At 24.2% G+C, this 72,089-nt stretch overlaps 2 protein-coding genes across 2 annotated transcripts; both read right to left on the bottom strand.

Annotated features, from left to right (window-relative positions):
• Positions 1–263: 263 nt before the first annotated feature.
• On the bottom strand, positions 264–4,402 carry LOC129615881 (uncharacterized). The gene is made up of 4 exons (XM_055531290.1): positions 4,144–4,402; positions 1,084–1,169; positions 826–988; positions 264–613 (listed from the first exon to the last, which is right to left on the bottom strand). Exons 1-4 carry the CDS (start codon positions 4,214–4,216, stop codon positions 387–389), a joined length of 549 nt encoding a protein of 182 aa, XP_055387265.1. The 5' UTR covers positions 4,217–4,402; the 3' UTR covers positions 264–386.
• Positions 4,403–39,718: 35,316 nt separating this feature from the next.
• LOC129615882 (uncharacterized) lies at positions 39,719–59,796 on the bottom strand. The gene is made up of 2 exons (XM_055531291.1): positions 59,383–59,796; positions 39,719–40,151 (listed from the first exon to the last, which is right to left on the bottom strand). The coding sequence occupies exons 1-2, from the start codon at positions 59,453–59,455 to the stop codon at positions 39,724–39,726; spliced, it is 501 nt and encodes a 166-aa protein (XP_055387266.1). The 5' UTR covers positions 59,456–59,796; the 3' UTR covers positions 39,719–39,723.
• Positions 59,797–72,089: the final 12,293 nt, after the last annotated feature.

Below are 72,089 nucleotides of genomic sequence, written 5' to 3'. Positions count from 1 at the left end.
CATTAATTAAAGTTAGAATTTCTTTTTTTTGTATTATTTTTGTATATAGGCAATTGGAAATTTTATAATTGAATTCTGTTACAATTTTTCTTTGTCTTTTGTCATTTTATTATTTAAATTAATAGTTTTTTAATTTAAATAAAAAAAGAAATTAAATTTTATTTTGTAAATTTTAATTAAATGACGAATTTGTGTAATTATCATTATTAAACCTAGAAAATTTTAATTATAATTTTTGTCTTTTTTAATTTTTTTACTTAATTTTGAGCAATATAATAATTGTTATATTAAAATGTAAAATGTTCTTTTTTAATTAATAATTTATTTAAATTAATTATAAATTTTATGCTAAATGAAAACAAAAAATTTAATTTTTAATTATCATATTAAAAATATATACTAGTAATTATTATAGAAATAATAATTAAAATAAAATGTAATTTAAATTGTTTGGCACCATTGCAATTATCTTTATCATTACATGTACTACAATCAACAATTTCCAATGGTTCATGACTAAATTGACTTTTTTCCCATGCTTTCCCAGTAACCATTTGACAAAAATCATCACTTTTTATTTGACACGAACGATGAATCATTTGACGTCCGCCTCCTGTTCATAAAATATTAAAAAAAATTTATAATAAGAAAAGAGAAAGAAGAGTATGTATTTACTTTTGAATTCATTCATAAAATAATTTATAATAAGCATATAATATTTAAATATACACATATAAACCTATTAAACAATCATAAAATTAGTATACATACATATATGTGTATATAAAAATTAAAGTTATAACATAATAAAATTAATTAACAAACCATCTGACGATATAATTTTAACACATGCAAAATTTAAAACATCTTGGGTCAAATTTTCATCATTTATTCCTTCTTGTATTAGATATCTAGTATCGAGTCTTACATGACTTAATTCACCTAATAATGTATTTGGTGGATCATTTATTGATTCCCATGTACATGTCTATGTAATACAAATGAAAATTATTTTAATTATTTTACAATATTATTAAAATAAAGATAAGGACAATGAACAAATTATGATTGGGATTATCTTACCTGTGGTTTCATTTTAGATTCTTTATTAATTTTGGCACATGTTGAATTTAATTCTGAATCACAAACGTAACATTTCAGTGTATAACCTTTAATATTATAAAAAAAAATAATTGAAAATAAAAATAAAGAGAAATTATTATTCAACATTTTAAATATGAAAGCAGAAATTTGATAAAATGCAGGGCTGAGAATTTTAATCACCCAACTCATATTTTTATTTTATTCTAAAAATTTAATTTATAGAGAACATTGATTTAAAGAAAAAAAATTAAAAGAGTGGAGGAGAAGATGAGAAGGTACGGAGCAAATTTAAATTGGGAAAAAAAATATTTAATTAATTACCAAATTTAAGTAACAAATTCACCACTGAGTTGAGTTTTTTTTCAGCTGAGTTGAATTTTTAACAATATATGCAAATATTATCATAGAATAAACGGTTCAATTGGAGTAATAAACATAATTGGTACTAAATTTGTTTCAATTATTAAAGAAGCCCAAATAAGAATATCAGGTACCAAAAAAGGAGTTTAAAAGAGGTTTAAAAATTCATTGATGATTCAAAATTATAATAAGGAGAGAGTCAATAAGTCAACAAGGTAAAATTATAGCAAAATCTGCTTCTGATAATCGAGTCAGTCTCTGCCAAGTCCCGACTTTTCAAATATAATGTATAACCTCTGTTTGATTTAAATAGTGTTTACTGTAGTTTTGTGTTACATATAGTCTTAAATAGAAACTTTTATTAGAAATTGCAATACAACAAATATATAGTACATTGAGCGTTTAATCTTGACCGTAAAATCTTGAGCTTATTAAAATCGTAGATTATTTTTATGAATAATGTCTGGGTATAAAAGGGTTAATAATTTTTAAAATAAATTTAAATTTTGATTGACTGGACAAATTTAGCTATTTTTCTAAGCTTCATGTAGCGCCCTTGTTTTGCTGTGTCCATCACAAATGTTTACTTTGCATATATAGTAGATCCGGTGTACTATAACTAGTGAACACATAACAACTTTATTTTGTATGTATAAATGTATATATATGAAATTACTGTTTATGTTGAAATTCTTGTTTGATTCTTAAAACATTTATTATAGTTTTTTTTTTTCTCGCAATATTAATTGCGTATAATGATCCATAAATTTAAATTTATTCATTTCTTTTATATACTCAATTAAATATTAGTTAAGATCTTGACCTAATTTGTATATAATACTTATACTGATACATTATTATTATATTTATACACACATTATTATTGTATGTATGTATTTAGAGATTTAGAGAAAAAATAACCAATTGTTTTTGGCAAACAAAATTACTAGGTCAAATAGTTTGTAAATATTTTCAATTCAATAATATTTTGTAACAATAACGATTTTTAACTTCGATTGTATTGTAGCATACTAACATACACACATATACATACATACATAAACAATATTTTATGACATTTCAACACGAAAGATAAACGAAAACGAACGAAATTTTATAATAAATTTAAAAAAAAACAAAAAAAAAATTTTTTTTTTTTAAATTGAGTACAAGAGAGAAAGAGCAAATCGTTACACAAGTGATTCTCAAATTTTTTTTTCAGATTTCTTCACAATTCATTCAATTTTTTCAAAAATATGATGGCATCTTTCTAAAAATAATATCTAAAATTAAATTGAAATTTGGACTAATGAATGCGTCGTAAAAGTTTTATTCAAAAATTTGACAAGAATCAACGCGTTGCACGTGATGAAAATATGACAATTAAAATGAGGTGTGTGTCAAAATAAATTTATTTTGCTTTTCAATTTCAAAAGCTTTCTGAAATTTTGAACAAATTGTAAATTAATTAATCAAAAATATAAAAAATGCGCATCGATTATTTACACGGCGTCTTCTATTTAAAACAATCACATGGCGTCCAGTTTTTGAGACAATATTGAGTACGCTAATAAAACATATACGAGTATTTAAATTAAATCGATGACGTTTGAAATTGAATTTTCCATTTCATATTGCATTTAAATTTTAATATTTTTTAAAATTAAAATAAATAAATTATAAAAAATCGAAATAATTTTGTGTAAATTTTTTTATGACGTCTACATAACACTATCAAATTTTGAATGACATTAATAAATGATATTAATTTATGTTAAGGTATTACACACATACACTCAAAAAATTGAATTAAAGTCACTATGTAAGTAAAATATTATTTTTCTATTTTATTCGAATTCCTTTTTATTGTCATATTACAAGTTTACTTAGTTGTCACACTCATTTTATTAGTTTACAAAATAAATTTTTCATTTTTATTATTTTATTCACTCTAAATTTAAATTGACATTGAAATTAATCGCAATTTATATTAATTTACTTAATTATGAAATAAAAAAAATTAATTGTGAATTTATTAATTTAAAATTGTGTTTAATAATTAAATAAAAAAAAATAACAATTTTACACATTTTAATTTTTACTATAGTTTTTTCTCTTTTACGGTCTCTTTTGTTTCCTTCGTACTTATTACACGAAAATTTATTATACTATCACATACACACATACACACAAATAAGTCATTAATTCATAAACAATTAAAAATATATATGTACAAAATTTGTTAAGTATTATTTAAAATTTCTATGTATAAATATGAGAGCTATTACAAATAGTATTCTTGTATTAATCTATATTAATTTAACAATTGATCCTTAAATTAAGGATCTTTTAAATATTTGATTACATAAACAGAAACCAGAAGATGAAATTTGAATACAATGGTGAATTTGATTGCGTAACAAAATTTTTCTTATATTGAAATCTTAAATGACTTGCTAAAATGAAATTTTTTTCATACTTATGAAAAATACAAAAAAAAAAAAAACATTGACCTGTCGCCATTTTTAAAAAAAAAAATTATTTTATTGTTATTTTTTTTTCTTTTGGATTATAAAATATTTTTGGTTTTATTTCTTGTTTTATTCATTCTATTTTAATTCTAAGAATAAAATTAAGTAATTTAGAAAAAAAATTGCATATTTCTAGGCAAAAACTAACCCATTCTTATTAAAAGCGTTAATATAATTAGACGAGAAATTAACGATTCATTAATAAAACGTCTCCAATCCATTTTGTTTTTCTCTTTTCTCTCTTTGTAAATTTAGTATTGTTTTTTTTTTGCAATATTTTAAATTTTCTTTTTATTTAATTATTTCAAAAAATTAATAGTAAATTTTATTTAAATATAAAAACACAAAATTTGAAAATTTAAATGCGTACACTTCGAAAAATATATATAAAAAAAAAATTGAATGTATTCACAACGACAGTTCCCTTATAACTATTTCATTCAACTTTCAATATAGTCAGCAACAAAAAAAAAAATGAAAAAAAAATAAAAATTAAATAAGTATAGAAGAAATCAAAAGGACATTCAAATACATTGAAATGTTTTTGTATGTATGTATATAACAATATAGAAATTAGTGTAGATTTTTGAAGCAAATGATTTCAAGGATTCTATTTGGAGTAAAACTTCATTGTATACACATACATACGCACACATTTACTTTAATATTGAAATAATATTAACCTCTAAATTAAAAATCAAAGGAAAAAAAAATAATTATAACAACTTCATAATCGTTGTATACCAGTTATAAATTTGTATAAAAGATATTTTTCAAAAATTTATAACAAATACATAAAAATATTTATATACACATATACATAATGTACACGAATTTATAAAAGAAATTATAAGATGATGAATTTTATTGCTAGACAATTTCTTGTTGTCTGGAGCCAGAACACAAAAACATCAGCATAGCATAGCAACATAAAAATATTAGAAACATTTTCTTATTAGTGTTTTTTCTTCTCTTCTCTTTTATTCTCTATTTATATATTTTATATATTATACTCTTTCCCATATATATATATATATATTGTTATATAAACAAATACATATACATATGTAATTAATTTATAAGATGAAACTTTCGAAAAGGATCATTTTCTGTTATATTTATTTTCGATTTTAGAAATTTTTAAAGTGTTTTAAATTGTTATATATGTATGTGTGTAGTATATGAATAATTTTCTTTTTAATTTTTGAGTATTCTAAAATTATATGACATTGAGATTTTGTTTTTCTTTATAAGAAAAGAGATTATGTAAAGATCTAAATATTTTCGAGTTAAGAACGTACAAGTGTTTATTATATGTGTGTATTATATAAGTATTTTATTTATGAATGTGTTTTTTGAATATATTTTTATTATATTATAATACGATAAGAAGAATAAAGTTGAAATGCTCATATCGTAAAAAAAATTGAATACTTTTTCCTATATATGATAAGAAGAATAAACTTAAAATTCTAATATCGTAAAAAAATATTCGTAATATCGTAAAAAAATTATTTGATTCAAATAAATCTTTAATTATTAGTAGTTATTTTTATTTTAATTTAGTTATTTAATGTTATATTTTGTTGCCCGGCAGTGCCATAAACTTGCATATTGATTAATAGATTATTTGAACATTATACAAGGTGTTTCGCATAACTTGGCAGGGTGGCATAATTTCTAAGATGATTCTTTGATCAATTTCCATCAAAAAATTGTAAGATTAAAGGGGAGGGGGTGCAGATATACTCGTTTTCGAGTTACAGCCTGTTGAAAAAAAAGAAGATACCGGACTTTTCCTGCATATAAATAAGTGCTCATAACTTCGGAACCATACGACTTAGAGTTATCATTTGGGAGCTTGTTTTACAGGCAATTGATTGTTCTTTATTTTCGATCTTACAATTAATTTTATTTGAACCATAGTTTTATATACACCCTGTATAAAACATTATATGAATGATATTCAATATTCAAAGAAATATTCACACAGATTATATTTTGAAAATAATATAATATTTTTTGTAAATAAAAGAAATTCGATGGAGGCACAGTATTTGACTATGCTATAGAAAGAGCACTACTATACTTTCATAGAAATTGATTTACCATTTCGTTTTCAGTTCTGTATTTGAACAGGCTCCATATAAGATTTCAATTTGATATGTATACTTGCCCCCACACAGTGAGAAGGTAAAATAAACACTTTGTTTCCGGGAAACCACTATTATGCTTAAAATCATGAAATAACGATAAATTTATTTATATGGCTCGATTGGGAAAACAAAATCTTTCGATTATTTGTTTGATCTTAAAAATATCATAAAAGTTACAAGTCATTGGATCTTTCTCAAAATTTTATGAAATTTCATTTTTAAAAGTAATTTGCAACCCTTATAGAGTGTCCATTCCCAAAAGTGTTTTTTTAAAAAATTTATTTTCTATTCCAATATTTCAATTCAACACAAGAAAAATTCGTTGTTTATCAACAAATTAATTTTATTTCTAATATTTTTTCTTACAGTATAACAACATTGTTTTTTAGCTTATAAAACTTATGAATCAAAGTCTATATATCTATAATTTATAGAAAAATTATGGGCATTCACACATTACGTTCAAAATATTATTGCATATATATATGTATAATGTCTGTATATTTGTCATTCATATTTTGTATTAGTCACCTTCTTAACTTTCGATTTCCACCTTAGTTCAGTGATATTAAATATATATATATTATGACTGTGAAGTATGTATGCTTACATATTGAAGTGTTCGAGTAAACAATGTAAAACATTCTTCATTTCATTCTACATATATATACTACAATCAATATTGTTATACTACAATACTACCTATTAGAATCATTTTGTGCTCATATTTTTTATGAGGTTTTATACTTTAATGAGTTATAAGACCTGTTTATATAAATAAGACATTCCCTCGCCTCATTGAATATCCTTTTTTGTTTTTTGGTTTTCTATAATGCATTCATCGTTCTAGTTTATGAAAGAAAATTTGGAAAAATAAAATAAGAAAAGAATAAACAAAAAGTCATCAAGGCGATGTGTTTTCTTTCACACAATATAAAAAAAAAAAATTTAGTCTTTGTTTTGTGTGCCTTAAAAGAAGGAAGGAATAAAAATGTAAAATAGCCTCTTGACCTAAATATTAAAATTTATTTTATACTTATATCGTCATCATTTAAAGTATATTTTTACATATTAAATGTTTGTACATATAGAGAGAGAGAGAGTCTATAAATTGTGTTAATTATAAAAATAAAATTTAATATTAAAAAAGTATTGTGGTGTTTGTGTGTATTTCAGTTTTGAAATTAAAAAAATTTAATATTCATGCTCAATATACACTCGATAGCATTGCTAATAATATTAAAAACAGAAAAGTTTTTGTACTGTTTATGATGGTTGACTTACAAATTAATATGGAAAAGTGTAAATGAGACTGTGAACGTAATAAAAACGAATATTTCCGTTGAACGTGAAAAAAAATGCTTTAATAGGAAATAATAATAAAGATTGGTTAGGGTTTTTTGTACAAATAAAATAGAAAAAGTAATGTAGAAATTCAAGGCTTTTAAATTTATGTTTAATAACACATAAGGAACTGGACATTTATGTGAAAATCCTGAGACAATCCCATATTTCTATTTAAAATTTCAAACATAATCAAAAATAAAATAATCATGTTTCCGTTATAAATGAAATGAAATAGAAATTGAAAAACATTCTCGTAATTTTAAATGTTTGAATTTTTTAATTTAAACAAATAAATATTTGGATCAAATGTTTTTTAATTAAGAAATTATTTGTAAGCTCTCATTTATTTTATATTTTGAAGAGTAAAGATATGGTAAAAGGTTGCTGTATTGTGCGGTATTCCTGATGAATTCAATAAAGACTTTAGGGAACTGCTAGAAAATAGGCGGTGCTTTAATAGGCTTATAATGCAGCGAGCGCAGGAATAAACGTTTTGGGTCAATGTAGCCCTTTCGATATATATAATATGTCTATTCCGAAAGGGGTTGATGGATGGCTCCAGTGGTCTAGATGGATGACTTGATTGTCGCCTGCAGGATCATAGTATGGGACTACAACGTAAAAACAATTGACAATTCGATTTCTTATCTTCTGCAGCAAAATTTATAAGTTGCAGCTGGATGATGTAAAATCGTGTGCCTAAATGTAAATCTCAGTAAGACCAGCTTGAGTGCCTTCATATGACGTAAAAATAGAAAACAATTGACAAGAGAAAGTCTTGCCCTCATGACAAGACTGGCATTAGTTCTAGGATAGCACTATTGCTATATACGGCCATGGCGTGTTGCGAGGTGCCGCAAGGTGTAACATGTAAGTGTAATTACTGAACTTGTAAAGCGTCCGATACTGAGTTGTTTTGGAAGTTATAGGGGCGATACCGGCGACTGCCATGGCTTCTTTGATGGCATTCTTTGCCCTGCTGCCGCTACACCTATACATAGCGACTGAAACCTGGCTCAAATCTTTCCAACTTCTAACTGGCAATAATGTCGTATGGAAAAGCTCTGTGTTCTTGTACTAGATGAATTGGCATCCACAAACAATATACGTATATAGTGGTAACGAAGAAAGCGATGATTTTACGCAGAAATGGTCCGAGATTCCATTTGTTCAGTCATCTCCTTCTTTTTCTCTTCGTATCACTTTCCTTTTACAATTAACTCCGAAATGAAACTAGTAACGAATATTGCACAGAGTTTCATCTTCCTCCAAAATTGATTCCAAAGTTTTTGAGGATGAATTGTATAGGTAATAATGTAATTCCTTTTCTAAACCAAATTAAAAATCAAATTTATCACAAAACCTTAATATTCATACGGTTTGTTACCTCTAGTATAACCTCAAAATACCTGATGTCACTGTTTTCGCAAGACCAAATTAAATCAAAATGAACTTTAAATGTTTTTATGTATGTATGTATATATAAAGTAAATAAATTAAACAGATGACATCATCAAAATAACACGAGAAAATTCTAAGAACATATTTGCTAGCATTTTCAAATATTAAACAAAAATTTCTATGATAAAAATGATTTTTAAAAAAAATATTTGAATAGACAACGGAGGAAGGAGAGAAACGATTTTTATTACAGTAACAAAAAAAGGGAAACTTATTGAATCCGATTTCAATAGATGAATAATATTTTTGTCCTTGAAATAGAAATGTCCTTATAGCGTATACACAGAAGAGATCTCAATTATTAAGAATAAATTGAATAAATTTTTTTTTTTTTATTTAACATTTAGAGTGCAAAATCAATTTCTGGGATTAAATTTAAGAATAAAATTTATAATAATTTTATATTTAAAGCCATTAATTTATTATTGATAATAAAATTTAATATTGGGTGTGAATTCACAATTAAAAATCAGTGCTAGACGAATCAATGAACAGTTTTAATGCGAATGGTAAATAATTATTAAATTTAAAAGGCCTTAAAATAGACTAAAAATAGCCTAGAACGTCTATACCCTAGAAAAAGGAATATTTATTTTTGAAAACGCAAAATACTAAAGAAGTTAATTAGAAAGTCTTTTTCGCTCAAAATATTTGATTCTGAAATACCAAATTTTCCGAATTGAATATTATGCCACAAAAACTACGAATCTTAGCGATAAAAGTCGTATATACAAACCCTATTTGAAATCAGACCTGTTGTAATGCAAAATAATAGAAATTACTCTATATTCTCATTAGATTAGCTGATTTTTTAATAAGTAAAGCGGCAACAATTGACATTTTGTGGTAATGTGGAGTTGCAATCAACTTACTTTTGTTACGGCTAAAATTTTTGTACCAAAATTATTAAATTTTGACATAATGTCTGACGCATCATCACACAACTTCAGTCTTATATGGAAACAGTTATCCAACGGATTATTTACGGTATAATTGTAGATTTTGTTGTATATGTAAACAGTTATACTAACAGTATAGAAACCAAATTTTTTAGACAATTTTATAAATATTGTTCACAAAATGCTAGTATTCTGTATTGTATAAAAGAAATACGCATATTACATCCCATATCGTATTTTAAGAAAAATATCGTATTGTAATCATAGTTATTATGCCGCTGGCATTTCGAATTGAATAAAATGTGATTGAATAAAAAAATTTAGTAGTGACTCATAATTTTGTTACTATGTATACGATATTTTTGAAAAATTTTTTGAGAAGTAATAAATACGATAAGATTTAGTACTTAGTACCATTTAGTACAAGTATTATAAAATTATTTTTTAGAAAACACACAACTTTTTTTTTTTTCTAGTGTCTAATTCTTAAGAATAAATATAGGTATAACTTATAATTTATTGGAGTTATACATATGTACATATATACTATAAAATCAATGATTCATCTCATCTATGTATGTATTCGTATGTATGTGTTTAATTTCGAAATTTTTTTTTATTATAAAAGGAAATTGCAAAGTAGAAAGAACATGAAAAACCCAAATGAATTGTTAAATTAAAAAATCTTTTATCTTTTAAGTGGACTGTAAACATTGTAAACATTTCTTATGAAAAAAAATTTTGAACTTTGACACAATTTTCTTGAGATCATATTCACGTACATATGTACGTATATTGTGTTTGTTATAAAAGTTTATCAAACATTAATATTTTGATATCTTTAACTTAAGTATTACAGATTATAAAACTTAATCATTAATAATTAGATTTTCTGAGAATCTTTTTAAAATTCTCAATGCCAATTAAACTTCACTAACTTTATTATTAGCACTTTACTACATACATTTATTTTAATGGTATTTCCAGTTCTACTTTATTTGAAATGCTCATAAAATTAGTTAATGTCAATTGTATTAAACCTTGGAAATTAGGTACTTGAATTAAGGAAATGCCTAAAATCACGCGATTTTATACAATATTAAATTTTATCATTTTTTTAATAATTGCCCAATAAGCTTTATAACAACTTAAACTAGTTTAAATTGAAAGTTGGCTTTTCGAAATATTTTTTTTTGACCAAATTGATCGAGCATGCAATCTTATATGAGATTCTATGCAAACCGTTTTGTTGTTTAGGCGTCTAACCAATGAACATGATCTTACGATAAATCTAACGTGGAACAATTCTTTGGATTACCTAATGAAATTTTTCTTCTTCTATTTTGCTTCAAATTTCTTCTACATCTTTTGCGTCGTTTAGGTATTTCGTTTTCCAATATTCCCACGATGAGCTCTGATTTTATGAATCATACTGGTGTTACCGAATTTCGCAGTTCTACTGCACTATTACTGCACTGAATTCTTTTCTTATAAAAAGGTACCAAAAGCGATACCGACGCCTTCGCATCACTGCTTGCACTGACGCGGAAGTCTTTTAATAAACTCTACTTTACGTCTACGTTAACACATAAATATATCTGTGACGCAACAAAAACTAAATGATGTAACATTTAATCTATTCAAGCTTGATCAACATGTCAAAATCAGGTATCAATATTTTTGACCGCCTACCCTTGTTATTTTTACTCAAATATTGTTTTTATATTAGAATTGTTTGTATTCCATCCTCCGCTGTTCTTTCATGTTTAACGATACCCTGAATTCTCTAATACTAACATATTCTTCTCTTTTCTTTAACGAGAAAATCAGAATAATGTATAGCCGCAGTTCAATCTATCCGCTGTTAACTGAAAATGTCTTTTAAAAAGTGTGAGGTGGACGATATTTGTTTAGTTAGTTCTTATTCATTGCAGTCACATAACCGTTTTCTATAAGTAATACGAGTAAGAGCGAATGGTATAAACAATTAACATGAACAGTCTGCTTGCGGAACAAATCTTAACTAAGCTTAAGATTTGTTTTTGCAAAATTTAAATACTAGCTTCTCATAAATTTTAATTACATTGCTAAAATGAGTATTTTTGCCCTATTACTCATTTATTTTTAATGTGTTTTCTAATGAATTTATTTTCCATTTTAAATTTATTCAAATAATTTCTGAATCTAAAACTTTCACCAATTTGTTATTCTCCTCATAAAACTGTTATATTTGACATTTATTATTACCCTGAATTTATTCAAGTTAATTCTAGAATTTTTATAATGCTTCCTATTTTTCTAGATCAAATACAAGTTGGAAATCATTTGATATCATTTGAGACTTGGATTTTATATAAAAATCTTAAATAATTGCAATAAAAAGAAAATTTCCATAAATTTTAAATGAATTTTGTTTTTTTTTTTCTTTTGGTTCCTATGTTCTATATTTTTGAGCATGACAAATATCACCTAAAAATGTCCGAAACTATTTTATATTTAAACTAATAAAACATAAATACTTATAAATAATTTTACATTTTATATACATATATGTATATACATACATACATACTAGTATAATAGTTTTTATAGTTTTATACTATTATATTGTATAATAAAAATGGTGTTGTGTTAAAATTAAAAGGTCTTAATCATTATAATAGAATATAATAAATATGGCAATCCTTAAAAAACATATTTTTGAATATTTGAAGAAAAACTAAAATAGAAACAAAAAAAATAAAGAATTGTCATAACACTATCACAATACATATACTATGTAGGTATATAAAGAATAACTTAAAGGACATTAGAAAGTTTAAAAATTATACAGAAAATTTTATTTTAGCGGAAGGCAACAAAAATACCAAAATAACAAAATCTAAAATTAGGATTTTTTTATTTTTTCTTTTGTTTTTAATTTCCTTTATATATATTTATAAGTTTTACTCTATTCTTTTCTGTCTGTTCGTTCATCTGCCACTGCTGTTTGTTTAAAATACTTCCACATTCTTTCAGATAAAAAGCTCAAATTTCGTACACACAAATTGACCTTTACTTATTTAGAAATAAATTTTCACTTATCTCTCCTTGCCTCTAAAATTAATGACTATTTCTTGTTACGAAATCACAATTACTTTTTAAATTTTGTAAATGCCGAAAAGTAGTGGCTTGCTTCTTCTACCGCGACATGACATACTTGTCATGACAAAATAGCCACTAAAATCCTTTGTTTTTTTTCTATAATTGTCATATTTTTTATTTTGTCGAGACACGATTTTCTCTAAGTTATCCCAGAAAATTTTTTTTCTCAAATTATCAACTCATGAAATTTATAAAATTTAAATTTTTGACTGCTTATATGTATTTCCGGAACTGAAAACTTTTCCAAAATTCTATTAATCCGAAGAGCCATTGGTAAATGTCATATTATCAAAATATTTAATTATTTTTCTTACCGCACGGCATTAGCCCCCGAATTCCATAATTGTATAATGCCTAGATGGTTTTAAAAGCTGTATTTTCGGTTGCTGAAGGAAATAGCGCTATTTTACAACCCATTGGTTTGATTGATTGTAATTTTCTTTCTAATTTCTTATAATTTATTTTATTATCTATTTATATTATTCCTCATATTACTTAATATTCTATATGAGAAACATTATATAATACATAGAACAAAGAAATAAATTAAATTATAATATTCATCAGAATTTCAAATAAGTGATGTGGTGCTATTAAATCTATACCATGCCATAATATAGGAGAATTAAGAAGTTTCACCTTAAAAAAATAATATTAAACTTTTTTTTTTAGTTCTAATACAATACTAAAATACTCTTATAGTCCATTATATCCATAAAATTGAAAAATTATTACACTATCATATTATATTTAGGGAGAAGGGGATAATAAAGTGCGTGACACAAAAGAATTTAATATAGATTTCCAAGTGATACACACACATATATGAAAAGCTTATATATGTATAACACATTTTGCTTTTTTTGTTTTTTTTTTTTTGTTTTGGTTTTTTGCTATTAATGAATTGGGTGTGTTTCATTAAAGTTCAAATTTTTCGGTTATAGAATTTGGTTTGTTTTTTGATTTTAATATTAAATTACTTTCAAAAATAAACATAAATTATGTTTGTATGTTGTTCTAATAAAATATATATTTATTAAAATAAATATAATAAATTGATTTTGTGTTATATAATTCTGTAATTTCTATAAATTAAATTAAACAATTTAAAAGTTGAAAAAGAAGTTCTAGAATATTTGAAGTTTATTAATGGATTTTCTTGACCCACAAATATTATGTAATTTTGCTTGAATTAAAAATAAATAAGTTCAAGTTTTTACTTAAGTGCCTGGAAACTACTTTAAAATGCCTTTGGTTAATATTAGAATAATTGCTTACATAATGAATAAAATCACATGAGACTAATTTAAAATAAATTATTAATTTTCCTATTGCGAGCGAAAATATATTTATATAACAGTTTAAAAATGTATGTGTATAATATTATATTGCATACATTTAGGGGAAAAAATTTTAACGAATACAGTACAACTTTTACAAAACAAACCACCAAAAATACAAATATTATGCTCGTACTATATAGAACTCCGATATTATACTTGATTTTTAGTTGATAAGAGAGAACTCAGGAAGAATAGTATATCTAAACTGTTAAATTTTCAAATAATAAAATGTAGGGACCTTATCAAAAAACGCGAAATTTTACTCGAATTTTCACGTATTTTGGACGTACCCCTACCTTGTCAAAAAAACCTGAAATTTCACTCTAATTTTCACGGGTTTTGAACGTACTCCTACCTTGTCAAGAAACCTATAATTTTACTCGAATTTTCATAGATTTTGAACGTAAACCTACTTTGTCAAAAAATGTGAAATTTTACTCTAATTTTCACGGGTTTTGAACGTAACTCTACCTTGTCAAAAAACCTGTAATTTAACTCGAATTTTCAAGAATTTTGAACGTACTACTATCTTGTCAAGAAACCTATATTTTTACTCGAATTTTCATAGATTTTGAACGTAAACCTACTTTGTCAAAAAATGTGAAATTTTACTCTAATTTTCAAGGGTTTTGAACGTACCCCTAACCTTGTCAAGAAACCTGTAATTTAACTCGAATTTTCAAGAATTTTGAACGTACTACTATCTTGTCAAGAAACCTATAATTTTACTCGAATTTTCATAGATTTTGAACGTAAACCTACTTTGTCAAAAAATGTGAAATTTTACTCTAATTTTCAAGAGTTTTGAACGTACTCCTACCTTGTCAAGAAACCTGTAATTTAACTCGAATTTTCAAGAATTTTGAACGTACTACTATCTTGTCAAGAAACCTATATTTTTACTCGAATTTTCATAGATTTTGAACGTAAACCTACTTTGTCAAAAAATGTGAAATTTTACTCTAATTTTCAAGGGTTTTGAACGTACCCCTAACCTTGTCAAGAAACCTGTAATTTAACTCGAATTTTCAAGAATTTTGAACGTACTACTATCTTGTCAAGAAACCTATAATTTTACTCGAATTTTCATAGATTTTGAACGTAAACCTACTTTGTCAAAAAATGTGAAATTTTACTCTAATTTTCAAGAGTTTTGAACGTACTCCTACCTTGTCAAGAAACCTGTAATTTAACTCGAATTTTCAAGAATTTTGAACGTACTACTATCTTGTCAAGAAACCTATATTTTTACTCGAATTTTCATAGATTTTGAACGTAAACCTACTTTGTCAAAAAATGTGAAATTTTACTCTAATTTTCAAGGGTTTTGAACGTACCCCTAACCTTGTCAAGAAACCTGTAATTTAACTCGAATTTTCAAGAATTTTGAACGTACTACTATCTTGTCAAGAAACCTATAATTTTACTCGAATTTTCATAGATTTTGAACGTAAACCTACTTTGTCAAAAAATGTGAAATTTTACTCTAATTTTCAAGAGTTTTGAACGTACTCCTACCTTGTCAAGAAACCTGTAATTTAACTCGAATTTTCAAGAATTTTGAACGTACTACTATCTTGTCAAGAAACCTATATTTTTACTCGAATTTTCATAGATTTTGAACGTAAACCTACTTTGTCAAAAAATGTGAAATTTTACTCTAATTTTCAAGGGTTTTGAACGTACCCCTAACCTTGTCAAGAAACCTGTAATTTAACTCGAATTTTCAAGAATTTTGAACGTACTACTATCTTGTCAAGAAACCTATAATTTTACTCGAATTTTCATAGATTTTGAACGTAAACCTACTTTGTCAAAAAATGTGAAATTTTACTCTAATTTTCAAGGGTTTTGAACGTACCCCTAACCTTGTCAAGAAACCTGTAATTTAACTCGAATTTTCAAGAATTTTGAACGTACTACTATCTTGTCAAGAAACCTATAATTTTACTCGAATTTTCATAGATTTTGAACGTAAACCTACTTTGTCAAAAAATGTGAAATTTTACTCTAATTTTCAAGAGTTTTGAAGGTACCCTTATCTTGTCAAAAAAGGTGAAATTTGACTAGAATTTTTACTGGTTTTGAAAGTATCCCTACCTTGTCAAAAAACCTGAAATTTTACTCGAATCTCTATGGGTTTTGAACGTATCTCCGCTTTGCCAAAAAACAAGAAATTTTTCTCGAATTTTCTCAGGTTTTGAAAAAATCCCTACCTTATCAAAAAACACGAAATTTCATCCGAATTTTCACGGTTTTTGAACGTACCTCTACTTTGCCTTAAATCGCCAAATTTTACTCGAATTTTTATGGGTTTTAATCGTATCCCTAACCTTGATAAAAAACGCGAATTTTCACCCAAATATTCTCGGTTTTTGGATACGTTTAAGGGATACGTTCCTTTACATTTTGACTTTCAAATAGATTCGTTTATTTTCGCCGTCATATCTGATATTTAATATTAAATTTGTTATTACTAAGATTTTTGAACATCAAGGTATAGTTTCTACAAAATTCTATTCTTGAATTTTTATAAGAGAATATAAACTAAATCAATATAGACACAAAGACTCTAGTTACTTTTTGAAATTTCATAAAAAGAAAGGATTTCTGAATTTTATTTTCTCCATACTTAATTTTTGATGGAAAAACAAAATTGTTTTAATTCTTTTTCTTTTTCTATTTTTTATCTTGTATCCTAAAAAATTCTTGTAAGATTATGAGGTTCATTGAACCTAATATTAATAATTTATCTTATGAATATAACATCATATCCTCGTGTTAGAATTTTGTTAGGCTCTAATCTTAAAGTCTAATATATTTAATAAGTAAAACAAAAAAGAAATTATTTTTTTATAGTCTATTTTGTGTTTCATTACTTAGAATTTCAGAATATAAAAAAATTGTAACATTAATTTTCTTGATTGAAAACTTTATATAACAATACATTTGTGCGGGTACGTGATCATTGAGGTCTAAAAGCCTACAAAAGTCTAAGAATTTAAATATCTAATGTGGTTTTGGTAATTTTCTGTAATAAATTTTTTTAAAGTATGGCGCCAACAATTATAACAATGAATGTATATGAGTTTGTATAAAAAAAAAAGAGTTTTATTATATTTATAGAATCGAAATAAATATAAAAGTGTAGAAACATTGTCAGAATAATTCTAAAATTAAATTGAATTTTCATAATATATAGAATAATTTATTTCGTATCTCAATTTTTAATCTCTATATATAAAATGTAGAGGATTTTGTTTGCTTAATCATGAATATTTTTATTCAAGACAAAAGAATCAAAATTAAATTTTTATTTCTTAAGATTAAAGTGTTTCGTGGCCTGTAATAAAAATTAAAGAAATTGACGGCTAAACTTAATTTTAACGCAATTATTCTTAAATAATTTTACCTTAACCTTAATCCTTAATATTATAATTTAAGGTATAGTTCAAGGATAATGAAATTTTATCTTTGCAAAATTCTATAATTAAAACTATTATTGAAAATTCTTATATTTCCAGCTCATAGATGTGCGTAAAATCAGTTATTTGCTTACATATTTTTCATTGTATTTGTGAACACACACTTAGAAATATTTTAATATTACAAAATGGTTTCACATAAATTGTATAACTATTTAATTTCTATTTCCAAAAAATTTAACCTATATTTGAAATCAAAAAATTCTTTGCAATAAGAAATAAGTTATTAACCATGGTCTTTTACAGTATTATAAATACAAAATGTTGGAATGTACAAAAACCCCCGCTTTATATCTCAATAAATTTACTGTTATCCTTTTTACCTTTATAGGTATACATATTTATAATTTTGTTTTTATCGTGATCAAATTGAAATTAACAAGAAATAAATTTTTCTATTTTGATTTTTATATTTGAATTTAAAGATTTTTCTTTAAGCTTTATAAAATAGAATTTAATGACATCGCGTGATCATTTTTAAACCCCATATATACATAGTAGGAATGTATTTTATATAAATAATAGTGTTGTCGCGAAAATCTTATAATTTTTTATAAAAAAAAACTATTTAGCTTAATGTTAATATTTAGAATACCTTTAAAATATATTCGCGTAATTTAGAATACCACAGTTTTTAATTACATTCTTGTTAATTAGAACGTGTTTTGGCCTTTGGCTTCCTCTTATTGAGTGCTTAAACTCACCATCATATTTTTATATTCACCATTTATGTTAGTCAGGTCACGAATATGATGAATTTGTAAAGATCTTAATTATGTGAATGATCCTACTCAATCGTTTATAGGCAAATTTTATTAATTAGTTGGAGCATAAATTTGGAAAATATTTTTCAAAAATTTTGAACTTATTTTCTTTTTACTAAAATTAATGCAAATTTTGAAAAAAACATAAAATTTTCAATCTTTGTCTAATTTTAATTTTGAATTCATTACTTACCAAGAAATCATCTTTAAATAATCTTGCTTTTTATAATTCATAACTGAACGTTCTCTACACATTGTTTAGTCTACTTAAATAAGAATTCAAAATTTTTGATTAAAGTTAACAATGACATCATAGATTGCACGTTTAGTTCTCACGTCAGTATTCAATGAAATCTCATATATCTTGTTGTTGCAAAAAAAAGAATAAAACGGAACTGCAAAGCCTTTTTAAATTCTCTAATTTAAAAATGCTTTTCAGTTTTATAATTTTTAATAATTTCTAAATTATTATTTTTTTAGTTAAAAATTATACTGTAATCATCTGTCATTTTTGCAGCACTGAACCATTGACATGAACATTGAGCGTGTAATCTATGCTAATTTAAATGAAAATAAAAATACAATAACTTCAAAATATAGTATTTTTACTGCATTTACTACTAAATAAAAAAAAAATTTTTTTCAAATTGAAAGTTTCTTTTGTCATGTTCTTATTTTTATAATTACAAAATAAATTTTATTTCAAAGAAAATTTCTTCAAAACTATTTGTAAATTAATAAAAATAAAAAAAAATTAAATGGTGTATAATAGTGAAATTCTAAAATAAATGGCGTTCTATACAAAAAATAAGAAATAAACCAAAAAAAAAAATTAAAAAGAACAAACAAAAGTGTAAACAATTTCGTGCTATGCCTAAAACCAAAGTACAAAAAAAAAGTAGTGAACGATACCAATAAATTTAAAAAGTAGAGGAAAAAGAAACAGCAAAAATTCAGAAAACCAATATTATATTTTGAGGGTTAAAATCCACCCAGGAAAAAAATCAGTCATCAGTTTACTTTTGAATAATACAAGAGCTATTTCTGACTGGTATAAAAGTCAAGTGATTTTTATCATCGCAATCATGATGTGAAAAACTTCCTGTTCCTAAACCACAATCACGTCCGGAAGCGTTTATTATTTTCTTATGTTTTTCGTATTTTTTCCTCATTTTCTCATTTTTTTGTTTAATAGTCTTGTTTTGATGTTGTCACTTTCTTTTCTTTTCTTTGTTTCTGTTCTTCTTTTATTTTGTGTTTTATGTCCGCCTTAAGAAAATATTTGAACTTTTATTTTGATACTAAATTTAAATAATTTTAATTTTATTTTAGCGAATTTTTTTTTACTTATACCTTCTCTCTTCTCTTTTTTCTCTCATCTATAAAAGAAAAAGAGAGAAAATAAGGTTTTTTATATTTTAAGGCTCATGAAAAATTTTAAAAATAAAAATATTGTAAAAATTGAATATTTTCGTTTATAAGGTTAAACAAGAGCATTCAAATTTTATGAAATTTTGGAAAAATTTGTAATTGTCAAACATGAAAGAACAAAACAACCATTATTTAGACTCATCATTAGATTCGCATAATATTTAAAGCAGAACAAAGTGATTGAACATGAATTACTCGTCACTTCTCATTCTCAGTTGGACGATTCCCGCTTTCAATCAAATTATTCAATTTTAACAAGCATTTAATATTATGGTCTATTAATGGAAAATCTTCTAAAATTTTAATCATACCTCATAGTTTAAAGGATGTTTTCTCTATACATAATAGATTAAACAACAAATAACAATGTAGAAAAATGGAACACAGAAAACTAAAAAATGCCTAAAAGGTGAATTGTGATTGAAAACGAAAAAAATTTTAATGTTATCGAAAAATGGTAAGAAAATTTATGTGTTTTATTTTTCATTTAATTTTTTTTTAAATTTAATTTTAAATTTTTATTGTTTTAAATTAAAATTTTTTTTTAACTATGCACAAAATTTTTTGGCCATACTTTTATAGAACATTTAGCAAAACCTATACGGGCTTTCGAGGGGTACATTTAGACTACTTAACCCTCGGATGATATCGCCGGAACTCTTCCTTTCCGCCCATATTCGAATCAGTCCAAGCTTCTCAAAAACTAGGTGAAATCTCTTACGTACAATTATATATAGAATTATTAAAACACTAGTATCCATATAATAAAATCAAAAGTTCCAAAAAGCAATATTTTATGATCTATCATAAAATTTGAATTTTCCAATTTTTATTTTATATTATTTTATGTATATGTGTGTATTTGATATTAAAATAACTAAAAAATTTTAAAGTCTTTCAATTCCAATCATTCGGAAATAAAAACTCATTGATTTTGTAACTCTCAATCTTTTGTAACAATTAAATTCTGTAACATAAGTTACGTATAAGTGCATATTGTAACAATTTTTACAATATGCACTCTTTTACACAAATTAATCGTAATTTAGAGAAAACAATTTAAAAATTAAAATAAATAAAATTTATCGTTTAACAAATATTTTGATAGAAAAATTTATTAAAAAAAAAAACAACAACGCAAATGAAAAAATTTAAAATTTGACAATCAAAATGACAACACTACTAATTAAAGTTGACAATTTATTTGAAAAATTAAGCGATACAAAAAAGTTATTGTGTTTTGTGCGATAACCTAAAGTTATGCAATTTTTCTTTTTTAAGTATAATTAAGGCTCAAAATTTATAAAATTTGCAATAATTTTGAAAATTCAAGATGATTTCTTTTTCTTCATTAAGAAAATAAATTTTAATTACTTAATTGAATTTTTATTATAAATAAATATATTTATATATATATATATATATATATATATATATATATATATATATATATACCAAAACTTTCTCATAATATATTGTAAAGTGGGTATATGTATGTGTGTGTATTGAAATTTTTTTAATAATATTAAAAATTATATAATGAGGTGAGAAAAATAAATGCTCAAGTTAATAAGTAAAAAATATTTCTCTCATATATAGAATATTTTACATATTCACTTACACATGTATATATATACAGATAATTTATATCAAATGAATTCGTATATATACATGTATGTATGTGCTTATACGAGTATGAAAAGAATTATGCTAATATTTTAATCCTTTCATAATCCTTCTTTATTTTCTTAATTCCAATGAAAATATATACAAATATAAATAAAAATAATTCCATTTTCAATTTAATAAATAAAAAAAATATATATATATTATATTTTTATACTGTATATGTGTAAAAGCTCTTTTACATAAAAATAAATAAAGAGTCGAATCCGTTCAGTCTCCGATATACTATTCTATAATTATTTTAAGTGTCAAATATCTAAGCGTTTGTCATTCTTATTGCGAATTACGTGAATTATCTGGTCGACTGAAATTACGGTAGTCCAAATAGAAACTCAAAATATTAATCAATTGTCTAAAGAAATGTCATTAATTGCGCTTCTACGTCACTTTTTATTACCAAAAATGTCATTAATGTGTACATGGGGGCTTGAATTTAAATTAATACGCATTAATACGCAATAGTGGTAAGCGCGTTTAAATTAATACGTAAAATATTTTAACTGCTGGTCCACTAAAAATAATATACACTAATCGGCTTAAGCCGATCACGATATTTTTAATATTTCGTGTTGAACTCAAAAAGAAAAACAATAACAATAAGAAAATCAGAAAACTATATAGACATTATGGTACCATTTTACTATAGTGCAAAATTATGTTAAAATAATAATGACTAAGCAGGAAAAACAATAATAATGAATAAAAATGAATTTGCTCATTTAATATTTAAGTTTTATTTAAAAAATTAAAATTTTGTTTTTTAATTTAATTAAAAAACAAAATAAAATTAAAATACAACAATAAAATGAGAAAATAATGAAAAGCAGAAAAATTTTTACTCTAATAAAATACTTATGTATCGCATGTATGTACTTTTATAGCAATTATTTTCCTTGATATACTTTATATACGTATACTTATAGCATATAATTTCAAAATATACACATAAAAACAATACAAATTCTAATTTTTATAATTAGCCTTTTTTTTTTTGCTCTTATAGTTCAAAATAATATTTTCTCAAGGATACTATTAATCATACTAAAATACAATAAATATATATGTATGTATACATGTACAGTAGAGTACGGATAAGTGCAAACTCTTGTGGACTTTAAATTTGTGCTCTTACATGTAATTTGCACTTACGCATAAGTGCACAAATTTGCACTTACACGTAAATGTAATTTGAAAATTAGAAAATTTTTAAACAAAAAAGCAGTAGTGTACCCTAATATTAGACACAGGGCTTCATCTATTTTTCGTAAAACCATTTTATTATTCTTTTTTTATTAAGGTTACAAAGATTTTTGTTAATTTATCCTGTGATTTAATTATTCTAGATACGGTACTAATATAAATTCCACATTTTGCTGCTAAATCTTTTAAATTTTTTTTTTCATCTTGAATTTTGTTTTAATAGTTTTATTTTTTCGCAAATAGTCAAGGTTTTCAAATTTTTGTCGCACATATTCAATATTTTCTATTCAGTTTATTCTTTTGCAAATAAATTTGATTCCGAAAAGACAGAAACTGCATCCAAAATCCATTACGTTATGTTTATTTTATTTAATTATTATTTTTGACAACGCTGTATGTCAGCTGTTTGTAATTTATGACAATTTATGAAAAAAAAAAAAATGATTGCAATCTTGCAGAAAAAATATCAAAAATATTTCTCTCAAAAAAAAAATTTTTTTTATTGATGAAATTTTGGTGTACTTATATGAAATTGTGCATTTATGCTTATTGTACTTACCTGAGCTAAATCATGAGAACAACATACGATGGTGCATGGTTATTAAAAAGTTGTTTACTTAGACAAGTTGTTTTGTATTTATCCCAGTTGCACTTAAGCGTACTCTACTGTATAAAAGGAATAATGTGAGTGTGTGTGTATTACCAAATATACAGTCATACGCATTCCCATAAATATTTACTCGTAATTGGAAAATGATACGAGTATTTTCAATATTAAAATAATTAGACTGACAAAAATATTTCTACAAATATACACTTAGGATGTTTTCCAAATTATGTTTTATTAATTTTCTTGTTATTGTTTAATTTATACATACTTAAACCATTTCGTAATGACAAAAAGTAATTATGAAAATTTCAATGAACACACAATAGAATTTGAAAATCTAAAAATAATAAACGAAAAATATAAAAGGGAATGGGTACTGATGAAATGGAGATGTTGGTAAACACGCTAAAATTGTTGTATATAATAAGGTTTAGAAATTGTAATTAAAAAAATTATATAAAATTCTTATTCATTTATAGAATTTTCGCAATATTTTAAATATTTGTTAACAATATCGATCTCTACTATCAGAATTCAATAAAATAAAATAAAGTTGTCGAATTTATATGCAAATTTTTATTGATTTTAAAAAAATTCAAAATAATTTTTTTTTTCCTTAATAAATAAAAATGATGTATTGATTTGGACTTAAAGATAAATGAGAGTGGCATTTGATTTATAAAAAATTCTTTAATATTTTTCCTTTTTGCATAGATGACTCAATTCATAATATTTTAAGATTCTAAAAGGTGATCTTATTTAAGATAATGAAAGAAAATTCCATTATGATATCAGAGAATGGTTGAATTATACTAAAAGTTATTAAGAGCCAGAGAAATAAATTTGACTATGGATCATAGTTCTATTAAGATACTTTAGGAGTTCGCGCTACTAATCTTAATTGCAATATTAATTGGAATATGACTATATGGAACATTTCCGAAAGTATGTGCATTCATAGTATTTTGAGAGTTATCGCAAGTACAAAATCCCTTTAATTTAAGGATCTAATATTTACAAAAAGCATATTGCAAGAAAATTATTTCGGAAGGTGTAGAATAGAAAATTACAGCCCTGAATACAATACTATGTTACTTGCCATTACTTGTCTTGTTAATTACTAAATTAAAAGCTAATTATATTTTATTTAACCACAATTTTATTCAAAATTCATATGAAATATTAATACTAAGAAAATTTTAAGAGATTTTTTACATGATGAACACTAAAGAATTGAGATGAAATAAAAACTCCTACAGTACCTACCTAAATGGTTTTTTCCATTTAAAAGGAAATAGAAGAATCGCAAAAAAAAATAATTATTTTATTTTATTGTACAAAATTTTCTATTGTTTTATTTTATTGTAAAAGATTTTACAAACAAAAAACTTGGAGACGAAAATCCTATAATATGTTTGACGCGGAATTATTTTCCAAAAAAAAAAAAACAAAACACACAAAATTAAGAACAATATTTAAGCTTCTTTAAGAATTTTATTATTAATTATTGTAAAACTCATACAACTTATGGTTAAGGAAAGAATAAAATATGCTATTAAAGACAATCAGAAGAGGATGAATTTGTAATTTTTCCTCTTATATTAACAAAGCACTTAAGAGATTTTTAAAGATATATTATTTTCTATTCCAAGATTTCAAGATTTTTTTCAAGACTCTTATGAACTTTCATTATTATTAAATCTCAATCAAACTGGTAAAATTTTTAGGTACTAATAAATTTTCAATAATATTTTTGCTAAATTTAATGTGTTTAGTTGTAAAATATTGTAAATAAGGTGCAGTATATGTTGGACACCCTATCCTCCAATCGAAAATATTCACTTGATATCACTGCCACATTTTTAAAAGTAGATCCAATATTTTATAACTTGATATCTCATGCAAATAAATTTAATAAATGCCACGTTGCAAAATCATGACATTGCTATTATCAAATTATTAATTACCATGTTCCGAATATTCAATGCTATATAAAGCCTACCAAAAATAAATTTCAATATCTAAACTTAAATGGGAGCGATATGAGATATTTAAAATTACCGTTTTTCCGATATGGTAAATTGAAATTGTTACGGCATAACATTTTGACACACTCCTGCGATTGAAAATTTAAGCAATTTTTTTTTTTTTTGCATCGACGTGTAATTTACCGTCGATTTAAGCTGAACTTTAAATATAATATGTAATATATCGATTGTCAAACGGATCTTGCCGGAAAAGCGTTGTCTTAAGGTACAAAGAACATATACGCGTACAAAAAACTGGCCACACACAGCGTAATAACTCAATGACGAAAGAAACTGAAGCAAAGACTCTACGGGAACATGTCACAGCTCTATACTAAAATGTAAATTGCAAAAAAAAAAATAATGGCTACTCCAGTTGTTATTGTTCTTGTTAACCGTTATTGCTTCAGTTGTTATTATAAGCTACAAATTTACTTTTATGCAAATAAATGTAAAGCCATCTACCGGAATAAATTTGTGTAACTACACTTCACTCAACTATTTTATTAAATACAGTTTGACAGCCTTATGCAGTTGAGCGGAGTGATATTGAAGTGTTGTGTACCATGCTATTTGACAACTATGTATTCCAATTTGATTTTGAACAGAATTTATTTCAAATTTATCTATTTTTTTTTTAATAATATTAATTTTATTTATAAATTTCCATTTAATATTGATAAAATATAAAATTATACAAGAATTTTTATCACTGTACTTGCTAGCTGTATTCACAATCATTGTACTCGTTAATATTTCTCAAAAGGATTATAAAATTGAAATTACATAATAAAAAAAAATAAAAGAGAGAAAAACAAAATTGTAAAAATTTTCATAACTTTTATTTCGTCTGGTTTTTTTTTTTTTTTTTGTTTGTAATAGTTTATCACTTCTTTTATGTTAATGATATTTTCTCTGTCCCTCGAGAGTTATTCTATTGTACATATTACATAAAGAGTATATTTAAGATTAAATCAGTTCAACTATATGTACATATTATGCCGCTTATGGTAAATAATGACAATAAAAAGTCTAAGGCATTTATATTGCCAAATTTTATTATTCAAAATATTTATTAAATATTGTAAAATTTAATAGATTAAGGCCTACACACAATAAGATAATAAAAATTTGAAAAATTTTGGATTTGTAATTATTATTGTAAGTTCTATAATAATGACCATTTTATAAAACATCATACAATATGATTATTACTGTAAAATTTTGACATGCCAGTCAATGTACATTATAAGAAACTATTAAAAATTATGAGAAATTATGACAGTAATCATGTCTGGGGTCTGAAGAGAAAACATTTTTGAATTGTTAAAATTAAAAATTAAAAATTAAAAACAAAAACCCCTTTCAATTACAAATCAAAGAAAATAATGTTATGCAAGCAATAATTATAGCTTTTACAACACTATTATAACAATAAATATTTTTTTTGTATTTTTTATTTATATTACTGTGTATTATTTTGATTTATTATGAATTTATTACATTATGTGTGTATATTTATAACAAAACTTTTTTCTATTTTAATTATATTGACTGATGAGTAATAAATATTTTTCTCTAATATTATAAAGATAAATTATATAACAATGTAAATATAATTATTTATTTTCAGAAAATCAAAAAAAAAACAAAAATAAAGAAAACTTATTGATTGTCCTTGATCAAAATCAAATTTTACTAACCTTTGGTATACATGAATATTTTTATATTTGAATTGAATTTTATCTTTAAATTAGATAAGATTATATTTATTATATCTAGAACATTTTATGATAAAATGTTAAACAATAAACAGCAGGATCATTTATTGAAAAACAAAAAGAAAAAAATTTTTATTGTCATATAAAACAAAAGAAACAATGGCTAATGATAATTTTTTTCATTTTTGCTATTCGTACTAGCAAAAATTTGGTTTTAAATTCGAATTTATTTATGCAACTATTTTCTGCGAATATTAGGCCTTTTGCTATGAAGGCATTTGTTGTAATAAAATTTCCGATCTCTTCAAATTGTTTTCTTGTTTTCACTTTTGTGACAACAATTTGAAGAGATCAGAACGTTTATATGAACCAATTTATGTATTACATATTATTTTTCGGGATTGATACTGCCATCTAGGCAATCTAGAACTAAAATTCGAACACTTAACTTGCTCGAATGTCATGTTATTTTGTCGTTTTTTATCAAATATGGCAACAGCTAACTTCCAGTAACTTTCATTATTTTTAATAATTCTCTCGTATAACATACTAAATTAATGGTATTTTTGTAAATTAACTACGTGTATGACAATAGTATGCTATTTATGCCTTGCTTTGAAATTTAATGGAAGTAATATATACATATATAAACTAATATATTTTGTAGTATGAAATTATCATATACACGCTATATTTAATATTTTAGTAAAGAACTGACGAAAAAATTTTTTAATATTTACGAAAATTATTCGTCTCATTGTCAAAGGTGCTCTTTAAAAGTGTCAACTCACCATATCTTTTAATAAAGAAAAAATCAATGTTCTTGCTCTATAATATAAAATTCATATAACATTACTTAAATAAGTTCTATTAAATTCTACTCAAATAACTTTTATGATTAAAAGAGTAAAACCGATATAGAAAAAATAATACGTATTTGACCACATTGAAATCTATAAATTTATTTTAATTTAATTATAATCAAAGTAATAAAATATCCATTACATATATATGTGTGTGTATGCAAGTACATAATATATAGTGTTGCATTTCTGTATGTGAGAATACTATATTATACTAAAGCTTACTATTATACTGTCATTATCTTTACTGTTATAATTACTATTATTATTATTAAATTTATTTTATGCAAGTAATAAAAACAAAAATTATTTCCTATACAAAAGAAAATATAGAAAAGAACACAAATAACTCTGTTGCTACAATAATATTAGACTTACGTCAATATTAAATAAATATATTTGTTTATACACACACATATTTACATTACGATTTCTAAAGAGAATACAGGAACTGAGGTTATTATTAAGAGATACGGAATATAAATTAGTAGGCACATTAAAATATTATTTTTACTTATTGTTAACACCTTAAAAATTAATATTTTATTAGAAAAAATGATTTATTGTTATACAGGTACTTAAACCATTTTTCATTATAATTATAGACAACTTAATTCGAAAATAAATTCACATTGTTCTCGAAATTTTGTCCACTATTTTTAACAATAAAAAGCAAAAATAATTGTTTCTCATACTTAATAATTATATATATAAGTATATACATATATAGGAAATACCCTGAAAGTTGGGGGAGTGAAAAAGAATAGGAAATTAATAGTTGAAAATTAATTAAAAATTACCCAAATTATAAGGTGTTTTTTATCAAAATAAGTTTGAAGAGTTTTTGGTAAATTTGAAGTAGAGGTCAAAAAATTTAAAACAAAATAGACATCAAACAGCAGAGAATTAAGGATAGCGTTTAATACTGTTTTAAAAAACCAATAAGTTTTGTGAGAGTATGACTATAATATGAGAGTTTTTAAGAGAGAAAACTTTGAACCATATCCGATTATAAAACCGTGTCGAAATTTCAGGAGTATACGTGAAACAATTATCTTAGAATTAAAATTCAAGATCTTTTTTCATAAACGATTTTCAAAAAAGTCGTCGAACAAAAATTGCACTAAATTCTGAGGATATTTGGACGGTATGTGCCATCTGACGACCTTTATTGATTTTTTTTTTTTTTTAAATCTGTTCCAAGACTTTGTGTTGGAACAGATCTTGTGTTCCAAGACTTTGTGTGGAGTTTTCTTGATCCAGCAGATCGATTCTGCATGCAGTAAATATTAATATCTATGCCAAAATTCCAGTATCTAGCTCTTTCGAGTCTCAGTTAATCGCATCAACAACAGGTGAACTTATAAATGGTTTAAATGAACTAAGAATCCCATTTCTGAGTAAAAAATATGTAATTTTTCTGCTGTTGTCAGCAAATGGTTGTTTCTTCTTGTTATACGAGTACATACATCCTCAAAAATTAAATACTATAAATGGTGTATGCCCATATATGAAGGCGTACATAAAGATATGCCAAAATTGAATTCAGATCCTAAATTAAATATATGAACTGTATACCTGCGTGCATGCGCCGCAAGTAGGAGGGGGGGGGGGGGCGTACAATTGATCCTTGTATGTGGTCGCGGTGCACTGTTGCCCTCCCTATACAAAACTACAATCAATAACTAAATATACCCTTTACTATTTCCACTTTTATAAATTCCTTCCCATAATCTTATGGTCTATATTACCCCCATTATATTCATAATTCGTTTAAAAATAAATCAGTAAATTTTTTGAATTTTTTATTGAATTTTATTCATTCAAACAAATCTAATTTAAAACATCTAAAAATAAAAATAACAAAATTTATATTGAAAAAAATGAAAAAAATTATTTAAGAATTTTTCTTTATTATTTCTAAATTTTTTTATAATTTCCAAAAATTTCACATCTAGATTTAAAAATTGCTTATATTTTTTTTGTTGTTGTTGAATTCTTTCATGTATTAAATATAAAAACCCGATAAAAAGGCCAGATTTCATTGCAGTATAACATATGGCATTTGTATAAGATTTATTTATTCAAATCACTATTTTAATAATTTTATATTATTGCTTTAGAATTTTTTATTTTCATTATTTGTGTGATTGTGTGTATACATACATAGCACGTCGCATATAAAGCATTTAGTTAGACAAAACAATAGCCAAGATTTAAAATCAAAATTAAGTTATTTTAGTTATTCCATTTATAGATTTTGACTCATTAAATAAAATCCAACTTATAAAAATAATTTTGAAAAAATAGTAGTAATTTGATGTTATAACTTATTTAAAAATAATAGTAATTTTACTACATGAGCACCCGTTGGTATGCAATAATTTTTTGTTGCATATTAATAGGCGATAATAAAAATTCTAATTTAATTTACAAATTTATGTGATTAGCAATATTCATTACTTAGAAAAGTATAAAATATTACTGTGAAAGAGAGTAAATAATGCTAGATGTCGCTTTATATAACATTAACATGTATTCGTAATTGTAATTAATTTTAAATTATACAATTACAAGAAGAGGCTCATTTTAATTTTCCACTAATAATCACCGAAAATTACGATAATACCCACTTTCTACAAAATGTCAAAAAGTGGAAACACAAGCTTTATTCTTTATGAATTTAAATTTGTTAATTAAAACTATGTTGTCTATTTAAACTATTGAAGTGTAACAGTGGAGCACCATTTTTAATTGCCCAATAAACTATTATAATGAAAGATATTCCAGGACGTGATTAAGATGAAGTTTTCAATTAAATTTTGATTATTAACTATTAATAATCTAGTTTACATATTTTACCACAAATATTTTTTTTCACTAAATCACATCAATCGACCCATCCCTTTTAGCATTCTTGAGTTTTACATTATTCATTTTCTCTCATTTTTAAAATATAAACAACGTTTTCATTGCATTTCAAAGACTACACAAGAATTAGATTCAGTAAAATCTTCATCATTTAAAAGGACATGTTTTTTTGCCTTTTTATTTTTGTTTTTTACGCAAAAATATTTCATTGAATTACGAAAGCATGGTATACGAAAGCTATGTAACCTTAACAGTGTAGACACTCGAAAATATGATAAAAAAAATAAAAATGAAATATTACACAATCACAATCAAAACATTGGATGAAGAAAAAAAAGTTATAGCAAATAATAAGCTACACTTTATCAAAATGCACATATTATTCTGTATATACATACAAACAAGTGTAAGTCTACATAATATTATGTCCTTTGGGTATATATGAAAACTTTTCTATCTGTTATTCAATATAACAGCAAAAACAACAAGTAAAAGAACATATTTGTGTACATTTGTAGGTATACACATACAAATTGTATAGAGATATATAAAAAACGATAATAGATTGGCGCCATCAAGATGAAATTTTTAAGGAAAAATACAGTCAAATTGGCGCCACATTTACATTTTATAAAAAAAAAAAACTACACACGTTCGTTTTTCGGTTGCCTTGCCTTGCTTGTTTCGTTTTTTCTCTCCTCTTTCTCATTTTCTCAATATTTTTAATTTTGTTGCATAAAAATAATATGAGATAGATAAAAATAAATAAAGAGAAATTGTAGGAATACACATTTTTACATACCTACAATATTGTCTGGAAACCGATACAATGATTGATACACAAGCAATTACACAAATTAAAACGAAACTGAAAAGTACATCCTCCGACAGGAATTTTTTAAACGAAATATTTAAAATTCAATACTTAAAGAGAGAAAAGCAATAACTCTCAGAAAAACGAATCAAAATATGTATGTATACATACGAATGAAAATGTACGTATACTCGTACATGTGCGTATACCTAATGGTATAATAATGGACATTTGATTTTTATTGATTTGTGTTCGAAAAATTTTGAAATAATTGCATAAAAATTAAAATTCCATAATAATCACAAAATATTTTATTGCTTTAAGTCAAAAAAAATAATTTAGAAATTATTTTTGAATAACTTTTAACGGCAACACTTTTTTTGCAATCAATTTTACATTAGTATAACACAAAACATAAATGCAAACCTTTTTATTGCCTATGTGTAACACAGACTTCAACTATAAAATTATAACCGTATATTATTTGCGTATTAAACCGAAGTTAAATATAGCGGTATTTACATGAGCTATCAACTTATAACAGGAATTTGAAATTAATAATACCTTTGACACATATGGGAATATTTTTTTATTATTAACTTATACGGTAAAGTCTTGAATATTCCAAATATGAAAATCAATTTTTTGGTACTCATTGTATTAAAATTCCTGACAATAAACAGTTTGTTTGTGTATTATGATTTATTTTATTATGAAGCGTTCGTTTATCGAATTGAAATTGGTTTTGCTTAAAGAGAATTTCAGAAATGTAAAGAAACAATTTAATAAAGTAGGTATCTCTCTTCTTCAAATTTTTGAAAATTAATTGAGAATCACTCATAATTTTGATGATTCCTTTCTCACAATAAACAAAAAATTGACTTAATTGGCAATGATTTGTCTAAAAATTTTCCCGAAGAAAGCATTCGAATGATCCAAGAAATTACGAAATTTCCATCGTACAATAAAAAAAATTCATAAAACAAAAAGTTGTGATCGAGAGACGACCCTCATCAATTGAATCTCTTCAAATTTTTATTCAAAATTATTCGCATTCTTTGCTGGGGAATTTTAATCTGGGTTTCACTGTTCTTCTGTTAAATTAAAATTTATTATCGAAAATCTTGTAAGTTAAATAAAGGATAACGAAAATTTGTAAATTTAAAATGAATATGAAAAAGAAAATTTTACCGTTATGAGAGTTATCAATTTTTTAGATAATACTATGTTTTGTAAAGGTTAACAATAATTGCATATACTGTAACAGTATTGTATGCCATTATGGCATAATTGTATGTATGCAAGTATTTCAAAGAAAAATAACATGTTGCTTTTTTTGTTGAAAATTATAGGCACTTAAATTTTTAAATAAAATTTCATATCAAATATTCAAATTAGTTATACCACACGATATTTTGTAAGTAAAATGTATGAGTTAATTTGCGCATAAGGCGTTGAATGGAATGTATTGAATTGGACGCTGCAATTAAAAATTTTTTAAATATATTTTGTAAAAATACATGTTTCATAATTACAATTTTTATTTAATAGTATAACATTTTTTTTAATTACCAACTAAACTTCATTTGAGGCTTAATCATCTTTGGTGTTGCCAGCTCTGGTCACGTTTTGTATTATGGATTTAAGGCTTATAATGAGACAAAATACCTCCATACCATTTTCTAATCCAAGTGTGAAATTTTTGGATGATATTTTAAAATTCTGTATTTTATAATAAATTCAATTTCCAAGCTTGGTTATCAAGAACTAAGAAACATCACTTATTGGAAATTTTTTTGTGACTGTATACTTGCACCATTCAACTATCAAAGGATCTCAGATTTAATAAAAAAATAGAACTGAAATTTCAGAAACATTCGAAATTATATTGAAACAGTAGAGACTAGAAACGCGTATTAATCATAAAATTTCAATAAGAAACACGGACATAATCATGCAAATCGTTATATGGTCTGACAGACAACACAATTTTACTCTTTCATTTCTAAAATATTAAAATTGAATTTCAAAAATATTAAATTCAAATTTTTTTTCTCAATAAATATTTTCAAAATTTTTTTTTTAAATTGCGTAAAAAATTCAAGGATTCGAATACATGCTATACAAAAGGACATCTGATTAGCATTTTGTTCTTCTTTTTGTTTTCATATATTTTCTTTAAAATATAAATGTTAAAGGATAATAAATTTATAAATCATTTTGTGTGTGTGTATATGTAAACATTTTAGAGATTTTTTTTCTTTTTCAGTCAAATTTTATCCTTAAATTTATTTATTTTTTTTTTGTCATTCCTCGCCCTCGCCCACTTTTGACCATCATAGCATACAATACTTGTATGTATGAAATTTTTATTTTTAATTTTTATTAAAAACAAGAATCATAGACCAATTCAATATAATTTTATCTCATATTATATAGTAAAAAAAAAAAAGGATAATTTTCTTAGAAAATTTCACATATGCCATTAAAATAATCCTAGTAAATTTATTGTATTCTCTTTTCGTTAAAATGTAAAAAGGCAAAGGCGTTCACGACTATACTAAACGCTCATAAAAAAAAAAAGAAAAAAAAATACTGTAAGGACATTACGCAAGGACATTCGCAAGCACACATTTAACATGCTAATAAATCTATGAGTAAAGGATAATAAAAGTTCACCCACATTTTAATAAATTCGATTATTTTTTTTTTACTTGTTTGTTTATTAATTTGAAACTTTTGAAAATTATTCAATCGTCGCCAAAATATTGCATTTAAAAAAAAATTTATAAGGACACTAGTTTTCTATATTTCCATTGATAGTAAATATTTTTCTCATTGATTTGTTCAAAAATATTTTGCAATACAACAAAAAAAAAAAACATTTCTTTTGAGTCAAACTTTTCAAAAAGTTTTATAAATGTGTGGGCAATGGTCAGAAAAAATGAAACCTAATGTGGTTAGCACACAACCGACCGCAATATTTATATTAATTGTCTAGTTTAGTGAAAGTGTTCCAGAAAATAAATGTAAACTTGACTCTTATTAGTGTTTCGTTCATTCTCATTCGAATTCCCTGAAAAGTTCGCCAGTTAGTTTCGGTAACAGCCAATATCTCAAATATTAAACTTCAAGAAATTCCATTGATTGATTCCGTTGACATGATAAAAAATGTAAAATTGTCCACTGGTTTGGTTTCCAAGAGATCTTTTCAAAAAAATGTATACGTTCATTGTTTTAACACCCCCACTTTAAATATTAAATTTCATGGAAATTCGATGATTATTTCCCTGATATGCGCCAAAAAGTGAAATTTTATAGTGAAAAGGCCCACTTGTCGATCTCTGACATATCCCAAAAGTTGAACAATTCGTGACATAACTGAAATAAACTCACATATAAAATTTCATCAAAATCGGTTTAACCAAATTTGAGAAACACGCGCCCACCCAAAGACCGACAGATCGACATCTCTCTGAAAATAGTTTATTTGCACTTCTCTACTATGGAGAAGTGCAGTCTCAGCAGAAGTGAAAAATCGACACCCGAAATTTAGTGCCATCACGTAACCTGCCTTATTCTATGCAATAAGGTCGATAAAAATAAAAATGCAAGGATAGTAATATCCGGGTTTTGTTCTAAATGAATTTTTGTAATCAAAACTTTTAGATAAAAATGAAAAAATAGTAAAGACTTTTTAATAGTAATTATGAGTTTAATCGTTTTAAATTAAAACTTCATTTAAATTGTCTTTTGATTAGAACAAGAGTCAATTATTAAAAAAATTTATTATTTTATTATAAAAGTGTTGTTCCGAAACTCTCGTTTTTTTATTAAAATGTAAAAGAGAAGCAATGAAGTTTTCCAATTTAAATTCTCAAAATGAAGGTATACCTTGTTTATCTAACATAGCTTTGGTTGTTTTTTTTTAAGATTTGTGATTCTATTCGAATATTGTGCATTATTTCTCATCTTCCTCCTACATTGTTGTTAGTTAGTAGTCAGTTTTTTCATAAAATAAAATTTTCCGCATGTCTATTTAAAAATTAAACTATGTGGAAATCAGCAATCATTCCAAAGATTATACAATGGGTATTAACAACCCGTTGGAAGATATAAAATACGCCGATGACACGACTTTGCTGACTCACATACATTCAGATGTGTATTTGAATAAATTGCGTATAAAAGCGGTAAAGTAGTCGACCTGAAAATTAACACAAGAAAATCACTCCGAATAAACATAGCTGAGCAAAATCTACACCCTTCACTATAAATACAAGCACAAAAACGGATGTCAAAAAATTTAATAACCTCGGCAGTATAAAATTGACACCTTGAGAAGACGTAGGAAATAGGTCGAAGCTGGCTAAGGAAGCGTTTGACAGATTGTGGATCATTTAAAAATCTCCTTATGTAATGTATCAGTCCTGTTATATGATTCAAAACAGGTGCTCACAAATAGAAACCTAAGATTTAAGTAAACCAGAACAAATCGTTAATATGTAAGAAAAAATTAGGATGGTTATTAGGATGAGCTGAGGTGATTGCAAGACAGGTATTGGAGTGGAACCCGTAGGGCAGTCGATCGATCGGAAATTTAAAATTAAAAGTCTATACTACTATAACTCCAGCATAGGTTTTATCAGCCGACTACACCAAAATTAATTAGTTTCTATATAGTCTACCTCTCGAAACAAAAAGAGTAGATATTATTAAATTTCTTTTAAGGAAATATTTGATATTTCAAAGAAATATCTAAAATTTTCTGAAACCTTAATTGAACAATTCCCAATTCCAAAATAACAATCATAAATTTAAGTTGTCAATTGAATTTTTAATAAGCACATATTATTTATTCTAACATTAATTGACCTAAATTTTTTGTTATTAATTTGATTTGAATATGCTTACGTATATATAAAATTAGAACTATTATACTAAGTACTACAAGTATTTGATTGACGATAACAATCATTTAATTAAGTTTCGATCTAAAAAGAAAAACGTTGTTTTTCTTGTTCCTCTTCTTCTACATTTTGTTTCGAAATGAACAATTGAAATGTATAGGCAATTTTCATAAGAATTTCCAAGTATCTGTGCTTGTATATGCTATACAACACTAATTTTAGTTAATTTTCCCAAATACACATAAAATTCTTATTCTTATTCTCATATTACATACTAATAACAACACGTTATAGTTCGGCATTCTATTCTTAGACTTCAATAAAAAAAGAAATCAATGTAAGAAAATAAAGTCATGATAAAGTAAAGTACATACGAGTATAGTTTAAGTTTTCTTCCAAGGATCTAAAGTTTAATAACAATTATTTTATTATTTTCTTTTACTTTCTTCCATTTTTACTACATTTTCCCTATAACTTCTACGTAGTCAGCAATCATCGATAAAAAGGGACGTATAAATAAAATTCCATTGAAATGATTTTTTTTTTATAAATAAAGAATAATAAAAATTCGCGAAAAAAACTAATATAAACTATATATAGGTCGTGTATAGCAATCTAATTGTACAAAATATAAAACGGATGACCAAAAACAAAAAAATCTGATGGGATCAGCACATAACCGCGAGCGCAAACTGTATTGTTTAGTTTAATAAAAATGTGCCACAAGAAGTCATGAAAAATTCTTTTGAAACACTTTTTCAGATTTGAAGGACCTAGTGTCCTTTAAACTTTTGTTTACCATACCTAGAAAAATTCAAATTTTGTTCTTAGTAGAGTTTCACTTTGTGCCATCCGAATTTTTTCAAAAATTTCGTCAGGTACTTGAGGTACCAAACGAAATTTCAAAAAATTTCGTCAATTTCAAAAAATTCCATAAAAAATTAAAAATCAGCTCAGTTTCCGAGCCCTGATTATTAAACTAAATTGGTTGATTATTGCTCTTTGTATGTGGAAAAAAGTAAATTTGGCCCGTAGTAAAAGTACATTTGCTGCACCCGGATTTCTTAAAAAAGTTGTGTGGCTTTTTGCACTGTAAAGCGAAGCTTATACATTTCAAGTTATACAAATTTCAAGTTAATCGGTTTAATATATTCTTAAAAATAATCAAAAATGTAAAATCCGTAAAAAAATTCCGATGCCTAGTTTATATCCCAAAAGTTGATTAAACCGTCTAAACCTCGAAGTAAATTTATGTATAAAATTTTATCGTAATCGGTTCTGTCGAATGAGAGATACGAATCTGTACAGATAGACTAACAGACAGGCAGACACATTTTTACCGGAAACTCTGTATATAAAATTTGGTACCATCACATCACCTCCCTTATTGTATGCAATGCGGTCGGTAAAAAGGATGATTAAAAAACAAAATATTTTTTTCCTTTGTAATAAAGAGTTTATCGATTCCGTTTTATTTTTCTTTTTAATGTAAGATAAATCGATTATATTCGTTTAATGTGTTTGAGAATATGTCCGTTAGGTGCACATTTTTATATATACATATTTATAGGTTCTGAATATACAATAGTATTTTTAGTTTTGATTTGAACAGTGTATAAACTTGCTTAATTTTCTAATAAATTTTCAACACCCAAATTAGCTAGAGACTAGAAATTTTAGGTATAAATAATATTCGTTTGGTAGGTTTTTTACGATACCTTCAATAAAGAGTACAACTATAAGAACATTTCAATTTGTTTAAATTAATGCCATAAAATGAAGCCATAAGAAGAATATTACAATCAGAGGATCCTACTGCTGTATTAATGTTACTTCTACTAATGGATGATAAATGTCAGTTGTGTCGCACTTACAATATTTTTAGTTTTTATTTTCGACCCCATTGTATACAAACCAAAAAAACAAAACAAAATTTTGCACCAAATTTGCATGTCGAGTTTTCGAGGGAAACGTTCTTCCTCATTTTTCAAAATATTTTTAAAATATGTTTGTCTGTTTGCTTCTCTGTTTGTCAATTTGTCTTGGCAGACCAATATCGGTTTAATCAATTTTGAGATATGTCAGGTCTTTAGAATCTAGAATCTATTACGGACCCTATGGATCGATTTCACGTTTTTGACTATTTTAGAGAAAAAATATCAGCCGATTTGCCTGAAATTTCACATATAAGCATCGTCTGACAATATAAAGTCACTTAACTTATTGAGGTCAAAAAGTGTATTCAATCAGATGTCAGCAAGAGGACTTCATATTTAAAATCTAATTATTAAAACAATAAATCAGTAAATTTTTCATCAATATCGTGTCGATTTTATAAATATTTGATCATATATCTTAGGAAGTTATCGAGGAAATTTCTTGAAATTTTAGTATTTGAATTCTGGTTATTAATGAAATTAACTGAGAATTTTTTTTGGTGTTTTATGTTTGAATCTGATTCAACTCGAGCTGAATGAATTTATGAAATGCGGAATACTCTGGTAACCGGTTATAAACGTTTCTCTATATATTGAGAGGTAATTTTTTGATTGACTTATACATAAAGCTACTGCAGATCTCGAAAACATTTAGATTAACAAATTTAATACTTTTTTTTTTGGGAAAATTTTGCGTATTAGTTGAAAAATGTATTTTTAATAAACAAATTTATTAATAATTTTTCTTTAAAACAAATTTACCATTATTGATATTTTTACAAAACTAAAAATTTTCATAAGGGTTTTTATACATACATATACATATACATATATATAACAAGAAGGGTTTAAGGTTTAATAAATTTTATTAATTTTAAAGACAGACTTTCTTATTTTTTTTTTTCTTGTTTTTTTTTTTTTAACAAATTTTACATTTTTCTTAATAAATTTTCATTGAAAACAAAAAGTCAAAAATATAATTTTAATACACAAAAACAAAAAAGGATTATAATTTTTTTTTTTTTTTTTTGAGACAAAATTATTAAATTGAAAATACTTTTAAAAATTTAAGTACTTTAATAATAAAAATCCAATAATTGTACAACACGAAATTAAAATATTTGTAAATTTTGTTAATTGATTTGGTGCTGAATTACAACCATCTTCATCACATATACAAATTGTTTCAAGATATCCTTCATTATCAGCACTAATACATGATTTTCTATTTTTATTATATTCATTAACTGGATTATGATCTCTTAACCATCCACATGCTCTAACAGTTCTTGATGATTGTTCATAATTTAAGAAATACGTTGTTTTACGGCAAAATAATGTATGATTTAAACTTTTATCAGCATTTTGTGGTACAGTACAATCTTTAAGAAATTGATCAGTTATAGTCATCGTTTCGGCATTATATTTAAGATCATCACAATGTAGATCTACTAATGAATTACATTGATGACATCTAATTGCATTAACTAAAATATAAAATAATATAAAAAAAAAAATTTATTAAATTAAGTTTTAAAAATTTTATTAAAAAAATTAAATATTAAATAAAATATAAATTAAATATTGTTCTGTATAAAACGATAATGAATGCATTGCAAATATTGTGAATATTTAAGTTTAACCCTTTACGTAAATTATGTAAAAATAAAACCATGTTGCAATGACTCCGAATGAGTTAAGAACTATCGTTTTTAGTTGAAAACAAATTTTTAATAAAAATAGCGAAAATTTCATTTTATTGGGGTGTCAAATCCAAAAGAGAAACGCTGGAATTAATATAATCGCCAAAATTTGGATTTCTTGGATCATGCCTGTCAGACTGACCGACATCATTGAATGATGTTGGTCTGTCTGGCTGTGTGCGCACGCGTGTATCCTAAGTTCTGTTTAACAAATTTTGATGAACAGAATTTCGGGAACTGATCCTTTTTGCGGACCAATTTTACATTTTTGTGTATATAATTGTCAACCAATTCCCAATTTCATATTTAAATTCGGGGTGTTAAAACAATGAATCAATAAATTTTTGAGAGAGATGAGATCTCAGAAACCGAACTGGGAGCCGATTTTCGTTTTTCACCATATCCACGGGACGGATTGATGGAATTTCTTAAAATTTGTTATTTGAATTTTTAGTTTAGTAGCACTTTTCAGGGAGTTCGGGTGGTACAAAACGAAATTCTATTTAGAGCCCAATTTACACTTTTTTAAGTATGTTAGATAAAAGCTTGCTAACTTCCTTAAAAATGAAAGTGTTCAAAATGAATTTTCATAATCTGCTGTAACACTTTCACTAAACTAGGCAACATACATTGCGGTCTGTTATGCGAAGGCCACATCAAATTTTTTTTACTTGAATGCAATGATAAAATATATTTTACGGTATCGGAAATATTTCGGTTTCAATTTACAATGTATATTAATATTCATGATTTTAAATATATTTAAATTAATTAATATAATTAACAAAGGTCAAAAATAATTAATTAATTTTAAAAATTTTATGATGATTAAAACAAAATATTTTATTAGTACATTTATGAATCATTTCTTTAAAAAGCAAGCAAATATTGTAAAGTTCAATTAAAATTAATATTTGTGCTAAACTTGTGTTTACTCGTACATTAGATAATAATTATAACCATTTAAAATTTAAAATAAATATTGTTATCATTTACAATGTTAGAATATTAATGGCCTTTTTTAAAAATTGAATTGTGAATTATGAGTGCACTCATATTGAATGTTCTCATATAACAAATAAAAGGTATACTTTAAGTCCATTTTACTTAATAAGTAATAGTGACTAATAAGATTACACACATGCATGCATTGTTGACAGGTGTAGTTCAAAACTCTTCATGATAATTACATTGTAATTTTAATAGAATGCACAAAAATTATAAGTTATCACTTAAAATTTTGTAATAAAATAAAATGAAGCGCATGTATAAGTACTTTTTACGAATATTTTTACTTATTACGAATATAGTTTAATTGAAGTACAATTTACAATAGATCAATTACATCAGAATTCTATTAATATTTAATGTTATCATTTTATAATCTCTATTTAATACAATATTGTAAGTATAATGTTAATTTTATAGAATTAAATAGAATTTAATTGAATTGCAAAAATAGGGTTGAAAATTTTGGTCTATTCAAGTACATTTTATACATTGAATAGATTACATTTAAATCCTTTCAAATAATTTCCAATAAAAAGTTATAATTTTAATATTTTTTTCAAATTAAGTTATATTGCAATATTTAAAGCATATACAGATTAATATAGCTTTCTAATATACATTTATGTAATACTAGGAAAACTCACATGAATACGATTCGAATAATCTAAGGGAAGTATACAAAATTTATCCCTAGTTATTCATATTTCTCGTTACACATAGTTAAAATTAATTATTGATTACGATACAAACGCATAAGAGAATTACTGTTTTCAGAGTACTATATTAAATGTATATGAATTGTCACATTATTCTCTCTGTAAAGTAATTTTAATCTACTTATGTGTATAATAATTTTTAATAAACAGTAATATGAAATAGCAAAAATACTGCATATGACACGTGATACATTTTAGAGCGCCAAAAATTAAAAAAAGTAAACAAACATTGATGAACAAAGTCATTATCTGTCATATCAATTTATTGATTTGCTGCCAAATTATTGATTTCATTAACTAACATTTACAAGGTGCTTGCTAAAGTGTAAGTTTTATTTAAATTCTATGTTCAAAAAGTGCTCTTCAACAGATTCACATAATCTACATTAAGAACGTATCCAAACGCTGAATAAGTAAAATACAATTTGCATGTTCGAACCTTATTCAATTAAATCAAAGCAAATTTAAGTACAATAATGAAAAGAAAAATATTGATCGATTTCTAAAATTGATTGACAGGTCGTAATTTATCGTATATACAAATAATACCAAATCATTCACAATTGTATTTAAATCGTAATTATTTATAATTTTAATTTGAAAACAATGTTGAAGAAATGAAGAATTTTTTTTATTTTATTACCTTTTCTACGAAATGAACATTTAACTTACTTTTCTGTTAACAACAAATTATTGTTATTTTAACAATAGAATATAAAAATAAAATTATTACACTATAATTCTCTATTCTTAAGTATACCAGCCCTTATCTTGTCAGCACTTCAATTACATTATTATGAAAAATATCCTTTTTTATGTTGTTTGATTGAAAGTAATTGATTTCTATTTCATTAAATATGAATTTCAGTTATTATAGCGTTGAATTTGAATTTTACGTTGTTTTTATCAAATTATTTTATAGAAAAATAATTTATTATTATATTATACTCGTAGTGTGATTATTTCTTTGAAACTCATGGTGCTCGAGTCTGAGACCTCTACGTCCGGAACGATCATGGATTGTAGGTCGTCAATTAACGAGATGGCGTGCAGTTCGAATTTCACTTGATCTGGGTCCCCGGACACAGTGGGGTTTCGGGGAACTGTGAGGCGGACGAGCTTGTGAAATATGGAGTAACCCTCGAAATTCTACCTGGAAAGGAGCACCTGGGCATGCCTTTAACCATACATAAATTACTAATACGCAATGCAGCAGTGGAACGTATGAACCTCAGATGAGCGAATGGAACAACATGTAAAGCGAGAATAAAGTTGTGACCAAAGCTTGACTTCGCAGAAGAGATCTGATATCTCCTTGGCGGGAGAACATTGGTGCGGTGGTAGGGGTTTTAACTGGACACTGTCTGATTCCCCGTAAACGACATCTGTAGAATTTGCCGTGACGAAGAGTAGGAGACGGTAACCAACTGTCGTGTCCAGCGTTGGCGGGTTAAAGGCAGAAATTTCTTGGGTCCTACTCTTTTCATCGGGCTACGAACTTAGAGAATGTAAAACCTAGAGACCTTGGCCGGTTTCTGAGTAACTCAGGTTGGTTCTAATGAAAGGCCTAGGTGACCTACCTACTTACCTACCCAAAAATTTTGTCTATAGTGCTATAGATTTTACCTTTTTATATTTGCTGCCATTTTTTATGTTTCTTACATTAAAACAATTTCCGTTTATTTACAGAGGTGTCATGTATATGAATATTAATATTTCAAAAATTTTAATCCTCTAAAGATGGCTACTTATCTGATACCTTTTTTCATGATAAATTGACAGTTATGTTATCACTGATACTTGATAAGTTTATCTGCTCATTTCGGAAAGAATTATGTTTTAATTTAAATTCGAACAACAATTTTTTAGTGAATCAAAATATTAAATTCTAAAAAAAAGAAACCTAAATATAGAAAAGCATGCATAGAGTACATATCACAACATATTGAATTTTATTTCGAAATACTCGTAATTATTTAATTTACAAAAAAATACAAAGATTTATGCTATGAACACCATTTTTGCAAAAAATTTATAAAACTCTTATCATTTAATACTACAAATTTTGTGTTTATAATAAATTAATAAAATAAATATGTATGATTCCGGAAGTTCCATGACTAAATCAATAAAACATATATGAAGCAAAACTAAAAAAATTGCAAAAATAATTGAAGATTGATAAATTAATTAATGAAAAATATTGACGCCATATTTATGATAAATAAATTAAAATATTGGGAATTCCCCGTTTAGTGTACTTTCATGTGCATTTAAATATTCCATATAAGGTTGAAAGAGTCAATGATTTAAAATTTGAAATTTTATCAGAAAAAACTTACTTTAAATACGAAATAAATAAAAATATTTGAATCGGCATTTGTACAACGTTAACCCACGATTAACGGTTTGTTATTATGACTCGTTTAAGTTTTATAATATAAAATAGTCAGACAAGAAATCGACAGAAAAGACCGAACAGTTTTTCTCTGAAGACAGCCGCATATGATAGTAGTGAATATTAAAAATAAATCCAGCGTCTCAAAATTACCCTCTATGGTCATTATTTCCTGTTTCCGACACTTCTCTCAAGGTTTTACTGTAATCCATAATTTCCCTTACTAATCTTTGATCTGTTAATTTAGTTTCAATCAATATGTCTTGTTCCAAAATATTGAGCTGAAGTTTTTTCGAAGCTGTACTTTCTCTTCAGCATATACTTGGGCAACCACAGGAAACTTAAAATGGTTGTCTTAATTTACAGCAGTGCATAAGTGTTTGTTGCATTAAATTTGAATTACATAGTTAGGATTTTTTCTCCAATTAAATAATCATTCGAGCACACTAAATGAATTCTGCTATTCTGCAAGGTAATCTTCGGTACAAGTAAACGATTCCAAATAAAATATTGATTTTTTTAATCAATCGTAATCATATACACGTGCGCACCTTTTGTTTTTGCTTCGATAAAACATTTTCATCGTAAATCATAAAAAATAACAAACACGCTTAGAATATAACAAGTAATAAAATAATCTAAAATAAAACTTAAGATTGCGACCAAATATTTTCTAAGTATTTCAAAATTATTTTCTTTTATTAGTTTTAAAAATATATTCGCAATAGTGCGTAAATTTCTCGGTTAGTAACATTTTACAATGATTTTCAGTATCAATGATTTTTTTTTGAATTTTTAATAAAGAAATAGGATAAAATTTAATTTCAATATTAATTAAAGATTTTCTTCAATCATCTATATGTACGTAAGTATAATGTTCAAATATGTAAATTCCAGTATGTTAGAATTACAAGCCCAATTTCAAGAAATGCTCAAGAACTTAAAAATATTAAATTCGACAATATTTTAATTCTTTGAAATAATAACAATTGGTAATAAAATTTTTTGTTTTATAAGTTACTTAATTATTGTAGTGACTACAGTTATGAGATTCTAAAATTATAAATAAAAGATAAGGAATTTAGTAGTTAATTTAATTATACCTATAATTCAAATCTAAATTTTTTTGGGTATATGTATAATATTATAATTCAATTGATTAATTCCATTTAATTGATTATTTATTACGATCATTAATATGATCGGAATTAAATTATGACTTGGCATTGCTCCGAAATTGGCTCTCATTCCATAGGCTTTTATTGAGTGACAAAACTAAGATTTTATTTTTTAGCCTAGGTGGTTCGGTGCCGTTGGTCGATAATTTTTATTATCATTATGCCAGTTGTAAGAAACTTAATATATTTACTAATGCTGAGGATTTGCAACCATTTCTTCTTTTAAATATTTGGGTCTTCCACTAAATTCAAAGTTTATTTTAAAGTACTTAAGGAATCATTTAGGAAAAGTAGTTATTTAAATTATAAATATTCTTTGGTTCATAATCTCAGAATGAATAATAGAAGGTTGGTTTTTGTTTCGTCTCATAGAATTCAGGATTTTTTGGGTTCATTTTTTTCAGTTGCTTCACAGTTGTATAATTATTTGCCGCAATTCATTCGTGATATGTGTTATGGTACTCAAACTGCTGAAGGAGTTAAAATCATGCAGTTTTACTTACGATCACATTACTTTGAAAAATTTGTATATAAGTATGATTTAATTTTGTATTTTCGTGCTTTAAGTTATTTTGTTTCTCATTTCTCTATAATATACATACTTTAAATGCAACTTATATTTATTAATTTTTATTTTAATTTTAATATCATCTTATTTTAAATTTTTCTTACAATAGAATCACCCCACTCTAATTTTATTTGTTTACATAGCCGCATTCGCGACTGCAATAAAAATTCAATAGCATTGAATGCATCCAATAAACTAAAATGAATTCTTTATTTTGTAAATAACTTTTCTTAAGATCACCTTTAAAATTGTTATATTTTTATTTGTTATACAAGATTGTTACAATATAGTTATAATGTATTGAAACAAAAATTATTAATTATATAATTAAAAACTAAAATTATTTATAGATATTTTAAAAGTTCGGAATTAGATATATTTTTAAAATTTAATATTTTCTCAAAATAAATTTAAATTATTTAATAAAAAAAAAATTTAATTTTACCCACAACAATAAAAGTTCAATAAACTTGAATGAATAAATGCAATATTTTGTCTAAAAACCAAACTCGTTACAAAATTCAATAGTAACTAAAGTTAAATGTAATAATTACAATAACGAATTTATAATAACTAAAATAAATATTATTTTGTAATCTTAAATCGAAAATGTTAATAGAAAATGAAATCATTACAATATGATCTGCCGCTAACACCATAAACAAATATTAAAAATAAATTTATATCGAATTATTGTGAAAAGAGAAAGTTTTGTGTACTTTAATTAAATATTATGCTTGCTGACAGATATAAATTGAAATTTATTGATTATTACATATTAATGTATATAATAATGATGAACTTTTAACTGACCAAAAGTCAATAACAATTATTACTTTAAACGATTTACATTAATTAAATATACTCAATTCTAATGACATGCACAGATTATATAACTCGTTTAATGACACTTCTGTACACAAAAATAATTACTTTTAAATTACAATTATTTAGGTACATACATATTTGAGTTCTAATTAAAAAATAATTGTATCGTTTATTTAAAAACTACCTATGTTAAGTGTAAATTTTTACAAAACTTTATTATTTTCTCAGTAATTAATGAAAATGTTAAAAATTAGAATTTGTGCCTGTGTAAAGAAAAATAAGTATAGGTAAATACAATAACAGTTAATTAGATTTTTGAATTACTTTATACCCAGACATTGCTATATTTGAATTACAATAAAAATGGACTTAGGTCATTTTCAAACGAAATGAAACGAAAATGAAATTCTCTTAAATTTCAATGTTATAAGATTAAATTTGTTTTGCTCTCAGTGGTTTTATGTTTGTGCATGTACATATGTACAAACGTATATATGTATATATATTAGACATAATTTGAGATAATTGAATTTTTATTATGTATACAATATAACTTTTGCAAATTGTAAATTATAAGTGATAATAAATAAAATTGACAATTTTTTTTTTTTCGTGTTAAATATTAAGAAATTTATAAAACATTTATTATGATTTTCATATAAACAATAATTACATCCATACAAACATAATATACTTATATGTATATATGTACATGTCACATGCTTATCTATAATATTTACAATTATGATTTACACTTATATATATATATATATATAGTGTGAAATATAACAGATATTTCATATTTATGTATAGAAAAATGAAAGATTAATAAAATAATGGACAATTTTATTTAAAAATTAAATATGTAGGTATAAAGCAGTTATATAGGAAAAATTATTTCATGTGTAGAGAAATGACCTTAGATGTCAAGCTCAGACATGTTCACTGTGCAATGCCCCTTAAAAAAATTAGGAATAGCACGAAACCGGTTCCTATTCATCTCGGCGAAATGAATGAGCATGATGGGCGAAATACCTTCGAATGACGGCACCCCTTTGAGCCTCCATCGCATTTCGCTGCGAGCAGCTTAGATTCCCTTCGCGTCGATCGGCCTTGTTTCCATGATATCCACTATGACCAGGCACCCAAATGAGTGTTGCTCTATTTACCGATGCCAATTTCACAAGTGCAGTAAGGCAACTCCAGACTAGCTTGAATATAGCCCTGTCCTGGCTGTCTAAGAACAAATAAGTGGTATAGTTTTTATTACCCCTTTTTACATTCACTTTCAAACAGATCTCTATTGCATGTATTTCGGCCTGAAACACTGTGCAATACAGGTCCAGGCTCGAATACATACGCGAGTCCGGGCGGATACGATATACACCGGTATATACCTATATACGGTATACAATTACGGGGTTGTGACAAACTAACACATATCAAGCAAATGCAAACTTCCTAGAACAAGGTAAATAATATGGTGGGTGCTGTCTGGTATGTACGCAATAACGATTTACAATTATTTTTGTTCTTTCGTGTTTTGTGTCTATATTTCATGAAGGAAGGAGCGGGAGTTATCACCAGATCAGGAGCGTTCTATTTAAGAGAAAGTATATAACACTGTAAATGACATCGGAGTAATTTGCAAAATGGAACATTGTTTTGAATAGGGAAATCCTGCAACATAAGAATAAAAACTTATCTATTAAGTAAAAATGTATTGCCATCTACCGGAAATGTTTGTTAAACAGCTCTTTTACATTAAACTTTATTTCTTAAAAAAAAGTAATTTTTAATGATGTAGCTTCCTACCCTACCAAATAAATTTTAAGCTACCTATGTACTTTGATTATTAAATTCAAACAATTATTTAAAAGAAATTGAATTATTGATATAAAGTAAATTCGTGCCTATTTAATCAAATATTTTGTAGACATTTTTTATTACATACTGTTTTTTTTCCCCTCAAATCTTCAAAAAAAATTCTGTCCGCCAAAAATTTACTTTTACAATTAACAAAATATTGATAAAAGCTTCATTATTTATGACATAATAAATAAATTTCTAAATAAATATTTTAAAATTTATAAATTCATAATTAGTATGATATTATAAAACATATTAATTCACATGCTTATGGAAAATTAAAAATTTTATATTATTTTGTGGTAATTTTTATTTCAATATCATGGCGTCTATTAAAAACTTTCACACGTGAATAAATTTGTATTAATAAAAATTTTAAAATTAAATTCTATTAAAATTGTGAATAAATCTATTAAAATTGTGAATACATAAAATTAAAGAATTGTCCTTAATAATGATTATGGCATTGAAATTTGTACATGATAATTTTATTTTGTGTCATATTTAATTGCATAATAGTCGCTGAATTCATTGGGACTGCTATTAAATCGGCTAATATATAATATATAACAAATTCTCTTTAACTATAGTAAATATTATTTCAATATAAGTACATGCGTACTTCACAGTCTAATTTATAAATGTAGCTCAAAATAGAAAAATTATAAGTGTAGACTCAAAGATAATTTCATTAAATTTTTTTAATGAAAGCTGTTAGATTGAAGTTTTGTAAATAGAAATAAAAATGAATAATTTTCTTTTAAACACATTACTATAAATAGGCTTTTTGATTTAATTTTGCCTGTCCTTTTAAGCAAGAGACAATAATTTACCTAACCTCTAAACCTAACAAAACGTCAATTTTCGGTTATTTATTTCTCAAAAAGCTATAAACTAAACAGAAATCTTTTAAGCCACATGAATACAATACCAATAATCGTCATTTATTCAATAAGAATTACATTTTTTGCATACATATACAATTACATAGAAAAATTTTTAAATAAATTGCTTTGACATTTCTCCCGATAATCAATTGTTAAAGAGAAAATGTGCTATTTTACATGCCGTGAGTTTTAACAACTGCATGTACTATATAAATTGCAAATGCGATTAATAAAAATAATAATATTTTATCGTGTCCGGAAATATTTACAAAAAAAAACAAAATTAAATATTTATTTAATATAAGCATTTTAAAACATTATACCTAATTTGAACAATTTGATTTAAATTACCCTTATATTGCGAATAGGAAATTAAATTTTGGTATCTGCAAGTACAGGAATATTAAGCCGCCAATGACAACACTATCTTGTATATAATATTATTGTTTGCAAATATAAAACTTTATCATTGATTTATAACAAATTGCAAGTATATCTTATATGCATATATACTGTATATAATGTAAGTATATATGTAATATGGTAAAAAATTTTATCTAAGGTTAAAATTTAATTATATTTAATAAAGGTCAAATTTTATTTTGCCGTATATATTGAGGAAATGCATTCTCTGACATAAATTAATTATACATATTGGATGAATAAGCGCTATTATCATTGATATGGGTTCCTTAGAAATGGAACTATGTAAGTTTCATATAGGCTTAATAGTTGTTAGTATCGTATACTAGTACCACCTACACTAGTAGTATATCTGGGCTTGTGACAAATTGCATCACAGCAGCTACGCTAAGCCAATTATACCGCATAAACAGTTTTGCAATTCATATATATTCACGTTTAACGTATTAAATACGTGCTTCAAAAGATATTGTTATCAACAGAGGCATTTATTTTTTTTGTTAGATTACATAAAACTATAGCTAATGGTTATATTCTTTTTACAATAACGAATTTCAAACTACACAGCACAAATATTTTTAAAATTTTAGCAACAATATCATAGTAAAAATGTATACATACGCTTTAGTAGAAAACAAGTATGAGGGAAAATTGTTTAACTTGAGCTCCATGCTATAATAACACAAACACATAACTAATATTAAAAGCACTACAAATCTTTCACGAAACCGAGTATGTTCGTCATAAAAATCATCAAAAGCTTTTTTACACTTCGAAACTAAAACACCTCAATAAATTTCTACATTTCCACATAACTCATGTTTTTTCGACAAGTCAATGATGCACCTTTCCCGCCACCGACAACCTCAACAAACATCCGATGAAGTGAAATCTAATCTCTTTTGGTCATCTCACTCAAGTGGTACTTGCGTATATTCGATAAACATAAAGGCCGCAATACCAAAGTTTCTTTTAATTAATTGTCAATCACATTCCACCTTCCTCGACCTTCCATAACGACTCGCAAAGTTACATGTTTACATAATATTCCGAAGAACCACACCCGAAATGTATACATATGTATGATACCATTAATTTCTCCCCACATTATTTGAATACAAATGAGATAGAACAAACCATAATAAAATTAATTTTGACCCACTCACATAATTTTGGAAGACAGAATTTTAATTTTTTTTGCGTTCGATTAATTAAATAAATTTGGCGCGCGATAAGCTACAATAAACATACCGAAATATTATCATATTAAGTAGATTTTGATTATATTTTTCTGATTTTCTTTTATTATAAAATTTTTCATTTTGTTACTTTCAAAAAGCTTTTGAACTTACAATGGCATACATATTTATGTATTACATATGTAGTTCATACATTTACTGTTATACATATCATGTTCATTTGTGTTTTGACATAGTTAATCAAGTGTTATCGTATTATCGTTTTATGTTACTCATGCCAAAAATAACAGCATATTATTCCGTTATATACATGATATGTACTATTAATATGTATACATGTGTATGGGTATATAAAAATTTCTTATTTTATTTTTTATACAAAATTCAATGTATGATCATACAAAATGTTCGATTTCATACATAAGGGTTCAATATCAAACATTTTTTGTTTTATTATTCTATGTACATAATTAGTTGATGTTTACATGGTTTTTATGTACTACATACTTTAATTTATTTTTATTGTAGCATGATTTATGTCAAACTGATAACGAAACTGATATCTTTTTTCACTTAATATACATAAGAGTAAACATATTAATACAAGAATGAAATAGATATACATATGTATGTATTTTTGTGAGGGTTAAGTTTTTATGATCGTTTCCAAAGAATTTCTAACTCGTGGACTTTAGATTTCGGATTTTTTTTTTTTGTTTTCTTATATTTTAAAATTATTATTATTTTCTCGTTTGTTTTTATTAAATAAACAAATAGGAAGCTCAATGTCAACTTGAATTGTTTTGAATGAGTATGGGGGTGGCATACGGTATACGGTATATGGTTATTGTGTTAGATATTGTTTCTTTTTAACATTAACAATAAAGTATGTACATACATATATGTATAACATAAAATAAATAAAATAAAATATAAAAAATTTTTGGTTTTTTTTTTGAAAATAAAATAAAAAATTTTAATATGCATAAATATATACAATTGTTACCTAAAGAATTTCGTGGAAATTTAAATTGTGATATGAAAATCGTATATCCTTCACAATAGAATTATTAAATTGTCACAAATGCATAATATTTATGGCTTAATATTTATAATTATGTTCTATTAGCATATTTGAAAAATTTTCAATAGCATTCAAACTTTTCGAGATGTTTCCACAAATTTTTAATAGTTTCAATCACAATTGGATTTTTGAGTCACAAAAAATATTTGACCCTACGTTTTATTTTTGGAAAATCTGCTTGCGGTTCATTGCAAGTAAATTTTACGGTACATCTTTTATAATTAGTGTTCTGGAACAGTAACAACACTATGTAAGAACTACTTATAAATATTTGTTTCCGTAATAATAACAGTCCTTTCTTAAAAATAATTATATTTAGCATTACAAAGCCGGTTCTTTTTTTTTTAATTTTCTTGCAATTTTCCAATTCAAATTTTAAATTCTTATAATATTTTTAATAAATTTCCGAAAATGAAATATTTTCGAACTCACATAAACGATTTATTAAAATGCTTATTAAGAATAAATTTCTTCTTCTAAAAAGGACAGAAATCAAATTTTGTTTAAGATAAGAAATCCCGTGTATTCAATAAATTCCAAGTAGCAAAAAAAAAAATCAACTTTAAATTCGCTACCAAAATAATTTGTTATAGACATTACTCATAGTCATAAAACTTCAAATTGTTTACATAAATCCATAACAGTAAATAGGGTCAATGAAATGTAAATATGTATTTTATTTTGATATACTTATACTATGTTATTATTATGTTATTATTATACATTATAATAATAACATAAAAAATTTACAATGCTAATACGAGTAACACCTTTATAATCACAAAATATTAATACGTTCGGTGACCTTGTCCAAAAGTAAATCTATTCTTATCACATATACATACCTCCATACATACAGATATATGCAGGTATATAAGAGTATTGCAAAGTAAATTTATCGGCCAAGTTTCTTATTTCTTTCTAATCGGAATTTGGCATTTATCCAATATTAATTTTTTATATGTATTTTATTTTATTTTTTGTTTTCGAAAATTATTTGAAATAACAAATAATAATATCAAAAAAAATATAAAACAAAATATTATCAGAATTTCATAAATAACTGCAAATGTGCATATGTGTGTGTGTGTGTATAAAAATATTAAAATATAAATATCGAAAAAATTTTAATGTCAATTTGTTAAAATGACAATTTCCGACATTTTATTTGTAAATTTTTCGAAGTAACTAGAACTATAATTAAAAATTATTATAAATTATTTCAAAATAAATTTGCAAACAAAAGGAAAATTTTATGTAATTAATATTGATTTGTAAATAAATTAAAATGAAATTTCTGATGGCATATACAAATTATAATTAATTGCGATTGATGAATCCGGAAAGTTTTCTTTCTTATATCTAAAAATAAATAATTATTTAATATAATTATTAAAAAAATGTTTTGAACAGTGAAATAAAACCTCATTATTATAGCATCAAACTTTAATGCCCTCAAATCAAATTTCAATTTCACTTCTTCATTAAAATCCACTTTTCATTCAAGAACTAGCCTTTATATTCGACTATTCTAGATTGTGTAGTATATTTCTAATTGCCGTTATTCTGTTATCTTTCAAAATAGTCACATTGCCCAGTTTTGTAATTTTCGTAAGCGGCTTTGATTGTAAGCGGAATTTCATTAAACGAAAAAACTATTACAGTGGAACAGTATTCGAAATGAAGTTTCAGCTTTGTAATGAATATATTAATAGAATAATCTGGCCGCACATTAAATCTACATGGTTCTTGAAACTCAATTTAGAGTCAATTTTTATCGCCGATATTTTATGTCAATAAATATCGGCATAAACATGAATTAAGATAATTAATTAACGTTAATCTAATACAAAAGTTAGTCTAATTCTGCAATTAAATATCATTTTGATCTGTGAGGTAGAGATGTTGTCTTACCTTGTCTTAAATCATTTTTATTTCTCAAATCTGATATTTTTATTGGTGAAATTGAAAAAAACCTACAGTGTTTTAAGTATGTGTACAAGAATTTAAAAATGTTGTCTTAAAAACGGAAGACAAAATTGAATAAAGTAGATATGTAGCACTCAAAATCTTTGAAATTATGTTAGGATTGCCTTCCCTCATAAAATTTTAGAAGTACAATTTTTTATTGAATTGTTGAAAATAATGAGCTACTCATAAATTTATTAAAAATTCCCTTACTTACTCTATAGGTAGCAATATTAAAATGGTACCTTTTAATAAAAAAAATGGACCATTGCACTTTCCCTTATATAATATTAGACAGTACTAGACTTAATTTAATTATAAACAATATATACTCCGACAATTTTATTGGATAATTGCCATTAATTCTGCATAAATATGTACATATTCATGCAGAAATTACTACATACACACATGTTATACTTTATATACTTAAAATTTAGGTAAATACTTAGTTACCACAACTAAACAGGCAAAAAAAAAATTTAATTTTAAAAATAAATTTTATTTTTAATCAAAGTATTGGTAGTATAAAATTAGTGTTACAATTATTTAGGTGACATTCAAAATTAATAAAAAAAAAAATAAAAAAATAAAAACTTAATTTTGTATTTTATTCAATAATTTGTAGCAATTTTCCATTTTGTTTACTTTTAAAGCGATTTTAAAAAAAATTTCAATTTTTTTTATAATTTAATTATTTTAATAAATCATTTTAGAATAATTATTATGTAAGTTAATTTATAAATCATACCTAAAATTAAATTTACAATAATCAATCAAAAATAAAAAAAAAAAATATACAACAATAATCTTCAAATCTTCCACTTAAAAAATAAATCACAAGGTTTAGTGAGTAAAAAAAAAAATAAAATCAAAAAAAAAATTTTAATGACACTTGAATTTGAAGTCTGCGTGAACATGTAAAGTGCGTGACTTTTTTTTTATACATAAAATTTGATAACAGAAGAAAAAAGTGTTTAAGTAATGACATACAAACTATCAGGCTACTAAGCTCAGAGAATAAATCAAATATAATTTCCAAATTTGTATGAGAAATGCTAGGGGTGTCGGAACTTGTTTGTGTATTTTTAGATCTACTGATTTTATATGTCATTTGAATATTCAATATTTAAATTTTAACAAAATTGGTTCATAAATTAATTTATCAAATGCATAAAAAAAGTTGATTGCAAATTTTAGTGCATTAAACCTTTCCTATCTTCCAAATGTATAGTGTCCAAATGTTTATGGCTGAATTATTGTGATATACGGCATTAAATTAGTAATTAGTAGCTGTACAAATGACAATAAATTTTAAAATTTTTTCATAATTGTAAACGGTGTACATGGTACATTTGCACACACACTCATTTTTGTTTTCACACACACACAAAAAAAAAAGAGGGCTGAAGATATTTTACTTTACTTATAATTGATAAATCTTTAATTTTATATTGTATTGTTTATGGGCTGTTCACATATTAAGTACCAATATTTTTATTTCCTCCTTATAACCTTAGTCTTCTCTGCTCTTTTTCTCTATTAACAAAATATTGGCAAATTATGACACAAACTTTAACACTTTTCAATACAAAACAAATTGTCAAGCTTTTCTATATACAAAATATACAAAAGGAACGGTAGAATTCTCTCGTCCAAATTATGAACAGTCTATCAATAACCATACAACTTTGATTTTTATCTAAATTTTTATTTAAATTTTAATAAAATTTTCTTTCAATTTTAATTGATTGCAAATTTGTTTTCACATTATTTAGAATAAATCTAATACAAAAATTTTAACCCTTTATGAACAACGGGTAAATTTTTTAAAGTAAATCAATATTACTGTAAATTCCAATTTAATTTTGAGTTTTGTTTAAAAATTTCAAATCCCTAAAATTTGTAATAAATGCTTAAGTATTAAGGCTACTCGTATATCATGCACTTCACATATGATCAAAATTAACCCTCTACTAACTTTGGACAAGTATTCAAATAACAAAATTGACATAACTAGTATTTTATTTTCTGTTTATATTTGATTAAATGCAATTTAAATAAGTTCATCAGATGCTATTACATAATCTTTTCAATTAAATCATTATTAAAATATTAAATAAAAATTTTATTTAATTTTTATAAATATAAAAAAAAATTTATATTATAATGAATTTTGTAGTAATAAAAGATTTATTTAATTAAATAAACAAATGCTTATTTATTTTTCAAAATGTATTTAATATTAAACTAACCCCATCATGGGATGTGCGATAGTTTTATTTATACATATATAACATAAAACGATAAAAACACAAAAGATTAAGAAAAATTTTTATATTCTGAAAAATATTTACATTTATTTTGAATACATACATATGTATTTAGGTATACATACACTTAATTCTTAATTTAAATTAAGAAATGCAAATATAAATATTATAAATTAAAATTTTAATTAAATTATAAATTATAACGTACGGTATTAGAACATTTATTTTATTATATTTTTAAAATAAAAAAAAAATTATTTAGTTTTACAATCGCAAATTCAAAAAAAAATTGTGCTTTTAAAATTTATACAAGATTTGATTTACAATCTGCACACTTATTCCATTTTAAATATAATATGCATTTTTTAGATTAGAGCGAGAAAAATAGAGTTGATTACGTCAACTCTGTGTTACCCATACCAACTTCTTATATTGTTAGCGAATTTATAATACCCTTCGAACATTTGTTTGTAAGGGCCCCATTCGAAATAAGGTTTTAAATTAGTTAATTATAAAATATTTTATTAAATTCTTTGATTATATTCCAGTATAATATAAACATTAACGAAGGGACACTCTGTATATGATAAATATTTCTTAACTATTTGCATAATTTTATTTTTCAACTGTTCAAATAATTTTTTTTTTCTCATTTTTGTTCCAAATTTATCTTTTTAACTTTAAAATTATAATATTATTAATGTGTGGAGAATCAAGAAAAATTTTTTTTTCGTTGTTAACATCAATTATTGTTGCCATTTTAAATAAAACAATTACGAGTAATTAAATGTCACTTGTTTAATTCTAATCATACAAAGTAAACAAATTTTTTTTTAAAGACAGAATTTTCATATTATTGTATTATGTATTGTGTTATGTATGTGGTACCTACAATACGTAGAATAGCCATATAAATAGTAAACTAACTATATTACAGTAAATTTCGTTGTATGAATGGTTCATTTTATCAAAGTTTCACTGTATATTTGCAAATACGAGTGACCAAATAATAATAATGAGACCAAAATATCTCACATGTATTGGCGAATTAAAAATATTTTCAAATTTCCCATCAAATTTTTTTTTCAATCAATCATATTTGAAAAATAGAATTTAAAATTTCCAAAAAATATTTCTTATCTCTAAAAAATCGTATATAATTGCAGGCTTAAAATAACACCTGGTTTTCTTAAAAAGATTATTTTTAGGAATGAAAAAAAGTGATTTTGATATTTTTTTTATAAAAGTAAATGTTTTTATTATTATTAAACTGATTTAATTTATGATGGGTACTCAACGGATGATGACCTTAAAAATTTTTCAAAATATTATTTTATTTCATAAAAACCCAGATTTTTTTTTTTCACTAAATAATTATTGCACAAAAACCGTGCGAAAAAATGTATTTCTGTTTCTTTTAAAGTTCTAAAGTAAAAGTTCTCTTAAAAAAATAAGATCCACCGTCTTTTGTAAAATTCACATCTTACATACATATAGCGTATACGTCTCTAGACATAAATTTACGATAAGTACGTCTATTGTTCGCCATTACGGACAAGAACCCATTAATAATATTTTAACAGTCTTAAAATTTCCTAAAACTAACAAGAATTCATTAATAACATTTTGATCGAATATAAAGCATAAATACTCGTATTAAGGGATGGGAAATATTTCTGTTCATTTCATAATATAAAAATATATTGAACCAAAATGTTTGTCAATTACCAGATATTGTTAATAGCTTGTTGTTCTTGAATAGCAAATATTTTTAATTTAAATTTAATATATAATCTTTTTGTAAGAATACTAATAATATTCGAACTATAAATTGTTAATAATTATCTGTACTATAAAGAGAGTCTTGTCATTGTGAACATTTTCTCTTCGCAATGACATATTTGCCTTGAACACTTGAATGAATTTGTCTTGTAACACTTAAAAAATAAATTAAAAATTTCTAAATTTACATACATATGTATACATAATAGTTTTCAAAAATATACCCAATGCAATACATCGTATATAATTTGTTAAGGCGATATTCTTGATACATATATCGATTTTTAAGCTCAATAATATCAAGCGGATCTTTAATATTTTATATCTATTTTATTAACCCTTTTATAAAAATACTCTATATTTACCTTGATCTTTTTTGACTTTAATATTTTATATCTAGAAAAAAAAAACTCTTAAATATAATTAAGGCAATTCTTGCCAGTTACCACAGAATCGATTAATTATGCAAAATAGTTATACTTATCATTTTATTTACATAAAATTACCGGTAATTAACATGTCTGTAATTAAGACGTATTTATATACGATGTCATAAGATAACAATATACTAAAATAGTATAATAGTATAAATTATAATAATAAATTAACAAATTAATTAATTAATTTTGTTTTTTTTTTCTTCTTAAGAGTAAAAACTAAATTTTTTAAAGTGTTATACACTGAATGAAAAAAAAAAAATTCCATTTCAAAAAAATTTATATTGCCACGCTAATTAAATATTAATAAGAATATGCGTAAATCATATAATATATATGAAATGTATATGTATGTATATAATTAGATATACATTAATAAAAATTAAATATTTACCTTTTAAAATGTTAAATCCAAATATTAATATCACAGTGTAAATAAATAATTTTTCAAATTTATAACCAAACATTTTTATAATGATTATATAATAAGTGTTATATTATATATTATATAAGAGAAAATTATTTTTTTTAATTTAAGAAATTTTTAAAAAATTTTAATTATTTTGTAATTCAATTTATGAATTTAATTCAATATTGAAATTTTTAATTAATTATTTTAATTTTTTTTTTTTTAATATATTGTAGTACAGATACGTATTTCTTGTAATTAAGAAATTAACGTTCTATTTATTGTCACTAATATTATTAAATATTATTTAATTTAAATTAATTTTTTTTTTTATTATTTTTTCGTATTTATTAATTTCTTCTTTTCGCTTTAATATGTTCTTATGTTATTCTTTTTTTAATTCTTGATTTTCTTTTCTTTATTTTTCTTATTCTTATATATATAAGTATATGTATAAGTAAATATATATTTTAATATTCTCTTATATTATTTTTTAATTATTGTAATCTCTTATATATATACATTTAATTGTTATATGTACATAATGTGTTTATGTATTTAATTCTGTACTCGTATTTTTAATAAATTATCTATATAATTTTAATTTAATAGTGTTTGTTTGTTTACGGGAAGAAGAATTTCAAATCAAAGCATCCAAAACTAGTAAATATCAAAAGTTGATTTTATATATATATATATATATATATACACGTATAGTTGTATAGAACAATAATAATAATAAAATCAACTGATAGTAAACAATTTTTTAAGAGGCTTTTGATAATAAAAGTACAAAAAAAATAACACTGTTTGTTTTTTTTTTTTTTAATTTTAAATAATTTTAATTAATTTTATTAATTAATTTTTAAAAATATTATTTTTAAAAAGAAATTTACATTATTTATACAATATTGTTTTAATAATATTAAAATATATTTAATTTACTTCTTTAAAAATTAAAATTATTTCGCACTTATTTCCTTTCAATTATAAATGAACATTAAAAATAATTTTTTTGTTTTTAAATTTAATACCAATATATAAAAACAAATATTTAATTTAAAAATTTTTTTTGAAATTTTCCAGTTTACATTTCCAATTTTGTATATTAATAATATGAACGTAAAGTGTATACAAAGTGACAAGATGTTGATCGTAAAATTTCAATTCCAAATAAATTTCACTTTTAATTTTTATAATTTTTTATTTTTTTTTTTGAAAATATATTCAAAATTTTATTTATTTTAAATTTCAAATATTATTTTAATATTTTTTCAAAATTCTCTTCTCATATATTTTATTAAAAAGGATCTTTATATGTGTACACAGAACACAAAGAGTGTATATTTTATTAGTGCTCAACTAGATCGGATGCAAGCACTGCTTGAAATGAAATGATTTTAAAGAATCAAAAAAAAAAGAAGAAAAAAAATTTAAATGTATTAAAATTTTATTTTTTTTTCTTATTTTTTCTTAAATTTAAATTATTATCGTCTCAAATAACACATGTGTCAAGTAAAGCAAAAAAAAAAAAACAAAAAACACAAAAAATACAATAATAAAAATCAACAGAGAAAAGAGCAAATTTTGTTTTTTTTTATATTTTATTTTTAAGCTTCTACGAGTATAACAATATTTACTCTTCTTCTCTAAAATATACTTGGTACTCTCTATACACTACGTTTTAGCTAGACAGCTACTTTATTAACTAAATAACACTATACTAAATAATAGCAGACTACAACAAAAACAACAACTTAACTGTGAACTTTAAATTTACTCTTGTTTTTTTGTTTTGTTGTTTTAATTTTTCTGTTTTCCTTATTTAAGATTTTTTACTTTTTTTTTTCTTGTTTTATTATTTTTTTTTTGTATTTTGCTATTAAACTGAGAGTTTTAAGGTAAATTTTTGATTAGAATTTCAATATGAATAAATTGAAAAATTATATTTAATTAATATTATTGTTAATATTATTAAAAAATTAAATTGAATGAAATAAGCTCTTATTCTAAATTAATTAGAGTATACATACACGTATACATTTAAATATATCGATATTTATAAGTGTGTATGTATAGATATTTACATATTATAAATTGAATTTCCCCTTCTTTTTTTAAATAAAACAAAACAAAAGAAAAAAGTGAACTAAATTTTTATTTTTCTTCATTATTTTTTGTATTTGTCCATCCATCTATTCAAAATATTCTGTTTTAATACACACAAACATGATCATATGTTAACATACTAAGAATATATACCAACTCGCATACATTATATCAATACATACAGACAAAATAAACGGTGATAATATTTTTTTGAATATTTTTTTTTTCCAATTTTTTTTATACTTTTGGTAACCTTTTTATTCGGATAAAACTTGTATAAACTGATCTACAAAATTTAAAAAATCAAAATTTTCAACAACAAAAATAAAAAGTTAATATAATAAAATAACGATTAAAAAATTATGTATGTAAATTATGAAGAGTAAATGAATTAATGAAATAGTTTACATGACAACAAGTCTAAAGTTTAATATTATTTAATGGATAATTCCGTGAATGACATGCGTTTTCAATTGAAAAACGAAAAACGCCTTTTGATATGCAATTTTTGTTTTTAAATTTTTTTCTGTTTTCTCGAAAATGCAAGTGAAAGATGGAAAAACTTATTGTAATGTTAACAAAATTTTAATAATTTTTTCACATAATTAACCTGGATCTAAGAGTTTTCCATTTTAACAATTAAATTTATCTACGTACATGAACACAGTTCAAAATATTCACATGAATTCACATGAGTTATGGCCAATATCTCGAAACAGGATGTCCAGTTTACTATCAAATATTCTGCTAGGTTTTTTTTCCCCTTATTACTTCAGTTAGGAGCATGGGGCATACACAAAGCCTCTCCATCTATCTCTATTTTGGGCTAGTACTTAAATTTGGACCGATGTTTTACCTACTTCCGCAATTTCTTTGAAAACACTTCTCTGCCAAATAGTTTTTGGTCTTCTAATATTTCTAAAACCTGGAATTTCGATTCTATTACAAAATATAACAGAATTGTTTTTGAAAATCTATATTATAGTATATATTACCACTAAATCTAGTATAACACTTCAGTGCCTTGTCAGTAAATCTATGATACTTTCTACACTGTTCTTATATTATTATCCTTTTTTTAAAAAAACTTCGAGCCATAATTGCCTAGCAGTTCCTGTGCTTAAGAAACGTCTTCACAATATTGTTAGATGGTCTAATTCCCCTTCACCGATAATTGTTACATTAAATCGCTGATTAACATCGAAAACATTAATTTATTATTTACAATTCTTATTTGGTTTATACTTTACACCTCTGTACAAATGCTATTCTTATTGATACAGTATTTGCATATAAATAAATTAATAATAATTTTATTAACAATAACAAACAATTTCAATACATATTAAAGTACAAACATTGTATACGTATATTGTGTATATGGAAAAGTACAAAATAAAATATTATTCCTAAAAATTTAATTTATTTAAATATTTCTCATAATTTACATTATGCTAGTCTGAATAAACAAAATAAAGTTCGAAACATTCAAATAAACATATAGGTACATGCATACAATATTTAAACAAACAAATCAAAAATTTTATTTTGGATTACATTTGTATTGGTATACTTATTTGGAATTGAATGCAGGTGTGTTTGTAGGATTCTAACAGCAAAAAAAAATTATAAAACATTCAAATTTATAAATGCATCAATTTTTTTTTCTTTCAAATTTACATATTTTTTTTGCTTTACTTATAAGATTATTGTGTGCGGTGTTACTACAATCCAGAAAAGTGTGAAAATTTCCGGATATATCCAGATAAAATTATAAAATAAATTTAATAAATGCAAAATGTAATTTTTTAATAAAACTTTAGCACTAATGAACTTATGTATGTTTGTATATAATGTTAAGGTTTTGTGTTTTTAATAGAAAAATTAAAATTGTTAATTGAATAGAATCTAAAACTCTTATACTATTCATTATTTCTAAAAATAAACAAACCATTTATTTTTCAGACCCAAGCACTTATTTTTCTTTTTTTTTTTGAATGAAAAATTTGATATTACAATAGAATTTTTGTTTTTTCGCATAATTGATATTTAATCAAAAGAATTGTATGTGTGTTTGATTACAGGTTTAGTGTCAAATACGAATTTCGTTTTTTAAAGAAAACAATTAAATTAATGAAAAATAACCATATTTATACTCATTTTTAATTACTAAAACTATTTTTAATTAATAAGCATGCAATAGGTACGAAAATTACTGCCATCGTTTTGTGAACAACAAAACAAAGAAAAAGACAGAGGTACTCATTTAAAACATCCACAATTTGACATCCACAATTTGTTCATTTGAAATTAATAATCTTATTATGATCAGCGAAGTGAATGACTTGACGAATCGAATGAGGTAGACGAATGCGATGACATTTCATATTATAACTAAAACGTTGCTACCTCAAGCAATTGAAAAATAGTATTATCATAACCATAAAAATATTTAATTATTTTAATTTTCGCTCATCAAACTAGTCACATGGAATTTCCATTCGAGAGTTTTAACAGCTAATTCGCTTAAAATTTTAGCGAATTCGCTAATTTTTATTAATTAAACATTAAAGATTACCGAATGAATGTTCTCGCTTAAAACTTTTCACTGGCGCTCCAATCTTGAAACGAATAAAAATATTGACTATTCTGACTCTTTATTATATTATGAAGACTGAAATGCAAGTTGTTTTGATGTGAAAACAGAAAACATTAAATTAAATTACAAAAAAAAAATGAAATTTCCCCATATCAATTATTTCATAATCTTAGTAGGTACTCGTATTGTTAAGACAAAATGTCTCAACTACGTTTTGACTCTAATTTTCTAATTATAATTATCGTACAACTTATTTTTATTAATATGTCAGCAGACACTTAAATTTAATACTTCAGATGATCTAATCTAATGTTAAAAATGGCTTTGCTCCAATTTTTTTTTGTAAATCGAAAGCATTCAAAATTTTTATAAGTACCCCAATACTTAAGTCTAATGAATTTTAAGTAGTTATAGGCACGCTACTGTTATCGTTTACAAACGATGACTAAATGTTTTTATTCAAAAAAATAAATTTTTATTTTCTATTCATACAAGCCCGTATATGATAGCACTAAATATATAAATATTTACAATAATTAGAAAAATTAAATGAACACTCGTACACATACTGCATTGTATGCATATAAAATTATTACTTACATATTATATATGTATGCATACTTGAATTAAGAATATTTAAATTAGAAATAAAAGCACTTGTTTGTAAATTTAATCTAAATGCACATGCACATATATACATACATATATAATGTTTGTATATGATATTTGCATAATTCCATTTTCATATTAATTATATAACTCAAATACGATTTAATATCAAAAGCTGCTTTGCAATGTACACTGAATATTAAAATATTAATTTTGCAGCAATGCAATTCTTTATATGTATATAAATACACTTGTGTATATGTAGATATTTTCATTATTATTAAATTTTATTGAATAGCGCGCAAATAACAATGCGTGGGAAATTTAATAATTACATATGTAAATTATAATATTGAAAATATTGAATTTTTTTTTTTCAATAACTTTTGAATAAATCTATTGTAATTTGAGAAATTTCAAGTAAGATTTTTCAAGTTTTTCTAAGATTTTTATTTCAATGAAGAATTATGTAAATATATATGTATATATACATATAGTATTATCATATTACAGAAGTTAAAGGTCTTAGTTTTTTTCATACCCTAAGGGAAATTAATTAATAAAACGTTCATTAACTTGAAATTAACCTTATTCTACATTATAAACATACAGTGTAATTAAATATTTTCAGTTCTTATTAAATATACTTTTTTAAGGAAACTGTCTGTTATGACACTGACATAACTCTTTACTACTAGTCAATCCCATAGAAGTGGAACCGAGGTGGAATTGTTTGCCATCAATTTGTATATAGGTTTTTCATGAGAATGATTTGATAACTGGGTATTGTAGTTCATTGAGTTAAAATTGTTACATATGTGTGTTGAAAAGTGCTGCAGTGTCGCCTTCTGTAGTGTTGATTTTGTAAGAACATAATATGTTTCTTCAAATCGTACGAAATATGAGTTGTTGCAGATTTCAGTAGCGGTGAGTGGTCAAACGTTGATTTGGCCGGGCAATAAAGCCCCCACTATAATTTATATCATATATGTATACAGCTATATATAGGTGTGAATGTTGTAATTTAATATTAATTATCCGCATATAAATTATTAAATTAATAAATTATACAATATCAAACAAGAAAACAATCAATTATTAATTACTTAATTTTAATAATTATGATAATTTTTTTTTTTTGTAATTTTCAATACAAGTTTTTTGATTTAATTCAACTCATAAACTCTATACCAATACACTTTATTTATAGAGTTTATTCTAACTCATTATTTATTTAAATGAGATGAAGTACGCACCCGGTAAATGATCACATGAAATTTTTTAATTCATTAAATTAAATTTAATTAATTTTTTTTTTCTCTCTCTCAAATAAACAATTTTTTGAATAATTAATTTAATATTGTACAAGATTTTTTGTATGGTGACGGAACTTTACCTATTATTTGTAAAGTCAAGGTCTTTTATAATTATTATTATTGTATATGTATGTACAAGTCATTATTACATTCAACATAAAAATAATAATGATTTTACAAGGTCATATGCTGTTTTTTTTTTTAATTTTACATTAAATTTACAAAATTGTCTCTCACAATTTTAAAATTGTACCTGTAGTGTACCAAATTTTTTTTTGATTGAAGTTCCAAGTAGGTATAGTAAAATTAAAATAGTTAAGCTACACATATAGCGTGTGTAATAATTAAATAAGAATAAAAATATACTTGTATATGTGTAGGTAAAGCAAAAACAAAAAATTGATTTATAGTACTTACAATTTTGTATAGATTATGTTCGAACAACAGAATTTTTAATTCAAAACCCAAAAATTTTCCCATTCACAATTATTTTCATTCTTCTATGAACAAAAAACATGAAATTTATCACTTTAAAAAATTCTATTATAAAATGAATTTTTTTAAAATTGTTATTAGCGTTAAGTGAAATGATTCTATTATCAATTGTTTAAAATTTCCAATTTTATCCAAAAATTAAAAAAAATTTAATTCAATAATACAAAAATTATATTGTAATTTCAAATAAAAAGATCCAAATCATGAATTTATAATATTAAATTTCAATTTAGTTATACATATTGTATGGTGATGAACAAATTATTGTCAATTATCATTCAACATACTTACATAATGTATATCCATATTATGTATTTCAATATAAAAACAAAAAATTGAATTAAATATCACGATATACGCAGAAGCATTTGAAGGACAGAATAATTTTTTAAACACTTTTATTGGCTTCTTGTCAAATTTGTTTTTAAAACTTCAAAATTATTTTCAATAATAATTACAATAATTTACAAATTAATAAATTACAGGTACACTTGATCAAATTTACATAGCAATATTACAAATTTTCAAAAAAAAAATTGCTTAATGCTGGCTTTCATACATATACATATATATATATATACATATAATTTATTAAAATGTCCATTGACCTTTAACGAAACTTTATAAAACAACAAAAACAAAAAAAAAATTAAAAAAAAATTTTAAACCGCATATTTTTTTAAACAAACACACATATTTCACTTAATTGATAATAAAAAAACAAAAAATATATTTTTGTTTTAAATAGCTACACAATATCTAAAATGAAAACAATATTTTTGGCATATACTAGTAAGTCACAGTATAATCTAGTATGTTTAAACAATAAAATGTCAGTATGACATACAGTTCTGTTAGTTAAAACGTTTAATAACGGATAATTTCTCTGCTATTCGGTTACCCTTATATTTTTGACATTTTGCGTGGTATTTGCCACTAGATTTGTTTCTTTGCAAATAAATATTTTAATAATTTATTTTTTATGTCGAACATATTGAAAATGGTAATACTCCGGGTATAATGTACTAAATAATTGTCAATATTCAAATGAAACTGTTTTTCAAAAGTAAGTGGCAATAATATTCAGTATTTTTCTGACATTATTCGGGAATGCTTAAAAAACCATCCATAGAGTTCATACTCGTATATCTATATAAGAGCTATTGAACTTCTTGTACTTCATGTTAGCATTTGCAAGTTTTCGCTGCAAAACGAAATCCCTATTGAAATTTTTAAACTTTATTTGAAAAATATTTGGAATGCTTCCTATTAACCTTGATATTTCATTTCAAATTTTAAATTTTAAAGTTCTTTATATCTAGAATTTATTAATAACATACATACGAATTATTTATTTACAGATTAATAAACGATAAAATACATTTATCTAATTAATATTCTCATCAAGAATACAAATTTAACGATCATTATCTTTATATAAATTTTTATAATGCTGACCTTATTTACTTCATTAAAAATAAAGGTGAATTATATAATTATAACAGAAAAAAAAAAAATTAATTTAAATTTTCAACAGAATTCGGACACACAATGTTCTTTCCATCATACTAAATAAAATAATAAAAATTTTACAAAATTCTAAAAAAAAATTAATTTAATAAAGCTCACATAATCATTTATGCGTTCATTAATGCACTCAAATTGTATAAATTTCTCATATTCTCTTGCTCTTCTAACTGATTACCATAATTAATTTTCCCCCTGTTACATACATACATACATAATTATATTAAAATCACGCACGATATAAATTCATCGATCTGAAATAGTAAAAAAAAAAAACTCATTAAAAATTAGTGAATTATAATCATAAAAAAAAAATACATTTAAATTGGTATAGAAAGATCAGAAACGTTCTTAACACATTCAATGAGCGACATTTGATTTTAAAGCAGTGAATAAAAATTCTGACTGACAAAATTTATTTAAAATTTTTAATATACGCCTACATGAATTTTCATCATATATTTTCCTAGACTAACTGACTATCTTAGTTTTCAGTTCAAATACAAAATTTTTATATACATGTACATATGTGTGTATGTTTCAAAATATAATATTTATTTAACAAAAATACTTAAATATTTCATCAAATTTCATAAAAATAAACAAAAACAATAGAAATTTTTGTTGGCAGTAAAAAATGTCATAATGCCCACGTCTTTTGCAAAAACCAAAGAAAAAAAATGCAAATTTAATATTCTTTAAGTGCAGGGTGTCACATCAGAAATTGTTATAACTGTTGCAAAATCTTTATAAATATCATTGGTGTCAGATGATCAGATAGATGACAGCAAAAACTGCAACAACAAAAATAAGTGTCAATAAATTTTCATAAATTTTTGTTACAAACCAAAAATTTTTTTTCTGTAAATTTTCTATAAAGAGAGTTACTTCACTCATTTGTTACTTCCTCTTTTTTTTTTTGGAACAATGCTCTAAATAACACTCAAATCCTCTCAATAAACGGATCAGGTTTTATAAAAATGTTTGGTAAATTTATGACACAATATTTCAAAATTGTTTTGAAGCAATTACCAAAATGCATTCAAAATATGAGAAACGAGTGGTGACAGCTTTGAACACTTCACTGCAATGAATAATTTTATAAAAATTAATAATAATTTTATTCCATTTTAAAGTGACTATGTTATTATAAACCCTATACCATATAATCATGTATAATGAAAAACTAATATATTTAATTATTGTTATATTCTTACTTTTCCTTCATTTTATATTTTCAATTAAAAACATTCTATAATTATTGTAATAATTATGTAAAAATAAAAATTAATTTACATTTTTCAAATAAGTTTTAATATTTTTGCATTTTAATTTTAAAATCGCTTTGACCCTTTCAATTGCAATCATTACTACGCTACACAAACACAAACTCAACTACAAAAATTAAATATAACAACAATTTATATATGCGAATTACTCAAACATTATAAGAGTTTAGTTGGACATTATGCAAAGCTTTTGAATGTCTTATACGTTAAAACTTATAAAATTAACAATTCAAAAATGTAAATAATATGTAGTACATATATATTTAAGAATATAACAGAAAATAAAATTAAATACCTAGGTAATGATAATTACATCAACTGTAGGATACTCTGTTAATGAAAATATGAAAATATAAGAGAAAAATTTCACACCTTTAATATAGAACATGTAAAATCTCCTAAACTAATTCTTTCCAATAATTTAAATAAACCCGATAATTTAACCTAAAAACAATCAAATATATAAAAATAAATTTTGAAATTATTTATCATACGTACCAAGATGTAGGCAATTCAGTTGATTCTAGAATTCACTTGTTTAAATTGAACATGCAAATTATGTGTGATAAAAATACGTCAACATATAAGTCAAAAAACAAAAGGTTAGCATCCGATTAATAATAATGATAACGTCAGTTCGGACATCATGCCATATAAATATTTGACATCTATTCTAGAATTTACTTGATTTTTTCCACTAAAAATAAATGACAAAAGTTCGGAAATCAATTTTTATTGAGTGATAAAATTATATATTTTAATAATATTCAGATTTCAATTTCTAAGCTCAATGAATATTAAATAAAATATAGGCACATGGTAACACAATTATATGGCGTGATGTTAAATTCAAAATCGATATTGTACAACAAAGAATGTCTTGTCCAAGGCTAATTACTGTGATTTATTTAATAAAAATATTAATTATATTATATATTCACATATACTTGTATTACACGTAGGCAAGCACAAAAATTCTAAATTACTCAAATATTCAGGTAAAAAATATAAAAGAGTATCTAGGGATGTTCTTTTCAATTAACATTAAATACTATTTGAATAATTTATTATACCTAAATTAATGAAAAAAGAAAAATTTATTTCTAAAAATTTTGACAAAACGTCATACGATTATTTTTTTTTTTTTCGTTTTTTAATAGAAACGATTGTAAATGTAAACAAACCCGCTTTTGTTTTTCAAATAAAATGTGTTACATTTTTTAAAATAATTTTTTTACCTACATATTTATAAAATATTCAATTGTTTAATATAGTGTGAAATCGCAATTCAACTTAATTAATTTTAACAAACAAGTGTCAAAGTTTTAACTATATGTCAATATTTTTTTTTGTCACCATTCAATTCATTCCTGGCTATCACACTGTCGATTTTCATATTAGGGAAATTTCATTGCAGCGAAATTCGGTCCTCATATCCAAATTTGATTTTGAAATGTCTGCCGCATATTTCAGTAATTAGAATTTTTAAGTTGAGAGGTGTAACATTTAAAATTTATAAATAGAATTATCTAGTTAACAACCACATACAGTATACAGTATATGTCAACTTCTGCACAAAATTTTTAAAATTTAATGCAGAGCTTAATATGATTTTGCTGAATTAACTATTATACTGTATTGCTTTAATTCCAAAATTAACTGTAGTAACTTTTAAATTAAACATTACTGAAATCATAATTGACCCTTTTTTTGGAAACTTCTTGAAAAAACTGTCCGAATATGTAATTTTCGGAATTTTTTTTCTATATATTTAATTATAAAAATATATTTTCATTATAATTTTTTTTCTATCAATATTATAAACGTTATGTTTATTTTCGAAAATATTTAAAATTATTTTTAAAAAAAAAAAAAATCATTGAAAGGGAAAACTTGATATCAGGTAAACATGTCATTAACCAATTCATTGCAGAATAATGCGGTTATGACTAGAATGTTATTAGAAATGTCAAATTTCTGATCACTATGCTTTACGTCAAATAAAAAAAAATTAAATATATTTTTTTTTTCTTTTCTCCAATTTCTTAGTGGTTTTGCTTTCAATTTTTATTTTTATATACTTATAGCTGTATTAAGTCTAGTTGCTCATATTATTAATAAACAAAGTAAATCGAATTTTTATAATATGTACTATAGGAGGTATTTTGGAATTTTCTTGATTTAACCAAATCTTATTAGTAATGATTATACATCGGTCAGAAGAATAATAAAGAAAAAATCTGATGTGGTCAGCACATAACCGACCGCATTGTGTATTGTCTAGTTAAATGAAAGTGTTACAGAATATTATAAAAATGTCTGTTAAATACTTCTTTCCAATTTTTAGGACATTAGTAAGCTTATAGTTAACATACTAGAAAAATGTAAATTTGGCTCTTAGTAGAGTTTCGCTTTGTGCTACCCGAATTCCCTGAAATGCTCGCCAGTTAGTTTCGGTAACAACCAGAACTAAAATATCAAATTTCAAGAAATTCTATCAATTTGTTCTGTGGATATGGTGAAAAATGTAAAATCGGCCCGCAAATCAGTTCTCAAGCCCTGATCTTTCCAAAAAAGTTATATGTTCATTGCTTTAATATGAGGAATTCATATATTAAATTTCAATGAAATCGGTTGATTATTTCTCTTTATATACACAAAAATGTATGTTTGGCCCGTAGTAAACGCCCAGTTGCTGATGCCTGATTTCTTCCAAAAGTTAGGAATTTTTGCGTATGATCGAGCAAA

The sequence above is a fragment of the Condylostylus longicornis genome, unplaced genomic scaffold (genome assembly GCF_029603195.1).
Source record: "Condylostylus longicornis isolate FDR11 unplaced genomic scaffold, ASM2960319v2 ptg000153l, whole genome shotgun sequence".
Classification (NCBI taxonomy): Eukaryota; Metazoa; Arthropoda; class Insecta; order Diptera; family Dolichopodidae; genus Condylostylus; species Condylostylus longicornis.
Note: the sequence above shows the minus strand (reverse complement) of the source record. Positions and strands in the feature narration are given on the sequence as shown.

Excerpts from the sequence above, each read along its gene's own strand:
- LOC129615881 (XM_055531290.1), bottom strand. The coding sequence starts at position 4,216 with ATGGATTGGAGACGTTTTATTAATGAATCGTTAATTTCTCGTCTAATT. Across the intron at positions 1,170-4,143 it reads AACGCTTTTAATAAGAATGG|GTTATACACTGAAATGTTAC; the intron begins GTTAGTTTTTGC and ends ATAATATTAAAG. Across the intron at positions 989-1,083 it reads AATCTAAAATGAAACCACAG|ACATGTACATGGGAATCAAT; the intron begins GTAAGATAATCC and ends TGTATTACATAG.
- LOC129615882 (XM_055531291.1), bottom strand. The coding sequence starts at position 59,455 with ATGTTTGGTTATAAATTTGAAAAATTATTTATTTACACTGTGATATTA. Across the intron at positions 40,152-59,382 it reads TGGATTTAACATTTTAAAAG|TTAATGCAATTAGATGTCAT; the intron begins GTAAATATTTAA and ends TTTATATTTTAG.